The sequence below is a fragment of the Vigna angularis genome, chromosome 2 (assembly GCF_016808095.1).
Source record: "Vigna angularis cultivar LongXiaoDou No.4 chromosome 2, ASM1680809v1, whole genome shotgun sequence".
Taxonomy (NCBI): Eukaryota; Viridiplantae; Streptophyta; class Magnoliopsida; order Fabales; family Fabaceae; genus Vigna; species Vigna angularis.
This window is the reverse complement of record NC_068971.1, coordinates 25733401-25805489: the sequence shown is the minus strand read 5'-3', so window position 1 is coordinate 25805489 and position 72089 is coordinate 25733401. Positions and strand designations below refer to the sequence as shown.

The following is a 72089-nucleotide window of genomic DNA, read 5'->3' as shown; positions in this document are numbered from 1 at the left end:
TGTTTTGTATTAAGTATTAAAACCTATGTGGTAATAGAGATCCTCTTACTTTAATGATTATCTAAGTCACATAGACTAGTGTTAAAACAAAATCGTCTAAACTTATGTTTTGAAGTATAATCAAATAACATTAAACAAAATAAGAATATGAAAGTACCATAGTATGAAACATAAGACACAGGCTCAAAAATCCTCAACATAGAAAAATCTTAGAAAAACTCTTAAGATTGTAGAAAACAAAAAACACCTAATTCAAAACACTCAAACATAATGCTAAATGACTGATAAGTCAAAGTGTCTAAGAGAGTTATGCTAAACGTGTAAGTTTACTATATCCAAGGGGTATTAGGTTGAACTCTAGGGAAAACGAAGAAATGTCAAGACAGTGTATTCGAATAAACACTCTAAAAGCTTAATCCTAAAACGCAAAAGAAAACAAAACATGATAAACGTTATTGCTCTAAAAAGGAAAAATCATAAAAAACGTTTACATCCGTCTAGATGATACCATGAGCTAAAACTGTTACTTTGTCCAACGATGAAGTTCTTACTCAACGCTTGGTATCTTTAAAAGAAAAGCTTAATTTTTAAATTCTACCTCAACGGTAGAAAATGAAAAGAACTTTGTTGTATGAGAAAACATTAAATGACATTAAATGTTTAACTTTTAAAAAAAAGTGATAAGAGATAAGATATATATCTGCTGGATGCACAATTTACTCTATTCTTTGTAGATAACCTATTTTACACGCATTCACATGCTTCATTTAAAAATCAGAAGTGGACGTTAGAGATAAAAGATATTCACAGAATGTTCTTCACTTGAGAAGCGGTGTCTAAAGGGAAGTACAACCTACTTCAAGCAAAGTATTGAAAAAGCAAGTCTGCTTTGACAAGTTGACTTTAACCAACAAGTATTATCGACAAAGAAAGAGATGACACAAGAATCAAGGTCAAGAGCTTAGTCTAACAAACATTTCTCCAAGAGCCACTAAATAGAAGATCATTCAGATAAAGAATCAAGAGGATAACATACAGCAAAAATATTCATCCTAAGAAAAACGTTTAAAAGAAAAGCACATAAAAGCTCAAGAAAAGAAAACATATGAGCAGAAGAAAAGAAAAGAAGTCAAGCAATACCCTCGAGCTTCATTGTAATATTTGCGTACTGTTGTAAGAAAGAGAGAAAGAGAAAATAGAGAAACACATACGAGTGTTTAGACTACATTGTATTGTACTCACATCATCTCTATGAGAGTAATAGTCTAAACGACTTGTAAGCAATCGTTGATTACAATTCTGAAGAGAATTAAAAAACTTGTTGAACTTTGTGGAGCTAAGGAAATCTAGGCAAGGTTGTTTAGTATTAGGAGTGGTGCGAATAGTCATTCAGTCTAGGGTAACAAGAGGTTATTCGCTGACTGAGAAGACTAGGAGTGGTGTGAATACTCATCCAGTCTAGGGTAACAAGAGGTTATTCGCTGACTGAGAAGATCAGGAGTTGTGCAAATACTCATATAGTTTAGGGTAACAGGAGGTAATTCGCTAATTGAGAAGGCCAAGAGTGATGCAAATACTCAGTTGTAATCTTGTTGAAGATTATAGTGAAACCCTCTACGGAGTATACTAGACGTAGCTCAATTAGAGTAAACCAATATAAAAATATTTGTGCAATTATTGTTTACCTTTTGACTAAACACTTTTCTTATAAAACCTATAGCTACATTTTTATTTATACGTACTAGAAACCTCCACATTAAACGATTCTTATTCAATTGAGGAAGTTCTTACAAACGTTGTAGTATACGTTCTGAATAACACATTAAAAGAAACTACACCATTTAGAATCATTTATAAGTTCGAGCATTTAAATATTCGTTTGATAAATCCAAAACACGATACACTTGGATTTCCAACAAATCTCCCCATCAAGGGTGAGTCCCTTTCACATTGGTACACTTCCCCTCTAGGGGAAGCATTCCCAACCACGAGATCCCCTTCTCCTACTGTCGTTCATCTTAACAGAACACACTTACCAATAATCCTTGCCAGGAAGACTTTCGATACAAGGACCATTGTACTCGTTGAGTCAGTCACCAAAATTAACCATCAACTCTAATACCACTTATTAGGTTTATCAAGCGAGGGGGTTCACTAGGGAGACACAACACCAATGAGACCTGAGTCTAACCACATAAGGGATTGATACCACTCTCTATCCCAAACCTGAAGGCAATGAGTTAATAGTTTTTCACCTATTATGGTGTTCCACTTTCTCATTTTTGCCAAATGTGAGACTTAAACTCACACTTGGATTCTCAATAAAAACTATTTTTATAAAAGAGGAAACAATCTATGCGACTTGGTTGGTGGATGTCTAATGCATGTAAAGGTCATCTAATAGGCTAATAGTCGTCTAACAAAAGGTCGTCTAACAAAAAGGTCGTCTAACATAAGGGTCATCTAACCAACTAGATTGCCTAACCAATTGGGTCCTCTACTTCCAAATATCATCTAGTGAGCTTGAGATTGTCTAAAGGAAACTTAAGACATTATTCTCAAGGCTAAATCATGCAAAAATTTGTTCTTCTTACATAAAATCCTTAAGGAATAAAAGAAGAGTTCCACCATTAAATCCTCTATGAATGAGGTTTATCAATTTTAATTAGCACATCACCAAAATTCGTAGGTTTAAGAGGTTCAAAAGTACATCAGATTGAGTCTTAACAAATATAAAGAAAATAACAATTGTTTTTTTTATCTCGAGGAACGTCCAATCCCTTCCTATTTGTATACCAGCCTCTACATCTCAACTACTCTCATGCAATACGCATTCATAGAGGGCAAAGCCAACAAACACATAAAGAAGAAGGTTAGTTAATCATAACACAATTATTATCACATCACGCATCAAGTCATTCATACTAATATGAAGACACATCAACACTTATGCTTTTCTACAATGAAGGAACATTATATAATATAAAGATTCATGATTTATGGATTTACTTCTAGATGGTACAAGTGTAATAAATAGACTTAGATGTTCCTGTACATGTCACATGACTACAATAGATTACGGTCTCAATTGTAGCTCTACTCATTCTTTGAAACTACGTTCCCATCATGTGACAAGGTGAATCCTGTGTGGTCTAGTCTTACGTAGTTCTTGTTTCACACTACCAACCATGATCGCAAGAAATCCCTCTCAACCCTCACTCTTGGCTAACTTCGTCTACATGAATCAAATGGTGAAATTATGTGATTGTTGTATACCACTCAAACAAAGACGAATGAGTCTTATACTCTTGTATTAATAGAGATATATGTAATTCTATTTTTATAGTGATGATATGTTATTGTTTGATCATGTGATTTTATTTATTTATGGAAGGGATTTTCCATATTAAAATTATTGTGTTTTATTTTTTTCTTTATTATTTTATTTTAGACTCGTTTAAAGTCACATACAAGGATACGTTTCCTCTTTTGGTTAGCTACTTTGATTTCCCAACAATATCAACACTCCTTGCTTAGTTGTTTTCCAATCAACTTCCAATAATTTTCTTTTGCATTCCTTGGTTTATTTGTATAAATGTACCATAGATTCTGCCTAGTATCTTTTCTTTGACCTTTATAATTTGAAGGTTTGTTGCACAAATCACTTCTTTGAATATAGAAGTTTTTGTTTGAGTCAAATAACAATCAGATTGTATTTTAAATATCAGTTATAACTTTTAACTAAATTATATATATTTAATTTGATGTAATTGAATTTTTATTATTCTACATATCAAATACAGATTAATAATCTAACCTTTTCTTATCCTATAAATTTCACAAGATTGTTAACATATATAATTAAAAGAATATATATTAGACGATTTCTTAATATTTATTTTTATCCTACATTTTGATTTATTTTCTTATTTAATTAGAATTTTTATAATTATATGGATTATCATATCTTGTAATATCCTATAAGACAATTTATAACAATTTTCACTGTTGTCTCGAAAACTTTGTAACATCATTTGCCTAAGAATATGTACGACTTATAAATGCCCTTGGCTATCTTCAAGAACATGCAAGTGTCATTGATTCTTGTAATCCTATAACAAGGTTTCATTGAGTGTTCTTCATCCCATGATTAATTTTTTTGGACGATATATATGGACCAAAAGCTAAAAGATGAAAAGATATATCGATTAGGAGCGATAAGGAGCTTACATTTCTATAGTTTTCTAAACCAAGTTGGATTCGTCTTGCTACATCGTGATTTATATTTCTACTTCAGATATTGTGATGGGTGAAACACCCAAAATCAATAAGATGCAACAAAAAAAAACCAAACTCGTGCAACAATTAATGTTGCCTTAGTAAACAACACATGTGCAGCAATTAAGGTTGTCGTAACATGCAATAGACAGTTGCACTGTTGCGGAAGTGAGAACAGAAATCAAAGACCCCAACAATGAAACATAGGTTGCTACCATGTGGAAAAATATAAAGTAGAATCATATTTTTGGTTCTTTTATCTTAGAAATAGAGCCAATATTAATAAGAAAAAGCAAATTCAATTCTCTTACGCTAAATTATACTTTGTCCTTTATCGTATTTATAAGCTTCACTTTCATAACATACCAAAGAAACAAATAAAACACCCACCCTAATTAACTTATGCTCTAACTTTGATCTAATTCATTATCTAAATCCTTGTAGATAGCACCCTAACATCTATGGTGGTGACCACCTTGGAAGAACTAAAATATTGAAACATTGGTTTAATAGGAAAGACACATGATTACCTATCTTAAGTTTGTTTAAAATAGTTATAACTTATCTCACTTGTGACTTTAAAATTATTTTCTGAAGTAATGCCATAGTACTTGACAATTATTTTTCATCTAAAATATGTTAAGTAATTACCCCCAAAAGCAAGTGTTTAAGAAACTGAAACAATATAAATATGGGAAAATTAGTATCTTTTATTCATTCTCTCCTATTTTGAGGTGGACGATCAACAGTGTGAATCAAAGAGATATTGTACGTGGTGAGGCATTGACATAGTGTAAATAATTAACCATTTTTCTGTGTCACTCTTTTCTTTCTGTTTCTTCTAATTCACTGCTAAATGTTTAAGGTTCTTTGCCGATAAAAAAATTGTTCAAGGTTCTTGATCAAAAGTACAAAGTTGGAGTAGGTGAGTCATAAAAAGAAGTTATGAAGACCAAGTCAAGTCGTGAAAGTATGAAAGACTTGGGTCAGCAGCACAAGTATAATTTTATTGATAAAATATTATGGACGAAATCAAAGTCAAATCAAGTCAAAATCGCATCAAGCCAACGCTTCCACATACCTCAAATTCAAAAATTTCTATTTTCATTTCCGTATAAGTTCTCTTTAGTGATTAATTTGATCAAATTCATGGAGACATGTAGCCAGAGAGCAACCTTAGCACCAGTTATTCAGAATTACTTAACTCAATTTCAAAAGAAATGTAGTTTTCAGCGAGAGAAGTGAATAATAGAAAAAAAGTAGAATTCTGACATATTACTAAAGCAGTGTAGCACATGAATGCAGAAGCTACAATAAGAGGCAAAATGCAAAACGGGGAGATAAATGACCAAATCTTGAACAACAGAAAATGTCAGAAAATGAAGCTAGATAGTAACCAATAGGAGCGAAAACCTATGAAGGAAATTGAAAAAATTAAAATGTAAAAGGGAAAAATAAATACATCATCTTACAAATTCTAGAAGAGTTCGCATCAACCCAAAGCATATAATATATATATATATATATATATATATATATATATATATATATATATATATATATATATATATATATATATATCATCATCATCATTCCATTACTCATCATCAGCTAACACCTACGACATACCAAAAAAGGAATGCCCACAAAATAACACTACAAATAATTATTCTTTATATATATATTATCAAACTAATAAATAGTTAATTAAATACTCTTCTTTACTTCTAAAAGTAACAAACCAAATTCAGATACTCCTCAAAAATATAAAAAAGTTGCTACTACTTTGTTAAACACATGCTTCTTTCCTGGCTGGAACTGAAAACAAGGAATCAAGATCAGGTGGGTGGAAGTACCCCTCCTTCGGCGGCGTTCGTCTCTTTCCGGCCACCGGCTTCTTTCTTGGGGGCGGCGGCGGGCAGATGAAAATCGCAGGAATCTGATTCTGCACCAACCTCGGCGTTCTGCACTCGTCTTCCCACTCCATGACAACCCACTTAGCCAAATCCCAACCCAACACTATCTTCAGACACCCTTTTGCCCCTTCTTTCAGAATACAAAACCCCACAATTTTTTTCACCAAAAAAGTGCGGGCTTTCAAACTTTGGAGCAGTGAAAGCGTTTTTTCCAGGAGTAGGGTATATATAAGTGGAGGAAAAATAAGAGCAAATTAATGCAATAATTATTTTAATTTTAAAGTTTTGAAAATTTGAAAAAAATGATGGAAGGGGAGAGGGTGGGATCGTGTGGGACGGGTATAACGGGAAGCGGGTTTAACGAGCGGTGTGAGTAGGTGACAGCTAAGTGGTGACAGTGGAACCTCCCACGTGTTGGTTTTGGAGTGGACGATGATGTGGATCCTGTGGGCCACATTTCGCCGCGTTATTTTCAGGGGTTCAAATTAGGCGGCGCCATCAAAAGGTCGGTGTGTTTGCGCGGGAAGGAGCAAAATTGATTTTTTTTTTCAGAGGTTACCGGGCGGTGAGTCACGGCGTGATGCAGAGGTGGGGCCGTGGAGGACAACGGTGAAAGTTTGTGCTGTCGTTTTGGGGTTTCTTTTAGGGACGGGTGAGATTAGTGTGCTTATTTGTTACTGTTGGTGTTGCAACGTGGGACTGGTACAGTAATCATGGGCCTTGTTTGTCGTGTAGTTGAAACATGGGCTGGAGTGTTAACAAATTCATTGTATTCCTCACTGACAGAAAATGAAGAGTGAAGAATTGCAGGGCCTAATGCTGATTCCAGATCTGTCATCTGTGAAAGTTTTTTTCTGGACACAATAGGAAAAATGCATCAAATTATTGAGAAAAATATCACCATAGATATGGAGTGAGGTAGTTATGATGATAATATGGAGTACTTCTGTGTATTAGGTTGATATCAATGTCTTCAAATTAATGCAAGAAAATTTTAATATTTATTGATATAAAGAGTAATTAAGCAGTATCATCATCCAATTTGGAGATTGAGAATTGTTCATATGCATTATTATTAAAGCAAGAGGTTTAATGATAAATCTGTTGGTAGTTTCTATAAGGTTTTAAATTTAGATGATGTTTTAAAGATTCATTTGATATGTAGGCTAGATAGCATGTTGTTATCATTAAATTTATTGATAAAACATTGTTGTCATTTTTTACACTTTAAAACGTTTGCTGTGTTTATTCTTTAAATTTAATTTATGTTTCATTTATTTTAAACAAATAAGTTTTGGATGAGCTTTAAATTCTCAATTATAGCGATTTTTTTATTAAATTAATCGTTAAATAATTTTAACATAATTTTATATTACTTAGTTTAATTATAATACATTAATTATATTTTTAATTTTCTTTACATAAATCATGAAAGTGATTTCTATTTATTCACTTTTTACGTTTTTAAACGTTTTTAAATTAACATTACGTAAATCTATACTTATAGGGAGGATTTTTGTTTTTCAATTTTATCTTTAAATAAAAGTTCTTTTAAATAAAAATAATTATTTTATCAATTTTATTTTTTATATGACCGTTTTTCTAAATTCAACAAAATTTATCGGTTTTTAAAACTTAACCATTTTTAATAAATATGTACAAAATAAATAAAACGTACTTAAAATAAAATTACAGAAATTATTTATGTTTAATTTTATAATAATAATAATGTTTTTATTAATTTTTATTAATATAAAAAAAATTGAATACGTTTTTACTAGTATGTATAAGAAATTATTATCTTAGTTATCATTCAAAATAAACTAATGTTGATTAAATTAGCATTTCATAACATGCTTTACTTTTACAAATACACTACGGAAACTACTCCTGAATTATTTAATGATTCGAAGATATCACTAACATCTGCTAACTTGAAATAAAATTTAAAACTAAAATTTACCAAAATAACTGAAAAGTTTTATTTTATGTTTTAAATGGTGAAAGATAGCCGTATCACGGGATTGTCGTGTTTGAATAAATTTCTTAAAAAATATTTGTAATGTTTAGAAACTAATGTTAACCGTTCAACATTATAAAAAAACTGAAACAACCTAATTTTAGTTTAGGAAAATATATTTATTTTTTAAAATAGTTTTGACGAAGTATTTATTTTGAAAAAGGGATGTATTGAAGCATGTGGAAAATGAAGAAATGTTGCATAACTTGTATAGTTATGGGTCCTAATTTGGAATTGTGAGGGGTGGCTCAGGGCAGTATTGTGGGCAAACATAACTAGATAGTGACACATCAGAGTCTAAATCAAGATATGTTGGGTTTCAAATCTCAATCTCAATCTCCCAATCCTGTAGACAATGACAAGTGGCATCATCAATCAAATTATTTTGATCTTACCCTCACGACAAAACATAGAGCAGTGGATGGTGATGTGTCAACAATCGGATGCAAAAATGAAAAACCAAATGGATGAATTTGGAGAGGAAAATGTGTTCAATATATAAACTAATGGAATACAAAAAACTTTACATGCAAGCTAATGAATTATTTTTACGGTTGTGACTTTTACAAACTGTGTTTCAAAATCTAGATAATTAACAGGCAAAGATAATATTATGATCACTAAGAAAAAAAATGAAAACGGTACCAAATATGCCAAAAGTTAGACGATTCGATCTAAGATTTATTACTAAAATTTAAGTAGTTTTTATTATTTTTTAAACTGTTATTAAATATCTTTTAATAATCTGTTTTTAATGAATATACTTTTTATTTAAACCATATAATGAGGGTCTGAAGATCTTATAAATTTTGAATATATTTAAATTTACATTTATAAAGATCTCATTTTCTTACTGAGTTAAACATTATAGAGTTTTTTTATAGATTTTTTTTCGCCTTTCCACCAATAAGACACACATCTGGATTTCTTTAATCTTGCCACTTATTAGAGGGTCACACTCCAAAATATGGTAAGAATATTTGGTGTCCACTATGAGATTTTAGTAAAAATTTTCTCCGACCAAATGATGACCCTCTAGCAGCAAGTGCAAACACTCAACAAACAGGTTAACCTTTGCGAACTCTAAGAGCTCCAGCGAAGCTAACAAACTTGGAGCATGAGAAATCACCTCCTCGATCTCGACCCGATTTCCATGAGGAGGACCCTGTAATTCTCAGACAAAACACAGCCAGTTACCCTGGAGCCGATCTCCTCAATGCCAGCCTCAAAGGGAGCACAACCCGCCATCCAGGTAAGATTCGCATGGAAGTTGGAGCTGATCTCCCGCCAGCCTAGCTCGCATGAAAGTATAGTTAATACCTTCCTGTTAGGAGTATCCTTTTATGACAAGCCTGTATTTGATTCTCACAATGTTTTCATTTTCATCCAACTTGTTTTTTAATACCAACTTAGCTCCAACAACATGTTTCCCGCAAGGTAGTTCAACAAGCTTCTATATTTCGCTCTTCTGAAACTAGTTAAGCTCCTCTTGCATAACCTTGACCTAGGAGTTATATTCTAAATCTTCCTTGATGTTGGATGGTTTTGTTTGGGAGATGAGAGTTGTTGGCCTGTGTCTGTGAAGATTTTGTCTTGACGGTTTCCTTAATATCAACTATCACCTTGTTTATAGGATGGATCTTTTCTATTAGACGTTGTGATGCATTATGTTCTCTCTTATCTTCAAGTTCCTCATCTTCGTCTTTAGAGGATTTGGTTTCATTTGAGTCATTTGAAACATTGGTTGCTTCTGATCTTAACAATGAGTTCTTAGATGTTAAATCGTCTATTTGTAATTTAAAAATTTCACGTCTATCTCTAACGTTTAATGATTAATCTCATAATCATTGAATTTGACATGGAGTTATAAATCCTAAAGGATTTAAAGTTTATAAAAAATTACTAATAAAATATCTTTATTTTCCAAAACCATACATGCATGTAGTAATAACAATATTAATTTTTTATAATCACATTTTCATTAGAAAGTAGACTTGAATTTTTATCTCTAATATTTTTTAACTCTTTTTTGGGACCAATATTTTTTCCTAGTTCTAAAAGTACTATCTAAATCATTTTATTGAAAATAAAAGCAAAAGAATGTTTAGGACGGAAAAGTTTAAACAATTAAAGATCAAATATCGATAGCATATACAAGAAAAATTTTAACCTAGAAATACATTAAAAGAAATTAAAAAAACAGAGAAATATAAGATAATGTTATTTCGGTAATAAAATTTAAATTTAATTAAGTCTTAATCATTTCATAAATTTAATTATTTTTGTTTCGAGTAAGGGTTGAGATCCCTTACTCAAAGTACTCAAAATTGTCTTGGAGACTAAATGGGCTTTTTGATGGTCTTCCGTTATCCAAGTTGTGTTGTTTGCTCTCTCTCCTCCTTCTCCAAATCGTGTGGGAGGGTATCTTTAAAAGACAATCAGACACTCAAGTTAGTGACTTTGCATGATAATATTGATAATATTCAATAGAAAGTAATTAGTTACCTGATCTTCCTGTCAAACATATATTTATAAATATTAAAATGAGCTTACCCTTATGCCTAACTCATTACAAAAAAATGATTAATATTTTTATTAACTTTCAATCAGTTGTAACTATCTCAACAACTATCTTAAATGATTGGTTAAGAGTTGTTAATTGTTTGTTTGTCAAGTCCATTGACCAGTATTGTCAGAATCATTAAAAGCGCACCCAAAACCCCTCTGAACGGACGCCAGGTGTCAAGCAACGAGGATCTGGAAATCAAATAGTGGAAGGCAGGTGTTGGCAGATGAGCGGACGCTCGTTTTGACGGGGGAAACAAAACTGATTTTTTTAGAAATTCCCGTCACACTCTCTGCATGCACCCTCCTTCCCCAAACTCTGAAATTCTCATTTTCTCCTACTTCTCACTAAAAGCTCTCCCTTCTCTCTACCAAAACTCACCCTTTCTTTTCTCCGATCACCATTCAGGCACCGTAGAAGCACTTCTGGCGTCTTGAGCTTCATTTTGAACCGAACAGTTTCGAGTTCTGAACTGGTAAGTTCTTTTCTAGCTAGTCGTTCGTTATCTGGTACATGCACACCAAGTCCTGGTTGCATGGTTTCGTCTTGTCTGAGACATTGTGGGTTTTCTGTTGCTTGGTTTAGTTTGAAGGATTGTTGAACGTAAGGGTAGAAGGATTTGTAGTCAGACGAACCTTACTTCTGTCTCTAGGACGTTCGTTCACACTCAGAGGTAAGGGAAGCTTATTAATTTAATTTACATGATTATGTGTTGTATGAACGTTCGTTGACTTGATGATTGTATATGAAAAATGACTGAGTTATGTTATGATGCATGAAATATATGAAATCTCTATGTTTGGATGGTATGAAATATGAAAGTGATTATGATATGAATGTATAAAGTTATGAACTATATGTAAGAAATGAGTTGGAATATAAATGATTATGGTGGGAAATTTCCCTATGATAATGTACGTTCATCACTGAACGGTCATTGACCGTTCGGTATTTCTAGTAAACTTGGTTAGAAGTGGATTCTTTCATTTGGGAAGAATCCTAGTTGAGGACGAGCGTCTGCATTTCGAAATATCATGTTTGAGCATTCGGCCAAGTATAGTTGTGTCTTGGTATTCCGTTATGAATTTAAGTATCTATATATATATATATATATATATATATATATATGTATGTAATTGTATATTGTAGTTATTCTTAAACACTATCCCAATAGTATCTAGGTATAATTATCAAGCCTATTCTCTTTAAGTTTAGTAGCATTTGGTCTCAAACCAAGTGTTCGTCCTACGCAAGTGTGTGGTCTTACACCAGGCACTCGTTCTATCTCCTTAAGCTCAACTTTCTCATACGAGCGTTCGTTCAAGCCCTCTAGGGTTCGCTCACTATAGTGTTCAGTCTTTGACTGACATTTGGATTTCTTGATACTAAACTCAATTAAACTAAGTATTCACAAGCGTTCGGTTTCTTCCTGTGAATCATCCTAAGTATTAGTTTTGAATGTCTTGAAGTATCCGTATTCATTGGTTTCATCCTGGAGTCTTCGTACTTGGCACAGTCTTTTTGATGTTCAGATTGGAGCTCTCAAGAGTCAGTTCATCTAATTGGCTCATTGTTGTAATTAACGTTCGTTCCATTTGTTTCTGGTGAGATATGATTATACTTGTTATCTTTCCCAACCGATATAAATCCCTTGGTCTTAATCTATTCCGAAATTTGAGATCTCTCAGTCTCGCTCTACGTGTTCTGTCTCGTTCTGAGTTCGGGTTGAACATTCATTATTTAGAATTCATATGAATCTTTGTACGAGGTGGTTAAATGAGATACTTATTAATGAAAGATGAAGAAAATGTAATATGGAAATGTTGTGGATTATGGACGAGCGTTCCGGGGAGGAACGGCTCATGTATGAATATTGGAATTGGTAAAGTATGACTGTGGGCATGCTAAGCTGGCTGTTCATCCTGATGTACCGTGAGTACTCGTCTTCACGTAGAGGAGGGTGGGTCATGTGTGGGAACGACAGGAGGTCCTAGTCCTTAGGGGTACTTTGGACAGATAGGACTAACCTCGGGTGGCAGCTGTTGAGGGCATCCCAGTTATTACATCACCCGGGTGCACGAACGCCTGTAGCTACACATATTTCATACAGTCCGAACAGTCAGTCTAGTATTAGGTTTTGTATGAAACGCATGATGAATTATATTGTTTGGTTGATTGTATGAAATGTATGTTTATACATGAATTAAATTACATAAGCTTACCCTGTGTTTCCTGTCTTGTCATGTTATGTACGTTCGTCTTGTCATTGCAATGATCATCCATGTGGATGTGAGCAGAAGGAGACGTATTGCTGGAAGAGACGCTAGAGGAAGAGAACCTTGTCGAGGTTGAGGTTAAGACCGAACCGTAGGACGTTCGGTCAGTAGTGTAGTTTTGTAGTGAGGTGGTCTTTCGATCACTTTCCCTTTTTTTTTATGTATGATCGTTCGGTATATGATTTTTATAAACCGTTCGGTTAGTTTTGTATCGCTGTACAGTTCAAATTTGTAACTCTTTCTGTAAGGCTGTTCGGCCAGAACCGTACACTCTACTCTAGTGTAAAACTGATCTACTATATTATTAAATGTAATTATTTTATTATATAGTTTATTGCTGTATTTTTGGGATGTTACAAGTATCCATACTATACAATTTTCAAATGAAGTTTTATTAAAAACAATTATGAATTTAGTATTGTAAATATTTTATATTTTCGTATAAGTGTCTTGTCATTTGATTTTTATTATTAACGAAATACCGTAACTTTAACTTTTGTCTCTTTAGTTAACTTGTGATCAATTTTGTTTCTTTAATTGATTTGAACTTTATTTAATCAATTATGTCCGAACATATGTTTTAAGAAAAAATTGAAATGGACTATATTCAGTATAAGGATTATATCCGCAATTTGAGAATACTAAAATGAATTTAAGACATTAATTTAAGAACCTAGAAAATAGATTATTAAAATAGATGTGTGTTTTAAAATAATAAGATCAAATATTTTAATTTTAAAATAATTTAATAATATAAATAAATTTTTTTAAACTTGTTTTATTATCTAAAATACTAACCATTTCTTTAGAATCTTTTTATAAGTTCCCTTTTCCTTCTCTCTAAGATTTCTGGCTTTTCGATCATCTATGTCACGATTAGGAAGCGCTTAGAAGATCATAGTAGTGTAATCTCCATTCTCTACCGATCAGTTTTTAATCTAGAGCAAGTAAGTTTCAACTCTTTTTTCCTTTACTCTTAATTTAAGATCATGCGTAACAATCCTCTCTCGCATGTGTTATCTACCTCTCTTTCTTAATTCCTGGTTAATTAGAGGTTCTAAGGACTCTCTTTCATCACAATTTCGTGTTTTGTAGGTGTTTCTAGGATTCCTTGAGTTTGAAGCAAAGTTGGTGAGTTGTTTAGAGCTATAGTGGTTTCTTTTAAGGTAAGGGAAGCTAATATTTTAATTTATGTTGAGTTATAAACTATGAAATGATAGTTATTAAAATGTGAGTTGAATGTAAGTTGAATTGTATGCTTCAAATGAGTATATTAATAGTAAGTGTGCTTTAATAATTGAATTAGGTTGAATGATTCTTGTTAGATGTGATTATTGACTTGAATGATGTTGTCGTTGTGAAATTCTCAGTGATGAATTGGTTAATGTGGAAAAGAAATTATATGGGCGGAGACATACACTATTTTAGTCTAAAAAGGGAGGTTTTGATAGGGGATTTTTAGAAGTAAGGGTCTAAAGGGATAAACAATAACACAAACCCATAAAGATCACCCACTTTCTGTCACCCTTAGAGCAATCTCAACTCTAAGTAATAGAACTTCAAAAAACTCTCTTCCTAGCCGCAGCAATAAGGACACAATCAACCTTAATTGTGGATGAACACTGATCACAGTAGAGTACACCTAGTGTGCAAATTTGGATCAACAATGTGTAAGCATAATGTTGCTGTAAGAATCTTTATGGATTTCTTTCCAATGTAGCAATCTTTGATTCTAAAAGAAATCAGGACGTTCCTTCAATTAAAACTCAACAATCAAGTTAGTTATGAAAGATTAAAATCATAGAATTGTTGAAAGGTAAAGAACAATGTGTCTATTTATGGATTTTTCAACTCTAACGCATTTTAATTGATTAAGCAATTAATGTAATCTGGTAAGCTTTTCCTTCTACTTTAACAGTTTTACATTTGCACAGGTTTTAACAGATTAAATGTGCATGCAATCGATTAAACATATAATACAAGCCACAATATTCAAAATATGACCGGTGTTGACAATTATGGCTTTTCAAGAAAAATGTTTTCATATAAAACACATTTTAACCGATTAGAAAAATAGTGTAATCGGTTAAGTTCCACACTTACGCAATTTTGAAAAAAATTTCCATTAAGAACATCTCAATGCACTCACTAAACATGTATTGGCATAACAACGTGTTTTAATCGATTATACAATTAATGTAATCGGTTAAAACAATGTTGTTTGGCCTCTGTTAAACATATACTGATATATGATGAAATGTATCAGATTATGCATACAATTAATCGGTTATTTCATGTAGATATGCAATGTGAAAAGTGTTTCAATCTATGATTCATTTTCAATCAAGGAATACACATACCAAATAGTTCAAGCACAAGCATATATAAAATTCAAGCAATTGGTTTGCTATTTTGTTGTGCAAGAAATTATAAAACATTTCTTTTGTCATCATAAAAAATACATATGTGAGATATGAGTTTAGTTGTACATAGCTCCCATTATCAACAATCTTCCCCTTTTTTGATGATGGACAACGAGAAATCTGTTTTCCAATTACTCTCCTCTTTAGGCATTAGCAAAAAATGGCATAACAAGTAACATGGAAATAAAGTGCTAAGAGATACATCAAAAGAAATTCTTACATACCATTAAAGAATGCGATGATCCCCCTATCATAAAGCAATGTAGCACTTAAACAGTATGAGCAGTATGAGATTTATCATAGTTTAAATCAGAGCTCACAATATCATATTGAAAACAGTATAACAGTGTATACAAATTAGATTATATATACTGATTTCCAATGAATATATCATGATGTATCATGTGCAATTAGCAAAATACTCAATATGATTATGCAAATTATATGAAGCACAAAGTATAATTACAATATTAATGCATGATACTAGCTTATGCAGCAACAGAAAAGATGTAATAGTGTAATAAATCCTGCAACATTGGTGCAATTTTCAAAATGAAGCATATATATTGATTTTCAAAAACATTTTTGAACAATATGCAACACATGAAATCTAAGATATGCTTAATGAGAATAAAATAACAATTTGAACATGTTAAGCATTGAATATTAGCAGTTATAAGCATATAAACCAGGTAAACGACTTTTAATCGATTACAATATTTATCTAACTGATTAAAATAACTGCATAAATGAATTTTTTAACCGATTATGAATCCTTTTAATCTGTTAAATATTGTGGATGTGATCAAATCCATAGTTTTGATCCTTTAACCTTTGAAGATCAATGTTTAACCTACAATCACAACTTTCTCAAACATGTTGAGTGTTAGCATAATAATAAGCTTTATAAGATCAATAGTTGTGATGCAATTTTAATATCCATGAATGAGTATGAAAGTGCAATAATATATGATAGGGAAATAGTTCAGATTTCATTCATACTAACAGATTCATTAATTTAATCATATCATTTAATATCGCTTTAATCAAGTATGTCTACCTCGTTGATGTAAATTGTCAAACAAATTATATTTTAACTTCTTCTTTTAAGACATGATCTCTAATGAAGGGATTCCTTAGAATGCAGAATGAGATTCTTAGTGAAATTTATAGCACTATTGTTATCACACTTTAAAGGGATATAATATAAATGTATGCCATAATCTTCAAGCTTACTCTTTATCCAAAGAGATTGAGCACAACAGTTCTCAGCCACAATGTACTCGGCTTCAGTAGTGGATAATGTCACACAAGCCTGCTTCTTTGAATGCCAAGAAATTAGTGAACATCCCAAAAGATGACAAGTGCCACTGGTGCTTTTTCTGTCTAGTCTCCAAAATCATAATCATTATACCCTTCAAGGGATAAATTTGCAACTCTGGGGTACCATATTCCTATGGTTTTAGTCCCTTTAAGATATTTTAAAATTTTGTTTACTGTAGTTAAATATGATTCTTTTGGACATGATTGAAATATAGTTAGTACACAAACAAACACTATGCATAATGTCTAGACGATTGGCGGTAAGATAAAATAAAGATCCAATCATACCTCTGTACATTTTCTGATCTACGTCTTTACCTTTTTCATCTCTGTCTAGGTAGCAATTTGTAGCCATTGGGATAATAGCTATCTTGCAATCTTCCATTTTGAATTTCTTCAATAGGTTAGCACAATACTTTGACTGATGTATGAATATTCCAGCATCTTCTTGCTTTACTTATAATCCAAGGAAGTAGTTTAGCTCCCCCATCATGGACATTTCAAACTGGGGTTAGTAGAACCAAATACAATGTCATCAACATATATTTGTACAAATAATAAGTCATGTCCATATTTTTTAATGAATAATGTTGAGTCAACTTTACCCCTTTGAAAATTCTTTTTTCAGAAGGAACTCACTTAACCTTTCATACCATGATCTTGGAGCTTGTTTGAGTCCATATAATGCTTTCTTCAGTTTGAAAATATGGTCAAGAAACTCAAAGTCTTGGAACCCGAGTGGTTGTTCTACAAACACTTCCTCCTTAATATATCCATTTAGAAAAGAAATTTTAAGCTCCATTTGGTAGAGCTTGAAATTCAACAGAGATGTTATAGCAAGAAGTATCCTTATAGCTTCCAATATGGTCACTGGAGCATAAGTCTCATCATAGTCAATTCCTTCTCCTTGGTAGTAGTAACCTTTTGCTACTGATCTTGCTTTATTCTCGATTATATCACCAAAATCATCCATCTTATTTCAGAAAACTCATTTTGTTCCTATAACCTATTGTCCTACTTTCCTTGGAACAAGTACCCATACATTGTTCCGTTTGAACTGATTCAACTCTTCCTGCATAGCCAGGAACCAACTCTCATCCTTCAAGGCATTATTAACATTCTTCGGTTCAGTCTATGAGACAAATGAAATATTCATGCAGAACTGATTTAGTTGTCTCCTTGTGGATACACCCTTTGAAATATCCCCAATTATGTTGCTTGTTGACACGTTTCTGGGAGCCTTCCATTCCTTGATTAAATCAGTGCTGGGAGCAGTTTTTGTGGCAGCAAGAGTGTAAGTTTCTTGAGTCTCTTCAATTTCTAGTCCTTCTCTTGCAGTTTCTCTTGCATCTATACAATTTATTGGATGCATTCTGTCAGTAATATAATCAACATTTTCATCAAATGCAACATGTATTGATTCTTCAACAAACAAAGTTCTTTTATTATACACCCTATATACTTTACTAGTCAAAGAGTAACCAATAAAAATTACCTCATCAACTTTGGAATCTAATTTACCAAGGTTTTTTTTCCATTATTTAACACAAAATACTTACAACCAAAGACTCTAAGATGAGTAATATTGGGCTTTCTACCTTTAAATAACTCATAGGGAGTAATATTAAGCATAAGTTTAATGATGGTTTTGTTTAACACATAACAAGTTGTGCTAACAACATCAGCCTATAAATGTTTGGGCAGAGACCTTTCATTAAGCATGGTCCGAGCAAGCTCCTCTAGGGCCTTATTTTTTCTCTCAACAACACCATTTTGTTATGGTATTCTAGGTGTAGAGAAGTTATGAGAAATGCCATGTTCATCACAAAAGTTCTCAAAATTCTCATTTTGAAACTCTCTACAATGATGTCTTCTAATGGATTTTATCCTAAGATCCTTTTCCTTTTGAATAACAGATGCAAATCTCTTAAAGGTTCTAAAACTGTCACTCTTGGAAGCAAGAAAGAAGGTCCAGGTATATCTAGAATAATCATCAACAATGACCAGACCATAAAGATTTTCACCCAGACTTTTGATTCTTAAGGGGCCAAACAGATCCATATGTAATAATTCAAGAGGTCTAGTAGTAGAGATCACACTAGTACAAAAAATGCATATAACGTCACGCGTTCAACGTCCAACCACTGAATATACAACGTTAAAAATGACCGGTGACATTTTTGTAAATGAATGCAATTATTAAACGCCGTTTAAAATATTAATTCGACGTAAAAGGATATAAAATGTTGAATGCCCAAGCTTTAGACGCCAAAAGGTTAGTGAATCCAATAAAAAATTGAGCGGGAGATTGAAAATTCATTCACTTTATCTTAGCTCACGAGACTCTCTTCTCTTCTCAAACTTTTCTCGAACAAAGTTTGTCGACCATCACATGTATGATTTATTCTCTTCTCAAACTTTCTTTGATTTGATACAAATACATGTTAATTAATTACTTTATGATTGATTTTCGTTTGTCTTAATCGATTATTTTCGTGCTCTTTTCCTTCACAGGCACATTTTGCTTTCTCTGTCACTGACGACACTTTATTCTGACGAATCCACCTTTTGAAGGTTAGTTTTCGTTTTCGTTTTGATAAATTTATTTGTTGAACTTGTTTGTTGTTTTTTTTGTTGAACTTGTTTGTTGTTGTTTGGTTGAACTTGTTTGTTGTTGTTGTTGTTTGATTAAACTTGTTTGTTGTTGGTTATTGTTATTTGTTTTTGATACTATACTACACGTTCATAGTTCTTGCTTTACAAAATACCAAAAACTGAAATTTTTTAATTTTTTGCTTTTCAGGTCTCTTAGAGTTGTAAAAAAGAATCACATTTAATTAAAAAAAATTGATACATGTCGAATATTGACAAAATTCGACGTTAAGCTAACATCGTATATCAACAAAATTCAACGTTAATTTAGTGTCGAATTTTTTAAATTCGACGTCAATTTAACGTCTCCTGATATGAAGTTGTTCGCGAATTCGCCGTTAAAAGTCCAAAATATTCGACGTTGTACGCGATTTTTGTACTAGGGTCACTCTCTTGTCTTTGAAAGATCATCTAGTTTGCTTCCCTTTTTGGCAAGCATCTCAAAGTCTGTCAGAATCATACTTTATGCTTGGCATCCCAATAACAAGATTTGTAGATGCAAGTTTGTTTAAATGAGGCATGTGAATATGAGCAAGTGTTTCATGCCATAACCACGGATCATCATCTTTAGACAGTAAGCAAATATCGGATTTAAAAGAAGTCTTTCTAAAATCAACCATATAGATGTTGTTAAATCTTTTGCCAATAAACACAAACTCAATAGAAGATGCATGACAGATCAAACAATAATTAGGCTCAAAAGTGACTTTCAATCCTTTATCACACAGTTGGCTAATACTCAGCAAATTATGTTTCAACCTATCAACAAGCAGAACATTTTCAATAATGTATGAGGAAGATGTTTGTATTTGAAGATACCAAGCATTGAGTAAGTCTTCATCTTTGGACGAAGCATTGGTTTAGCTCATGGTATCGTTTTGGCATGCAAATGCTTCTTTTTTATTTTATCTTTTAGTCTTTTAGTGTGTTTTGTCGAAGAGATCATCTTGACATGATTTGTTTTCAAGAGCTAAATTGAATATCCTTTGGGTAGAATAAGATTTAAGCGTTTAGCTTTAACTCACTTAGACGTTTTAGGCATAACAATCGTTTAACACAGTGTCTAAGTGTTTTGACCTAGATGTTTTTTCTATTTTCGAAGAACCTAAGTGTTTTCCTAATGTTTTCTATGTTTGGGATTCAGGTTCTAAGTCTTGTGTAGGTTTTCTATGTTTAGGATTTAGGTTCTTAGTCTTATGTTTTCATCCTAAGTTATTTTTAGATTATTATTTTGTTTTAATGTTATTTGGTTAAACATTTGTTTTAGATTATTATTTTTAGAGAATTTAGGCACATAGAAAATTTTGTCTAAACAATTTCCCCCTTTTTTATGTTTAAAAAATACATAATTTGAACGATATATAATCTTACTTGGTTCAAATTGAGTTTTAAGTTCTGTGTGTTTCGGGTTATTGTGTTTTACATATTTTATTGTTTTATCTTTTGCATGCGATTAGTGGACGTAGCCGAAAAACATGCCGCAAAGATAAAAATCATAAATTAAGACATGATAGTCAACAGATGCTAAAAATAATAAGCATAAGAACAACAACAGGACCGATAAACAACAACCAATAAAATTATATTAAAATACAAAACATATTACATGAATGTAAATATGGACTCCTAAAATGAACTCTAAGAATCTAGAGACTCCCCCTGATTTTATGTTATCCTAACTTCTGGTGTACTCCTAGTGTACTCCCTCTGAGTACATGCTCTTAGATGCTGATGTGTCTACTCTCTCTCTCTCTCTCTTTCTCCCCCTTATTTGATAAACATCAAAAGGAAGGAGAGAAAAGACGTCACAACCCGACAAAGATGGTGAAAGAAAGTCAGAAGAGAACACAATGGAAAGGGAAGAAGGTTTAGATGTTCAATCGAAGGCTAGGGGTAAGGTTGGATGAGGGTTTTGGGTAAGGTTGGTTTGGCTGAGAAGAGGTATAGGTTGCGCGAGAGAACTACGTGTGTAAGGCAGGTGAGTTCTGAGTATGATAGTAGGAATGGATATTGGATTATCTTGTTCATCTTGTTCCGGGGATCAAATGGGATGACAATGATGGTTAGGAGGTGTAGAACAAGATTCATTGGTTTGGAATGTTGAAGGTTGAGGAGATCAAAGAGTTGAGAGGGCATGACTGCGACAGAAGGATTAAGGTTTTGAGAGAATGTGTTGAGAAGGCGAGAAGTGAGGTGAGTTAAATAAAGAGAAAAGTTAGTCATGGGCGATTGATCAATCTCGTCCATTTAATTTGGTTAGTACGGAAATTTAGAAAAGGGATTTTGCGTCTCTTGAATACCGAGAAGATTTTGAAAATAGTGTTAGTCAAGAGTGAAAGAAGAATGAGAAAGGTGGCAAGGTAAGAGATTTAGAGTTTCTAGGAGGAGAGAGAGAGGAGGGGGGGGGAGGATTGATGACAGAGGTGATGGCTTGATTGACACGCAAAATATTTTGGCAGATAAAGGGAGAAAGGGTTGAGGATTTGGAAATCCTAGAGAACTTCTAGAGATGGGCTCAATACTTAGACACAATCTAATGCATGTATGCAATTTTCTGATAGACGATTTGTCTTAGACAGTGCAAAGTATGATGTCGTATAGACTTATTGTCTTAGAAGATTGACTCTCTAAACACTATATGAACACACTGAACATGTTGAATCAAATTCATTCAACGTTTCTCATACCAATAAGGGTGATTAAACGATTAAGTCTATCTTCAACTAATGGCTTAGTGAAGATGTTAGCAAGCTGATCTTTGTGCTTACATATTGTAAGTCCACAATATCCTTGTTAATATGATCACGTATGAAGTTATGTTTGACCTCAATATGCTTAAAGTATGAATCCAATGTAGGATTCTTAGACAAACTAATTGCAACATTATTATCACAGTAGATAGGAATCGTACCTTGAACATGGTTGTAATATGCCAGTTGATTCCTGATCCACCAGAGTTGAGAGCAACATTGTGCAACAGATATATATTTAGCTTCAGTTGTTTGTAGTACAATTGTATTCTACTTCTTGCTCAGCCACAATACTAGGTTTCTACCAATGAAGTGGCAGTCTCCTCTTACACTTTTACGTTCGACCTTATATCCAGCAAAATCAGTGTCACAATAACCTTTAAGATTGAGACTCTCACTCCTTTTGTAGCATACCCTTGAGATATTGGTCCCTTTAGATAGCGAAATATGTGTTTAACAACACTGAGATGGGTTTCTTTGGGATCTAACTGAAATCTCGCACAAAGACAGACACAAAATATTATGTTAGGTCTAGACATAGTGAGATACAAAAGTGAACCTATCATTTGACGATAAAGGGTGTTGTCCACTTTTGTTGAGCTTTCATCTAGCCCTAGGCTAGTCGTTGGATGCATTAGAGTCTTCATCTCCTTGGTGTCATCCATCTTAAACTTTTTGAGCAACTCCTTGATATACTGCATTTGGTGTATGTATATCGCGTCATCTTCTTGCTTGATTTGTAGTGTAACAAAGAACTTTATCTCGCTCATCATACTCATGTCGAATTCTTCTTGCATCATGATCGAGAAGTCTTAGCATAACTTTTCATCAGTAGCACCAAAGATAATGTCTTCAACATATATCTTAATCATAATGAAGTTTGATTGACATTATTTCTTGAGAGTGTGGTGTTTACTTAACCTATCGTGAAACCATTCTTTATAAGGAAGAGAGTTAATTGTTCATACCAAGCTCTGGGAGAGCTTGCTTTAGACCATATAATGCTTCGTTAAGTCTGAAGACATGTGGGATTTTTTTGAATGTCGTGAATGATAGAAGAATGTGAATTACTTCCAACCTTGCTACATGAGCATAGGTTTATGTGTAGTCGATTCCTTCTTGTTGAGAATAGCTCTTCGCAACTAATCTTACTCTATTTTTTTTGACATTTCCTTCCTCATCTACCTTGTTGCAATAAACCCATTTAACTCCAACTACATGCTTTCCATGGGGTAACTCAACGAGTTCCCATACTTTATTTGTCTTGAATTGATGAAGTTCTTCTTTTATAGTTTCAATCCAAGAGTTGTCTTCAAGAGCTTGATTGGCATTCAATGGCTCAATTTGAGAGATGAGAGTAGTGGTAGGGGGCTTGCGATATGACCTTATTCTCACGTGCTCATTAAGATTTTCAATGATTTTCTCTGAAGGATGGTCCTTGATGATTGGACGATGTAGGTTGTTTGGTTCTCTTCTTTCTTCACTAGTATCGTTGAGTGATTCTTCATGTTGACTCTCAATTTCTTTGTTGGGGTTCTCTGATGCATTTGCCTCCTTTGACATATTATCGTTTACTTGCATTTTATAGAAGGAGTCGTGTAGCTCTGACTTATTTTCGTTAGGCTCATGGTTAAATTTCACATGAATGGCTTCTTCAACTTTCAAGGTTCTAGAGTTGTAAACTCTAAACGCCCTTGATGTTTATGAGTAGCCAAGCATGACCCCTTAATCGCTAAGAGAATCAAACTTTCCTAGGATATCCTTGGTGTTCAGAACAAAAGGATGAAAGCTTTGTTCTGAATGTAGCACGACAGTGTTAACATCTTCTACTAAAAAGTGTTTAGGAGTGTTGAAAGCTTTTAACATAGTTCTGGTCATTTCTTGTAAAAATCTATTTTTCCTCTCAATAACTCCATTTTGTTATGGTGTTCTTGGAGTTGAAAAGTTATGCTTGATGCCAGAGTTTTCGAAAAAGTTTTTGAAAAGTTCATTTTCAAATTCTCCTCCATGGTCACTTTGTATAGACATGATTTTCAAATCATTTTTAGTCTTTATCCTCTTACAGAGTTTGCAAAAAGAATTAAAAGCCTCATCCTTATTAGTTATAAACAGAACACAAGTCCATCTAGAAAAATCATCCATAACGTTTACCACTTATAGACTTAGTTCTTGTAGGTCTAAACAAATATACATGAAGCAACTCAAGAGGTTGTTTGATCGAAACCATGTTTTTACTCTTAAAAGATTCTTTGCCCTGTTTTCCCTTCATGCAAGCACTACAAAAGATTGTATTGTTGAATGATACTTTTGGTAGTCCTCTAACGAGATCATAGTGTTGCAACTTTGAGATTAATCTCATGCTTGTGTGTCCACAGTTTTTATGTCATGTTGTTGCCTCATCTTTCATAGATACTAGATATGAGATACTTTGAGACTGCAGTTCATCTAGATTTGTTTCATACAAGTTACCCTGTCTATAAGCTGTAAATACTAAGGAGTTATTATTATCTAATACCCTACATTGGCCTTTTTCAAAAATAACATTATATTCGCTATCACACAATTGACTTATGCTAAGAAGATTATGTTTAAGGTCTAGCAAAACATTATCAATGGAGGGAGAAAGGTTTGTACCTATGTTTTCAATTCCTATGATTTTTCCTTTTTGATTTCCTTCAAATTTGACCGATCCTTTTTTCTTGTCCCATAGGTTTAGGAACATACATTTTTCTCCCATCATGTGACATGAGCAGTCAATGTCCAAGATCCATGACATGGCTTTTCTTTCGATCATCAAACATATATGCAAGAGGGGTTATTTGACTCTTAGGTACCCATAATCAGTTGAGTCCTGACTTGTAAGACACGTACATTTCCTTCTTCTCAGAAGTTAATGTATTTTTATTTGCCCTAACATACCTAGTATGGTTAGTTTTATTTTTTTGTTTTATGTGTGGGTTTGTATAACCTAGACCTTGTTTGTTTGATGGGTGTCTACTTTCTCTCAACAAACAATCTAACTTAGCATTTTCCTCAAGAGTTCTACTTAGTATTTTGGTGAGGGTATCATTTTCATGCCTAACACTTTGTTCACTTAAATGGATTTGGAAAAAAGTGATTGAATGGATTTGAGAGGATTTGAAGGTAAATTTTTTGTTGTTTATTTGAGTAGATTTGGAGGTAAGTGAGAGTGGATTTCGAAGTAAATTTTTTTAATCTGTCACATCAATCAAATCCTACACTAATTCTCACAAACTTTACTTCCAAATCCACTCTCACTTACCTCCAAGTCCACTCAAATAAACAATAAAAAATTTACCTTCAAATGCTCTCAAAGTCATTCAATCACTCTCCCCCAAATCTATTCAAGTGAACAAAGCCTGAGAGATTCTATGTGCTTTACATTTTTTGCTACTGTTACATTTTCTACAAGCCTTTGATTTTGTAACCTAATTTCTTCTTTATTTGTTTCAGAGACACTCAACTCTATCCTAAGACTGCTAACCTGTTGTTGTAGTGTCTTCACATTATCCTTAGATGCATTTATTCCTTCTTTAAGTTATTTCTTTGTGTGAGGAGTTTTATACGTTGATTACAGAAGTGTTTCTATATGTACAAGATAGTTTAGATGAATATGATAGCAATTCATAGTACGTGTTTCTAACTGAGTGTAGATCAGAAAAGTTTACCTCATCATCAGAGTCGTCTTATGTACTCTCAACATTCACTACTACTAGGCATACTTTGAAATCCTCATCCTCATCAAAATGTGTTTAGGTCTTTCCAAGGGCTCATCAGCATCTTTTTCTTTTCATATATGGGCCCAACTGACTTTTTCTTCATCTTTTCAAGCTCGGGACATTCTGTTATGAAATGTTCAGGTTTGTTACAACAGACAATTGTGTCTTCTAGTCGTTTGTTTTTTATATTGTTCTTATAGCCAGATCTGAAGCGTCTGTTCTTGGACATCGTGCCTTTCCTTTTCCTCCATATAGATTGAAGCTTTCTTGAAATGAATGAGAGTTCATCTTCATCATTCTCGTTCATGGAGTCTTGTTCATCGTCTGACTCCTTGGAGGATTTGTTCGGAGAGCTTTTGATGGAAGATTGCTTTGAGGATGCTTCTTCAACATAAGATGATCTTCCAATTGGGTTGATGAAGCTTATTCAAATGATGGACTCCATATAACCAATGATAACAGCGGAAACAAATAGAGATGAAGAGATAAAGATGTTGGTGTTGAATGGTCTTGGTAGATGTCCTTTTAGGAGGTTAAGCCATGAAGGAACTTAATGTCTTCCACACCCATCCTTATCAATATACATCTACTAATATGGCACCATTTTATGCCTTCACCAATGGACCCTGCGTAAGTCCTCTACTAAACTTTTTATTAATTTACATCCCTTCCTGCAAGAAAACCCATTCACGTGCCTTTTTATTCACTTTTCCATGTCCACATACCATAACCCATACCATAACATGTATACATCACATAAAGATGGTTTATTCCTACTATATAACCACTTGCGAGTCCCACACCATTACACTTACTCATGTGACAGTATATTGCAAATATAAAACACACTTTTATTCAATTCAGGGTTATATCACATTGAATAACACAATTATGCAAGTGAAACACAAACACACCCATATTGTCACGTCATTACTGCATGGCATTAATTACCTTGCTCACACACCCAAACACCCACCTTTTCATAAATAAAATACATTGCATTACAATCCGACACAATAAGATACTCACCCCCATGCCCACATAACATCAAACCTTCAATTTATTCTTCCTTTCTTTTATAAAGCAATACATGCATACCATTCTTCTACCAATTCAAGATCCCAAAATAAAAACGAAACACCCTAGTCCAGTTAAACGTTTTCACACCTTACTATTCATCATGGATATTCCCAGGCCCTGATAGGTGCACACCTCCACACTGAAATCCGATCCTAACGCTTTTCAAGACTTTCCAGAAATTTCATACTCAGTCATACACACCCATAATACAAATGTGTACTCATTCTCCTACATCCAATTTCACACACTTAAAGCCTCCTAACCAAATGTCCTATCCCTTCACAAACCACCCTACAATGATTTAGATAATTTGGAGACTTTTCCACATGAATAAACCCCTAGAAACTCAAATACCCTCGCCCATGCTTCAACCTAAAAAAAAACACCATTAACTCTTCTCTTACAATAATCATAACATCAAACCTGTTCGTGACCTTCTCTGTATTCTCAAAAAGAAACTCCACCTCCTCAACTAAACCCATCAATCCCTACAGGAAAAGCCTAACCTAACACCGGGTTACTCAATGGCTTTGAACGTCCATAACTCTATAATATTATGTACTACAACCAGCCCATGATCAAGCATGCGATCCGTGAAAACATGCAACATAATAAATAATATTCATAATCCTACCTTAAAGCAATGAATCATCACCCCTACAATTACCCAACACATACACAAATATGTTAACTCCCCTTACCTGGATTCTCTTCTTCCCACGGTGCTTGACTTTTCACGTTATCTCTCACGAGTTGTTTGATCCCTAATATTGTTGTAAGGTCTCTCCTCCCTAGAAATAGCAGCAACAGACTCTTCTCTGGTGATAATGGTGGAGACTTCCACGGTTTCACTCTAACACGGTATTAGGGTTCCTCCTCCTTTTCCTTAACCTAAAAAAATACCTCTTAAATAATGTTGCCCTTTCTACACTCGCCCAAGGCCCAAACCATTCCAACTGTCCGATATTTTCTCCCCAACACTCGATATACATAACTCTGACCCAAATCTCCTTTCTTGACATTCTTCCCATTCCTACAATAACACTATCCTTTAAGGTTAAAAACTAGGTTTTGAAGAATATTAAAGGCACCCTTAATTTGCCTAGAGAATGAGAAGAACAAGGTCTTCTATGAAAACATATCAAAACTAAACTTATTTGTGTCCCTGTATGCTATATGATGAAAGCCAAATTTTTTATATAACATTTTCTCTCTCTGCCCATCAAATATGACCCATGCAAAGAATAATTAAAAAGCTACTTTCTCCCTCCAAAAAAAACATATGACTAACATAATATAAAAAAAACAATGCAAAGCTTCTCTCTTTCCCCAATAGTAAACGCTGGACCCCATGTGATTTTATACAAAGAGAAAAAAATAAACTAAATCCCTACCCCTCCCTCACGTAAATAACTCTGCATGCCAAAACAAAGAAATAAAATATAACCCAGTATTAAATGCTCTCCAATTTCTCTCATCCGAGGTTAAAGGATCAAAACAAAAGAAAAGAGAAAATTAAATTCCTTTCAGCCAAAATGCTGCAACCACGGTTCCACACTCTCCCTCTCTCTTTCTCTCTCTCTCTCTCTTCCCTCCATCAATGCTAAATAAACCAAAGAGCTTGCGACACGTAGCACCCAAGGAAGAGAGGAAAAATAACCAAAAGCCTTTCCAGGCAATGGTAGCAAGATTCAAACTTAGGTTCATAGGATTTCAGGCACACACAAACCATTAGGACAACATTATCACTCTCAAATAATAGCACAATTAATTATATTTAAACTTACTTAATCCCATTCCGAAAATTAGAATAAAAATCATTATTAATTAATTTTTATACTACTCCTGAACAGTTTTATCACCGAACAAAATATCATAATTAAATTTTTAATATTAGGAAGTACAAAAATAAAATAAAAAGTATTTTTATTTTATCCGGATCTTACAAAGAAGCACAACTTGGGTTTAATGATTTCCTCCATGATAAAAAATATGTACCTACAACAAATAGAAAATAGGAGTATTATTAAAAGAATAAACCTAAACAAAAGAACAAAGAATAAAGGTCTTTTGTTTTTGAAAAAGGTTTTACGAAGAAGATTGTTGGTCTTTATTTCAAAATGTTGTTGTAGTGATAAAAGCAAATACAAAAGAAGAAAGAAATAAGGTCTTTTATTTTTGAAAAGATTTTCTTGAGAAAAAATTATATTTTCTATAGAATCTAAAACTTTTTCTTCACTAGGTGAATAATGAGAGTTATCTAATCTTCTAGTGTGTTGATCTTTTAAAAGCAATGTTCTTTTGGGAGGACATTCAAAAGAAATGTTCCTTCTCTCAAAACACTTGAAGTATTGGACATCTCTTGTTTTAGTTTCTTCAAAAGTTATAAGACCTAATTTACAAAAGTCTTTTTGTTCACCTTGAGTTATTTGTAACTTGTGAGGTAACAACAACTCAAAGAGTGATTTTTCAAAGGTTATTGTTAAAAATAATGGGGAGTGAAAGTGGAGGAAAAAGACTTTCAAAAGTAAAGGTTGAAATCAAGAAATGAGAATCATTAATGAAAAGATAAGAGTTCAAAGTTTGGAAAAGATATGGCTTGCAATTGTTGGGATTGGAATTTTTGATCTGGTTTGGTGTTAATTTTGTGTGAAATTGTGGTGTTGTGAAGACTTTGTGGTACAGTCCAGTTTTAGAAACCTTTTCCAACTAAGGTGGCATCTTAGGAATTGGAGAATGAGTAGAATTTGTGAATTCAAAGTGGATGTCCAACAAGCAAAAGTGTGAAATTTTGACAACTTCACTAGCCAAATTTTGAGATACAAACCAAACAGTTGAGTGATAGTGAGATTGAGTATCTATCATCCAAAAGAAAGTTGCTAGTGGAGATAAAACACCTGAAACAGTCAAGGAAGTGAGATTTGAGTGGCTGCACCTAAAGCCAACTAGCCTTGGTCGAGAGAAATACTACAATATATTCCAATTATGAAAAAGTCCAGTTTCTGAATCTGATTGTTGCTATCAATTTGGCTTATACAGTTTCTGATTTGAGAAACATTTTTCATGATCAAAAGGATTTTGAAAACTTGTTGATTGAATTGGTTTTTACAATGGAAGGTGCATATTTCAACTTCTCAAAGTTGTTCAGAAACAGATTTCTTCACATCTAACCATTTGGATTTTCTTGTTTTTTTTTCTGGTGCTGCTATATAGATTGTACAACTAGTACATACCCAATTTTCATCCAGTTTTGTTTTGACTAGTTTGGTCCTTAAATTCTAGCTGATTCAAACATCAATTTTGGACTAATTGAATAAATGAATTGCTTAATTGGAGCATTAGATTTTCTTGCTGGTTTGACATAACAGTGCACATTTTCACTTGGAGGGTGTCTTATAGCTGGTGCAGCAGGTTTTCACTTGGAGGGTGTCTTATAGTTGGTGCAACAAATCTCCATGTGATTTTAGAGTTTGAATAAGCAAAATTCATAGAGGAAAACCCTACAGCAGAGTGCATTTGCTCGTGATTTAAGTTCAACCTATGCAGAACTGTTTTGGAGAGCTTTGTGAAGACCATTAAAAGTGAGATGAATGTGCTCTAATTGGAGTTTCATGGTTGCATCAAAAGCTAAACAACAAAATCAATACTCTACAGTAGCCAACACTGTTCCAAAAGCTTGAAACCTCTTTGAGCAAGGATTGAAGGGCCAAAGCACTAAGAGAGCAACAGAAACAAGTTTCAAATCAATGCACATTTGGAGCAGCAGACTAGTATAGCTTGATCTTTTGGAGTTTTGAATTTGTAATCTGTTTTAGATTTAGTTTCCTTTTGTTTTCTTGTAAAATGGCCATTAAGACCAAGTGTTTGGAAGAGTCATTGGTGCTCTCTCCAATCTTGGCAATCTTCTTTACTTGCTTTGATAGTAGAGTGTGTCTTGCTAGCCAAAACTACAAGCCTCACCATAGGAGTTGAATTTGATATTGATTGCCTTTGATTTTTGTTTCACGTTTAGGGGTCATTAGAGTCCAAAAGTCTTTGATTGTTTGTGTTTGAGTTTTGTCCTTTGATTTTAAAGGTAATTTTAATTTAAGGGGTAAATAGTTAATAACCTAAGACATTTCTGGGAAGGCAAGATTTGGTACTTAAGTAATCTTCATGACTCACCTCTCTTACCTGAGACTTGTCTAAGAGTGAAGCTTCTAACCCTTTAGACTAGGAAAACTTTTGCAAACAAAGATGTCTTGTTATAGTTCATATAAGTCGTCTAGGATTGATGATGAGAGGTTTAATCAAGCTAGGAATCTTCCATTGTTTGGTAAAGACATAGGTGCATTAACATACCTAGCTTGGGAAAAAGAAATTGATAAGATGCATCCATTCATTGTTAACAAAAGTGAGTCTAGTGCGTTTGGTTCCATTTTTCTTTCTAGAGAGAGTGAATCTCATGTTCTTAGTATATATCTCTCTAGGTTAGAAGAACATGCAAGTGAGTGGTGGGATGAAAGACAATATCATGTTAGGAAAGGTAGAAAGTCCTTCATTCGTGATTGACATGATTTAAAAGCTTGCATGAGAAGAAAGTTTGTGCCTTCAAGCATTAAAAGAAACCTAGAACTAATTAGAGATTGCATTGAAAATGGAAAATTATTTCTTGTTTAAATGATCATGGGTTTCTTCGTAGAGAACTAGAATTTGGGGCAAGACTTAAAGAACTTAAGGATATGGAAAGAGAAAGAAAGAATGAGAGAAAAGAAGAGGAAGAAAGGAGAGAAGAGAGAGAGAGTGAAAAGAAAAAGAGAAAAGAGAAGAGGAAGAGAGAAGAAAAGAGGAAGAAAGAAAAAAAGAGAGACGAGAAAGAGAGAAGAGAAGAGGATAAGAAAATAGAATAAGAAAAGAAGAGAGAAGAGCAAGAAAGAGAGAAGAAAGAAAAGGAGAAATTGCTAAGATATGATCTTTTATTTTCTTCTCTTTTCTATTTTTCTGCTCAACTATGATCTTTTTCTTGAGCTCTTTCTTTTCTTCTTTTCTAAACACTTCTTAAGAAAGATATTTTGTTGAAAACTTTTCTTTTTCTATTATCTTGATTATCCCCTTGATTTCTCTTTTGAAAGCTCTTCTACTTAAAGGCTCCTTGAATAAATGCCCGTTAGACCAAGCTTTCGCCTTGATTCTTGTCCTTTCTCTTTCTTCGTGTACAACAACCGTTGGATAAGCCAACTTGTTAGAGCAGGTATGCATTATCAGTACTTTTCTTGAAGTAGGTAGTACGTCCTTTTAGACATGGCTTCAAGTGATGAACATTTTATAAATATCTCTTTTGTCTCTAACATCCACTTCTGATATTTGATCTGAAGCTCTTTGGATGCGTGTAAAATAGCTTATCTGCAAAGAGTAGAGTAGATTGTGCATATAGCAGATAGGTCTTTTCTTATCACTTTTTTGTTTTTGAACGTTGAGCATTTAATGTCATTTAATGCTTGCTCAGAACAACAAAGTGCTTTTTGATTTCCTACCGTTAAGGTAACATTTGACGATTAAGCTTTTCTTTTAAAGATACCAAGCATTGAGTTAGACTTTTGGATGATGTATTGTTTTAGTTCATGGTATCATTTAGGCAAGTAAATACTTCTTTTGATATTTCTCTTTTCTTTAGACAGATAACATTTGACTTGTTTATGTTTTCTTTTGTATTTTATGTTTTAGTCTTTTAGTATGTTTTGTCAAAGACATCGTCTTGACATGGTTTGTGTTCGAGAGCTAAACTAAATACCCTTTGGGTATAATAAGCTTTAAGTGTTTATCTTTAACTATCTTAAACGCTTTAGGCATAACAACCATTTAGCATAGCGTCTCAGTGTATTGACCTAGAAATTTTTATATTTTCTAAGAACCGTAGTGTTTTCCTAAGGTTTTCTATGTTGGCTTCTAAGTCTAGTGTATGTTTTCTATGTTTGGGATTCAAGTTTCAAGTCTTGTGTTTTCATCCTAAGTTGTTTTCATATTATTATCTCGTTTTAATGTTATTTGCTTAAACTTCAAAACATGATAGCGTTTAAGCGTCTAGACGATTTTGTCTTGTAACAACCGTTAATGATAGTATGTAACATAGGTAGACAAATAATAAGTTTTACTAGGTAGCACCCAACATTCAGCTTCTAACTTCTACTTGGTAGTTCTCAGTCTTTGACAATCTGCTATTAACCTTCATTAAGTAATGTTCAACTGTCGATAGCTAACATGTAAGATCTGTTGTGCAACCAATTGTCCTAAGAATATATCATTGTTGACAAAATCGAAGAGTATTAAACTGCATAAAATAATAATTATTCAAAAGATATGGGAAAAGTAAAAAAAAATTTACAATAATGATTGTCCTTTTATATATAATTAATGTATAGACAAAAAATATCACTAAAAAGTAATATATAATATTTTATTATTTATGTGATGTGGGTTTCACCTATTCAATTTAATATTAAATTCAATTGATTAATTTTTTCCTAAAATTAAAATTTTCACTGAAGATGATGTTGGAAGTCAATTCAATCTTTACAAATTATATATTATTCTTGTAAACCAAATGAAAATAATCTTAGATACTTAACCTTATAAAAACTCCACATCTTTTATGCTTTAGCTTTATATTCTAGGAAAAAAAGAAATAAACTACCCATTGAGTATATGTACAGATATGATATGTATGTTTTAATAATAAAATATTATATTAACATAATAAGAATAAATATTAGTAAAATTTTATGATAAAATAATAATTATTGAAAGGGAACAGAGAAAGTAAGAAAAAATTGACAATGTTTAATTGTCCTTTTATATATAGTTAATGACAAAATATTTCGGAAAAGTAATATATAATATTTATTATTTGGTTAGTTTCGCCTATTCAATTTTATATTAAATCGATTTGGTTAATTTTTTCATACAAATAAATTTTCCACTCACTCAAGATCATGTTGAAAGTAAATTCAACTTTTGACAAATTATATATTACTTTTGTCAACCAATAATTTAATACTTTTTATCATAAAAATTGCACATCTTTTATGTTTTAGCTTTATATTCTAGGAAAAAAATCTACACATTAAATAAACATTAATTACTTTATAATTTCAATGTAAACTGTCCAAAATTAAAATTTTATACATCATTATATGTATATATATGATACGTAAGTTTTAATAATAAAATATTCTATTAATATAATAAAAATAAATATAAATAAAATTGTATGGTAGGTTACCTAAACCAATCGATTAATAACCCAGACGACCACTGAAGATAGATAGTTTACGGTCGTCTCTAAACGATCGTCCACTTATTAAGAGGAACGATCGTTTAGAGAGATCCTAGGTTGGTCTTCGCCGCCCTTGACATCAACCATCATAAATGATCGTTGTCTAACGATCGTCTATTGATTTAACTAAAGGGTGATTGGTCAATTTACGATCATCTATTGATTGAACTAAAGGGCGATCGGTCAATTTTAGTCAAAATTGACATCTTAATCCTAAGGAGTTAAGAAGCAAGCGGTTGGATGTATCCGGTTATAACGCCGCGAATCACGGAGTCAATTGACCCATTATCAAGCACGACTTAACGGTTGTATTTTCCAGAGAGTCAGATTCTCAACCAACCGGATTTTAAGGTAAACGGTTCATTTTAATTACTAGGATAAATATGAAAAAGGAGGAAGAGAAAAATGTACGTTTTTTCCCCTGGAGAGAAATTAAGAAAGAGAATATTGTTTTTCTTCTTCGTTTTGAACTGAAAAAGGTTCGATCCATCCTTTTTCTGACTTCACCGTCGGAGTACCTTTCCAGGTACCCAGCCTATTTTCCCTCAAAGAGCTTTACACAGGAAGGAGATGCAACGGTAACAATATCACTGGAAGGAGCAGAGGTGATTCATTACGCACGTATCTCGGCCTCCACAATTCTACCTAAACAAAAATGTTATGATAAAATAAAAATTATTCAACAGGTACGTGCAAAGTAAGAAAATTTTTTCTCTGTTATGATTCTTCTAACTCTCCTTTTATATATCATCAATCTGAAGCTAGAGATAGATAATAAATAATATTTTATTATGAATGTAATGTTACAAAAATCTCCAACATTGGAATTCAAGGTGTTTGAATGTATTTATTGTTGATAAAAGAAAAAGGATTTTCCTCACAACTGTCACACACATGGTTAATACATTCGCAACCAATACACTCTGGACATTTAAGTTGACAATCATCGGCAGTTCTGCAACTCACAGTCACAACATTCCTTGCCTCTGATCTCATGCACATATCTGCAACCACCAACCATACATAATATAAAACAAAACCAATCCTAAAATATAACACATCAAAGAAAAATATTAGAAAAGAAAGCTCATTAAGAATTAAGAAAGAGAATGAAACAGATGCTTAATCCTCAAAACACAATTACAGATATTAAATGACAGAAAAGCATGACTTATAACCTGATGCAATGATAACGAAAAGCATTAGGAATACAAATCTGACAGCATTTGAAGTGGCCATCTTCATTCTATATCACATTTTCATGCCACAGATGTGCTTTTATAAGCAAATGTTTATGGGCTAAAAGGGTAACATTCTAATGAAAAATATAAAAATTAAACATTTTTCTATGACTAATTTTGTTTTAGGAAATTTGCATTCATCCCTAACATATTTTTAAAATATATTCATATTTTCTTATTATTAAAATAACATTGTTAATGTAAGAATTTAAAAAGTATTGTCTTAAAAGTGATAACGAGACTCGATTATTTTAATATTAAAATTTTAATATATAAATAAAATTTTTAGAGGTAATAATGTGTTTATGTGGTTTGTAGAAGCAAAAAGAGTTATTTAAGTTTGTGGAGATGTTTTAAGACACTTATGGTTATGAGAATTGTGCTTATCTGTTTGGTTCTTTGAGATTAATGAAATTGTCGATATTGTTAGGTTGATTGTTGTTAAAACTTGTTTGTGTAGTATGGTTGTGTGATCCTTGATTTTGTTGAGATTGATGTTGAGTTAGGGACTCATGAGATCTAGCCAATTGTGCAAATTGGTATTCACTTTTACACTAAAACTTGTGTTTAAACAAAGCACTAAAGTTAGGAATACCAATTTGGTCATCTCAACAGGTCTCTAGTTTCCTAAATCACAGATTTGAATGTGAAAATTTCTCATATGGCATTTATTTAATTTTATACTAAATCAAATTTATTAATTTCTTCATAAAAATAAATTTTTCCTTTAAGATCATGTTGAAAGTCACAGCCTTTACAAATTATATATTACTATTGTGAACCATATTGAAAATAATCTTGAATGCTTCAGATGATAGAAACTGCACATCTCTTATTTTGTAGCTTTGTATTGTAGGAAAAAAAAAACTATACCCATTAAATAAATGATTAATTACTTTATAATTTCAAACTAAACTTTCCAAAATTAAAATTTTATATATAATTATATGTAAGATATGATATGTAAGTTTTAATAATAAAATATTTTATTAACATAATAAGAATAAATATCAATAAAATTTTATGATAAAATAATAATTATTCAAAAGATATGGGGAAAGTAAAAAATATTTACAATAATGATTGTCCTTTTATATATAATTAATGTATAGACATAAAATGATCACTGAAAATTAATATATAATATTTTATTATTCATGTGCTGTTGGTTTCACCGGTTCAATTTTATGCCAAATAGTATTGACTAATTTTTTCATAAAAATAAAATTTTCACTGAAGATAATGTTGGAAGTCAATTCAATACAAATTATATATTACTCTTGTCAACCAATTGAAAATAATCTTAGATACTTAATATTATAAAGCTTTAGCTTTATGTTCTATGGAAAAAAAGTTAAACTACCCATTAAGTAGAGATTAATTACTTTATAATTTAAAACATAACGTTCCAAAACAAAAATTTTATATATTATTATATGTACAGATATGATATGTATGTTTTAATAATAAAATATTATATTAAAATAATAAGAATAAATATAAATAAAATTTTATGATAAAATAATAATTATTATAAAGGTACGCGAAAGTATGAAAAAATTTACATTGTTTAATTGTCCTTTTATATATAATTAATGTATAGACATAAAATATTACGAAAAAGTAATATATAATATTATATTATTCGGTTAGTTTTGTCTATTCAATTTTATATTAAATCGAATTGATTAATTTTTTCATAAAAATAGTTTTCCACTCGATCATATTGAAAGTAAATTCAACGTTTACAAATTCTATATTATTCTTATCAAGTAATTAAAAATAATCTTGAATAGTTTTTATGGAAAAAACTGCACATCTTTTATTCTTTAGCTTTATATTCTAGGAAAAAAATCTACACATTAAATAAACATGAATTACTTTATAATTTCAATGTAAACTGTCCAAAATTAAAATTGTATACATCATTATATGTATAGATAGGATACGTAAGTTTTAATAATAAAATATTATATTAATATAATAAAAATAAATATAAATAAAATATTATGATGAATTAAAAATTATCCAACAGGTACCTGCAAAGTAAGAAAAATTTGCTGTTATGATTCTTCTAACTCTCCTTTTATATATCAATCTGAAGCTAGAGATAGATAATAAATAATATTTTATTATGAATGTAATGTTACAAAAATCTCCAACATTGGAATTCAAGGTGTTTGAATGTATTTATTTTTCATAAAAGAAAAAGGATTTTCAGCACATCTATCACACACATGGTTAATACATGCGCAACCTTCACAGTTTGGACAATGAATAAAACAATCTTCTTGATCATTGCAATGGAGACTCACAACGTTCCTTGCCTCCGATTTCATGCACATATCTGCAACCACCAACCATACATTATAAAAAACAAAACCAATCCTAAAATATAACACATCAAGGAAAAAGATTAGAAAAGAAAGCTCATTAAGAATTAAGAAAGAGAATACAGAATGAAACAGATGCTTAATCCTCAAAACACAATTGCAGATATTAAATGACAGAAAAGCATGACTTATAACCTGATGCAATGATAACGAAAAGCATTAGGAATACAAATCTGACAGCATTTGAAGTGGCCATCTTCATTCTATATCACATTTTCATGCCATAGATGTGCTTTTATAAGCAAATGTTTATGGGCTAAAAGGGTAACATTTTAATGATAAATATAAAAATTAAACATTTTTCTATGACTAATTTTGTTTTAGGAAACATTTGCTTTCATCCCTAACATATTTTTAAAATAAATTCATATTTTCTTATTATTAAAATAACATTGTTAATGTAAGAGTTTAAAAAGTATTGTTTTCGAAGTGATAACGAGATTCGGTTATTTAAATATTAAAATTTTAACATAAATAAAATTTTTAGAGGTAATAATGTGTTTCTGTGGTTTGTAGAAGCAAAAAGAGTTATTTGAGTTTGTGGAGATGTTTTAAGACACTTATGGTTATGAGAATTGTGCTTGTCTGTTTGGTTCTTTGAGATTAATGAAATTGTCGATATCGTTAGGTTGATTGTTGCTAAAACTTGTTTGTGTAGTATGATTGTGTGATGCTTGATTTTGTTGAAATTGAGTTTGAGTTAGGGACTGATGAGATCTAGCCAATTGTGCAAATTGATATTCACTTTTACACTAAAACTTGTGTTTAAACAAAGCACTAAAGTTAGGAATACCAATTTGGTCATCTCAATAGATCTCTAGTTCCCTAAATCACAGATTTGAATGTGAAAATTTCTCATATGGCATTGAGTGGTGTTGTTGTGGCACTAAGCGCAACTTGGGTGTGCAAGCCTAAAAGTAGTTGTGCTCAAGACCGTTGAGTGACCATTTTTGATAACGGTGACAAGTACCGTTGACCGTCACTTTCTACTATAGGTTTGGAACTTTTTCATCATACTTCGCTGAGCAAAAGCTTGATCTCGCTAAGGAAGATAATTTGCAAGAGGTTTTGTGTATAGCGTTAATCTGATAGCCAATGTGGTTTTCTATGATATTTTTATCCTTTGTTGTTTTAAGTGGTTTATTATGGATTCTATGTATGTTTATTATGAATTTGTGATGCCTCATGAATTATAACTTGGTTATGAATATGAATTATGTATGTTGTTAAAGAAATTTTAATGAAAAGTTTGATAGCTTAGAACAATCATTACAACATTTCAGAAAAATCCCTCAGTAATGCTCTATAAACACCAATAAAGTTATCTTTAACTCGGGAAGACAAACATATACCTAGGCTGACAACACCTAGCAAAATTTGTCAAGCCGTAGTTTGATTATATCGTAATATTCTTTAATACCATATATTTACAAAGTATTTGATAAATCAGGTAAGTTGTATTGTCATATATATATATATATATATATATATATATATATATATATATATATATATATATATATATATATATATATATATATCTTGTAAGTTATTATATTTGTCAATATTACTTGATATTCTCTTGATATTATTAATTTTATCACATGAGTAGTAATATCCCATTTTTAATAGTAAAATACTACTAAAATGAATATTACATATATGATAAATTAACTAATATAAGAAACAAACCCACAAAAGACAATATCTACACCTGTATATTCTTTCGACTTCTTTACTGAATCCCCTCGAACACCTATCGATGAAGTAACTGAAACAAATGTCTCCCTAAGCTCACACCAATCAGGTGATCATCGCAAAAGAGAAAACATACAAGGACAGACAACAGAAAAGCAAGGATAAGCTAGTTTAAACAAAGATTAATCATATACTCATTTACTAAGTTTCATACAAGCATACTTATTCATTCACACCACATAACTCTTCATACAAAACACCACACTGACTTTGACCATCCGGACTTAGAATGATTGTCGAGCTATGGCGGGTCATGCACTCGTAGTGGCTTCTACTACTTTGCAAAGCCATTGTCAATGGAATTCACCCTACCACACTCGCGAGGTTAGTCCGTTATCACTCACCTTAGGCCATACTTGAAACACCCAAGACTAGGACCTCCTACTACTCCTCACGACATGGATCAATCCTCTCTACTTGAGAATGAAAGACCATTGGAGTTTTAGGATAACCCCCAAGATTGAGCTCCTGCATTCATTCTTCACATACTTGAATCTCAACAAGAGAATTCACTTTGGATCACAACATAATGTAACCTCCCTGTGAGGTCCATTGAATTACGTCCATAACATAGGGCACCACCATGTAACCTCCCTTTGAGATCCATGAAATTACGTCCATAACATAGGGCACCACCATGTAACCTCCCTTTGAGATCCATGGAATTACGTCCATCAACCATATTTTTAAACCACATAGTTTGAAACAACCAACTTTCCCTTTAAAACATAACTCACAACAATAACCAATTATATAACATAATACAACTCCAACATACTTCATAAGGCACTCAATGATTCATTTAAAAAAACTTAGAACTATAAGAAAAGAGTGAACTAGACTTGGGCCATTCGCACAGCGCACATGGTCCGAGGGTTGGTCGTCCTTCCTTGCTCTGCTCTCTTTTGATCTTCAATCCTCTCCGAGAACGCGATCCACTCCAATGGGTTGTTGACCTGCAGAAGACACTCCGACGCTCAAGTCAGATATATTTCATAAAGAGGTCTATATTTTATTAGGATAGAAAAGGATGATTGTACCTAACATCAGTTGTATTATTTATAATGTTTGTGGCAGTCAAGTTCATTGATTAGTTCTCAGTATATTTTTAGGGAATCAAACCCAATAATCAATAATTAATACCATATATTTGTAAAGTGTAAGGTAATCTGACCTATTAATACCTGATAATTCCCATGAATGACCATTAACTTCGATCGGTATATTTCATATAGTACATAAGTCCCCCAAGCCCAAGCAAGCTCTTTTATTCGAAAGAGGTGCGTAGGGATTATTATGAGCTTTAAAATAGGTCGCTCACGTTGTATTTAGGGAGTCTATCTTTGATGCTTTAAGTCTTCATTTATTCTCTGTATCGAGCGGCGAACTCTAGGAGTTCTCTTTGAATGTGTTCCCTAGACTGAACAAAAAATGCTAAGAGTTCTCTTTGACACTTTTTCCAATGCAAGAGATTTTCACTCCAAAAAATATGCTTTTAAATAAAATAAACTAAACACTTCAATATTTTATAATGAAAAGGCATTGGTACTTGACAAAGTTGAACCTGTTGAGTAGTTGACTGATAAGAGTTCTTTTTTGAACTTCCTACGTTGAGCGGGGATTTCTGAAACCATTTTCCGGACATCCCCCAAGCGGCTTGAGACAGGAGTTATTTTCTAACTTCCTGCGTTGAGCGGGGATTTCGGAAGTCATTTTTCTGACTTCCCCCCGAGTGGCTTGAGGCAGGAGTTATTTTTCTAACTTCCTGCATTGAGCGGGGATTTCTGAAGTCATTTTTTTGACTTCCCCCCGAGGAGTCTTGAGGCAGGAGTTATTTTTCTGACTTCCTGCGTTGAGTAGGGATTTCTGAAGTCATTTTTCTGACTTCCCCCGAGCGGTCTTGAGGCAGGAGTCATCTTTCTGACTTCCTGCGTTGAGCAGGGATTTCTGAAGTCATTTTTCTGACTTCCCCCCGAGCGGTCTTGAGGTAGGAGTCATTTTTTTGACTTCCTGCGTTGAGCGGGGATTTCTGAGGTCATTTTTCTGACTTCCCACCTAGCGGCTTGAGGCAGGAGTCATTTTTCTAACTTCCTGCGCTGAGCGGGGATTTCTGAAATCATTTTTCTAACTTCCCCCCGAGCGGTCTTGAGGCAGGAAAACCCAGTGTAAAACCAATAATTCCACCTTCAACTCTCTTATTCTCATAACTAAAGAAAAAGCATGATTTCAAGCTAGTTTCTAAGCCATTAAGATTGTTTTTAGTATCAAATAACAATATTTCAATCGTTATCACTATCATGCATATATGAATTCATCTTCTTCATTAATGTTAATATCACTTTCTAAATTACTTAAAATCCGATGTCTCGGCAAAGAAAGCCTATCCTTAATTACTAGATAACAATGTCTTGTATCACTAATAATTAATTCTGCATTACGATTAGAAGCTTAAGATAACCAAAACTCATATCTCTATGTCTAGGCAATACTGCTTTTGGGAGCAATTCTCTAGATCGAGGTTTCCCCGAATGTGTCCATATCGCGAAAACCAATAATCATGTCATGAATGAGTTAAACATAACAAGCATAGAGCAAAGAAGAATAACACTAACAATTAATGAAAGAAGCATAAATAAATTCGAATAAATTCAAATACATGAGATTTTAAGGGTTACATCTTCCCCAACAACAAATAAGGTTTAGTTCTCCATTATCATGGAGAAACTAGATGAACAATGGAATGGAAGAGATAGAAAAACCCTAGAAATAGAAGAGGAGAGCTCCCACATCCCCAAATCTTCCTCTAAGTGGCGAAAAGTGTGTTTCTGTGCTGAAGCCATCAAGAGATACTCCCTCTAGCACGTCCAAGTCTTTTTCTTTTGCTTTTTACTTTTGCTCAATGCTCTTTAATGAATTTCACAAAGTTCTTTTCGGTTTCTCATAACCCCAAACTTGAACCATTCTCCATTACCACATACAAATACTCTACTCAACTCAAGGTAAGGATTTCAAAAAGGGTTTTTCAACTTTCAACTTTATGCTCAAGGTTCAAAGGGTAAAGAGAAACATCGTGCTTTGTTGGGTTCACCTATTGGCATTGGCTCTAAGGGAGAAGAAAACATGGCCTTGATCATATGTAACAAGCAAACAAGTGATTCAATCATAGAAAATTAGGCAAAATCAATCATGCTTCCAAAGCAATAACATTCAATCAATCAAAAACTCTAGAGTCCAAATTCTCACATGTTAAATCAAGTTCCACAATTTGATAACATCCTGCCCAACATATTTGTTGAGATTATTGATAAGGGGAGCATTAGTTTAGCCAAACCTTCCAATCTCAAAGAACTTCTGGTTTTTTTATGATGACAACATTATTAATAACAACATGTGTTGTTATGTGTTGTTATATGTTACATGTTCATAACTTTCATGTTTATGATTATTTGAGAACATGTTTGTGTTGATTCTGTCATTGCTTCAATTCACTGTATTTTACATGAGATCTTATCTGTGAATGCATGACATATATTTGAGAAAAGGAAAATCACATGCACTTTTGTTGAACTTATAATATGTGGCAAAACAACAGTTTTAAGTTGACTTCATTATGAAGTAAGTCGATTAAAACTCGTGGCTTTGCACAAACTTTTTCAAAGTGTGCTGTGAGAATTTTTGAAGAGAAAGTTTTTCAAAACTTTGTTTATCTGTGTTGTATAGTCGATTACATGCAACTTGCATTCGACTAAGTCTGTTATAGTTTTGAAATTATGTTAATGCTTGAATTCAATGTTACAACGACTATATTTTTAAATATGTTGACCAAACATTTATTGTGATTCGACTACATTAATTGTCCATTCAATTAACTGTATTTATTGTTGCTAACTGTTATAACTGTTTTGTTATATTCGACTGCATTAGTAGCAAAGTCGATAAAAATGCGTCAAAGTTGAGAATTGCTATAAATTGACGCGAATTTGAATTCTGCAAAGACTTTTGTGATTCTAACGATTTGATTGATTTCTTTCAGATTATTGATCTCTTGCAGAAAGTGTGAAAGCTCCAAGAATTCATCAAGAAGACCGTTGTGTTCATCTTTGGTGATTGCTTGACGAGCAAGAATTTGTGTGCTCTTACTGTTTGATCAACCTGCACTTGAGGTCTCTATTTTGTGATTAGTTTTTGTCAATCTTGTGAAGATTGAAGTTGCTTTATTGTGATTACAGGAAGAGAACGTGCAGGGTTCTGGACTTTGAGGATTGTTCAAAGTGTTAAAGACTACAGGAGAGGGGACATCTTGCTGTTGTTCTTTGTTTGTATATGCCTATATTTTGATTAGAGGGTTAGAGAGGTGTTTTGATATTTTTGAGATGGATGTCGCTATAAAAGTCTTGTTGTAAAAACCTTGATCATTATAGTGCATTTGCTTCCTGTGGTGGAAGGACACTGGATGTAGGCTTGGTCGAACCAATATAAAAACTCAACGTTTGATCTTTCTATCCCTACTCTGTTACATTCAGTCGACTTTTCATTTTACTCATTCGACTATATTTCGCTGCACTACAAAGTCTTTTTCCTTGCGTTTCAAGAAAGCTTTTAAAGGCATCTTCTTTGCGAAAAAGATTTAAAGAAAACATTATTTTTCTGTTTCACCAATTCACCCCCCCCCCCCCCCCCCCCCCCCCCCCCCCCCCCCCCCTCATGGAATTGAAACTTAGCCATTCTATTTTCAACAATATTAATCCCAATTAAAATCATGCACTATTTTAAACACAACTATGAGTGATAACGGTTGAAAATATTGTTATCTTTGATATAATTTTGATACTAAACACACCCTTTTTGACCTAGAAACTTCCTTGAACTCATGTTTTTGCTTTAGTTTTGCGAATAAGTGAGTAGAGGTTATACTTTATGATTTTATCACTATATTCCCTTTATTTTGTAGCTAATAATGTGTCTGAAAGAGTCTCCAACAATATATAGAGCTGTATAGAGTTGAATCAGCCATAAAAGCAAGCAAAACAACAAAAAAAATGAGTTTTGGGAATGCTACCACCAGGGCTGAGCGCCGCTGAGGGGGGCTGAGCTCCAGTTTTTTTTCCTCTCGAAGTTTCGCCCGAGCGCCCTAAGTTGGGGCATTAAGCGCCAGTGTGTTGGGCTTGGACCTGTTTTATGTTATTTTTTTGATCTATTTAAGGACTTGGACGTCCTAGGGATTGTATTTCCTAAAGGCTTGAGCACAAAAACACACTTTCACCCCTTGGAGGCATATTTGGGGATGTGAGAGCTCTCCTCTTCAGTTTCTAGGGTTTTTCTATCTCTTCCATTCCATTGTTCATCTAGTTTCTCTATGTTAATGGGGAACTAAATTCTATTTGTTGTTCTGGGATGATGTAACCTTTTGAACTCTCATGTATTTGAATTGGTTTTAATTACATGCGCTTCTTTCATTAATTGTTAGGATAATTCTTCTTCGCTCAATGCTTGTTATGTTTAACTCATTCATTGCATGATTTATGATTTGCATGTGTACCGGGAGGTATCTTAAAATTCAGGTTATGGAGAATTGCTCCCAAGAGCAATATTGCCCAGGGATGGCGATAGGAGCATTGGTCGTGTTAAGCTTTTACTCGTAATGCATAATTAATTATTAGGGATGCAAGCGATTATGGTCTAGTAATTAAGGATAGGCTTTCTTCGCCAAGGGATCGGGTTTTTAAGTACTTTAGAAAGTGACGTTAACAATTGAATGAAGAAGACGAATTTGTATATACATGAGAGTAAACTAGGTTAAATCTAAACCCCAACAACATACTCATCTCATATTTTCAACTTCATCCATTCATTCTAGTGTTTAGCCTCAATTGATCAATTTTAATTCATATTTACTTTCTTATTTTGCATTCAAAACCCAAAAATTGTTCTTCTTAAGTCTTAATTAGTTAAGCAATTACACAACTGTTTAGTGTCATGAGTCCTTTGGGATACGATACTTGGTCTTACCATTTATTATTACTTGATACGATTCGGTACACTTGCCGATATCTTAACAAGTTTTTGGCGCCGTTGCCGGGGACTCGTGGTTTAAACTATACTTTTGTGTGATTCTTAACCGATTAGACTTTATCTATTATTTTTATCTTTTTATATTTTTACCTTTTTATCTTTTTATCTTTTTATTTGTTAGTGCTAATTGGGTGCTCTAGTGTGTTGTTCTTTATTGTCTGTAGGATGAAATCTGAAAATTTGTACTAGGAGCACAAGATCATCAGAATCTTTCTTTTTAGGTCTGGAAGTAGAGAAGACTGCCAATAGTAGATGAAGAAGGCAGATAATGAAGAGAAACTAGTTTATCAAGACTCTATGCATGAAATTAATGAACTCTACCTTGGCAAACCAGTGAAATTCAAGAACAGGCTATGGGTGATTAAAGATATTAAAGATAATGGAGTTATTTAGACTGAGGCTCCTTATTCAAGGAGAGTAAAGATGGTGACTAGGAAGCTGTTGAAGTTATGTTGGTGTGATGAAAGAGAGAAAAGCACCAATATAAAAAATCTGGATTGTGCTTAATGGTGTGAGGCTCGTGACGTTAAACAAGCACTTATTGGGAGGCAACCAAATTTTTGACTTTTTCTTTTTAATTGATTATTTGTGTGGTTTGGATTTAATTTTACTTTGCAGTAATGACAAAATCTACTGATGCATGCTGGATAGCATCTACTAAGGGATGCTAGGAGGACTCAGATGATAACATGTATTGATAGATGCTAGGATGATTTAGATGAGAGCTTCTACTAATGGATGCTGCTATGAAGAGGAGCATCTACTGATGGATGCTACTAGATTAAAGCATCTACTGATGGATGCTATGTGATTAAGCGTCTACTGATGAATGCTACTGAAGGGCATCTACTGATGGATGCCGATGAAGATGAGAAAGATCTGCATCTACTGATGGATGCTGATGAGAAGGATTCGCATCTACTGATGGATGCTAGAAGATTCAAATGAAAGCATCTACTGATGGATGCTGCTGGATCAGGATTTTTATGTTTTTGCTTTATTTTTATGCTTATTTGAATTTTTTTTATTTTGTTTTTATTTTAGCTTGCTTATGTACTTGGTTTAATGAATTGTGCTGCAATGGTTTGGTATGAAGTGATAAATTGTTGTTTGTGATGAGTAATATTCTTGTGTTTGCTCTATTGTCTATGATGCATGTTGAGTTAATGATTGGTGAGGCTTTTAAGCATAGATGGTGGTTGCTTAGTTTTTTTAAAAACAGATGCATGATTTAAATTGGGATTAATATGTTGGGCAGGATGTTATCAAATTGTGGAACTTGAGTTAGCTTGTGAGAGATTAGGCTCTAGAGTTTTTGATTGATTGAATGTTATTGCTTTGGAATCATGATTGATTTTGCCTAATTTTCTATGATTGAACCACTTGTTTGCTTGTTACACATGATCAAGGCCTTGTTTTCTTTTCCCTTAGAGCCAATGCTAATAGGTGAACCCAACAAAGAACAATGTTTCTCTTTAACCTTTGAACCTTGAGCCTAAAGTTGAAAGTTGAGAAACCCTTTTTGAAATCCTTACCTTGAGTTAAGGAGAGTATGTTTATATGGTAATGGAGAATGGTTCAAGTTTGGGGTTGTGAGAAACCGGAAAGAACTTTGTGAAATTCATTAAAGAGCATTGAGCAAAAGCAAAAAAAAAATCAAAAGAAAAGAAAAGGTTAAGCTCAATGCAAGTAAAGTTGGGAATATATAAGTTCAAAATTGATTTCTCACATAAAAGAAGAAAGAGAGTTGACTTTTAATGAGAATAAATTAATTGTGCATTCTCTTTACTCAAGGATTTTGTTGTCTAGAAGAACCAATTTTCTTCTTAGCCTGGCCTCAATACAAACCTCAAAAAGTCCTTGTGATGATAACTTGTTTGTGAGTGTGTTTGATATGTGGTTAAATGAAAGGAAAAGTTGATTCATGTGACATTGTGATGGTAGAGTGTAAGAGTGTCACCTCACTATACACCTTTGAGTTTTAGTGAAACACTTTTAAGTGCTTGAGTAAAACACTGTATTTGGTGAGGAATTGTTCCATGATTGTATGATAACATTCTTGCTTAGTTGTTGATTATTCATGAGATTTGCATTTGTTGTGTATATCTTGATTATGTGAGCACCATAGTTGAAGCTTGATTGGCTAAAGCATCATTATATCTTGACTAATCTTTCTATGATGAACAAACATGAGTGATTTACTTGTCCTAGAGGAAAATGCTTTTTGGTGTGCTAGACCATTGTAGTATGATTATTTTGTTTAAGCCAACTTACATTTTTCTTGAGGACAAGCAAAGTTTCAAGTTTGGAGTTGTGATAACGGTTGAAATATTGTTATCTATGATATAATTTTGATACTAAACACACCCTTTTTGACTTAGAAACTTGCTTGAACTCATGTTTTTGCTTTAGTTTTGCGAGTAAGTGAGTAGAGGTTATATTTTATGATTTTATCACTAAATTCCCTTTATTTTGTAGCTAATAATGTGCCTGGAAGAATCTCCAACAATATATAGAGCTGTATTTAGCTGAATCAGCCATAAAAGCAAGCAAAATAGCAAAAAAAAGTGAGTTTTTGAAATGCTACCACCAAGGATGAGCACCCCTGAGGGATGCTAAGCACTAGTTTTGTTTCTCGCACCACGCTTGGGCGTCCTTCCAAGGGCGCTGAGCGCCAGTTTTCTCGCAGTTTCGCCCGAGCGCCCTAAGTTGGGGCGCTAAGCGCCAGCTTGTTGGGCTTGGACCCGTTTTCTGTTACTTTTTTATTTTATTTAAGGACTTGGACGTCCTAGGGATTGTATCTCTTGATGGCTTGAGCATAAAAACACACTTTTACCCCTTGGAGGCAGATTTATGGATGTGGGAGCTCTCCTCTTCAGTTTCTAGGGTTTTTCTATCTCTTCCATTCCATTGTTCATCTAGTTTCTCCATGTTAATGGGGAACTAAATTCTATTTATTGATCTGGGATGATGTAACCTTTTGAACTCTCATGTATTTAAATTGGTTTTAATTACTTACGCTTCTTTCATTAATTGTTAGGATAATTCTTCTTCGCTCAATGCTTGTTATGTTTAACTCATTCATTGCATGATTTATGATTTGCATGAGTACGGGGAGGTATCTTAAAATTCAGGTTCTGGAGAATTGCTCCTAACATCAATATTGCCCAGGGTTGGGGATAGGAGGATTGGTCGTGTTAAGCTTTTACTCGTAATGCATAATTAATTATTAGGGATGCAAGGGATTGTGGTCTAGTAATTAAGGATAGGCTTTCTTCGCCGAGGGATCGGGTTTTAAGTACTTTAGAAAGTGACGTTAACAATTGAATGAAGAAGACGAATTTGTATATACATGAGAGTAAACTAGGTTAAATCTAAACCCCAACAACATACTCATCTCATATTTTCAACTTCATCCATTCATTCTAGTGTTTAGCCTCAATTGATCAATTTACTTTCTTGTTTTGCATTCAAAACCCAAAAATTGTTCTTCTTAAGTCTGAATTAGTTAAGCAATTACACAACTGTTTAGTGTCGTGAGTCCTTTGGGATACGATACTTGGTCTTATCATTTATTATTACTTGATACGATTCGGTACACTTGCTGATATCTTAACAAGTTTTTGGCGCCGTTGCCGGGGACTCGTGGTTTAAACTATACTTTTGTGTGATTCTTAACCGATTAGACTTTATCTTTTATTTTTATATTTTTATATTTTTACCTTTTTATCTTTTTATCTTTTTGTCTTTTTGTCTTTTTCTCTTTTTGTCTTTTTGTCTTTTTCTCTTTTTGTCTTTTTGTCTTTTTGTCTTTTTGTCTTTTTGTCTTTTTGTCTTTTTATCTTTTTATCTTTTTATCTTTTTATCTTTTTATCTTTTTATCTTTTTATCTTTTTATCTTTTTATCTTTTTATCTTTTTATCTTTTTATCTTTTTATCTTTTTATCTTTTTATCTTTTTATCTTTTTATCTTTTTATCTTTTTATCTTTTTATCTTTTTATCTTTTTATCTTTTTATCTTTTTATCTTTTTATCTTTTTATCTTTTTATCTTTTTGTCTGTTAGTCCTAATTGGGTGCTCTAGTGCAGTGTTCTTTATTTTCTGTAGGATGAAATCTGAAAATTTGTACTTAACATGAATCATAAAACAATATTGCAAACACAAGAATATTACTCATCACAAACAATAGTTTATCACATCATACCAAATCATTGCAGCACAATTCATTAAACCAAGCACATAAGCACTAAAACAATAAACAAAAATCAAATAAGCATAAAAATAAAGCAAAATAAATCATGATCTTGTAGCATCCATCAGTAGATGTTGTTAGTAACATCCATTAGTAGATGTCTAGTAGCATAACATCCATCAGTAGATGCTCAATCTAGTAGCATCCATCAGTAGATTCTCTCATCTGAATCTTCATCATCATAACATCCATAAGTAGATACTCTCATCTGAATCTTCATCATCATAACATCCATAAGTAGATGCTATCATCTGAGTCCTCCTAGCATCCCTCAGTAGATGTTATCATCTGAGTCCTCCTAGCATCCATCAGTAGATGTTGTCATTACTGCAAAGCAAAATCAAATCCAAACCACACAAATAAGCAATTAAAAAGAAAAAGTCCGAAACTGTGTTGCCTCCCAATAAGCGCTTGTTTAACATCACGAGTCTGACACCTTTAAGCTCAATCTAGATCTTTAATGTTGGAGTTCCTCCTTCCTTCATGACACCAACAAAATCTCAACAATTTTCTTGTCACCTACTTGAGTTTCCTAGAATAAGGAGCCTCTATCTCAAAAACTCCATTTGCCTTAATAGTCTTGACAACCCATAACATCTTCTTGAATTTCACTGGTGTGCCAGGTTTGGGTTCATCACTTTTCACATCAGGGTGTTAGTGAACAAATTTTCCTTCCTTCTCTTCGTCCTCTCCTTCCACTTTTATATAGAAACAACTAAGGCCCTTTTTGACCAACTTGATAGCTTTATCAGGTAGACTAGTCACTGATAGAACTTCATCTATTATTTTAAGACTAGTCTGCTTTTCTTGAATTGGCTGCCCAACTTCAAAAACATTGAAAGTCACCTCTCTCTCTTGGTCCTTCAATGTTACAACTCCATCATCTACATGAATGACAACCTTAGCTGTCTTCATAAATGGTCGTCCAAGGATGAGTGGTACCTCTGCATTTTCCTCCATCTCCGTCACTACAAAGTCCACCAGGAATTGGAGTTTATCAATCTTTACCACCATGTTTTCTACCACACCATGAGGGTATTTGACGGACCTATCTGCCAACTGAAGCATCATTCTTGTTGGCTTGACTTCAAGATCACCAATCTTTTTAAGCATAGATAGGGGCATTAGCTTGATGCTAGCCCCTAAATCAATAAGAGACTTCCCTATATCATGGTTTCCAATGGTACAAGGAATGGTGAAACTCCCCGGATCTATAAATTTTGGAGGGAGAATCTTCTGCATAATAGCATTGCAATTGCCCTGCACTTCAATTATTTCTTCATCTAGATATTTCTTCTTCTTACCGAGGAATTGCTTCATGTGCTTCGCATAAGCAGGAGTTTGCTGCAGTGCTTCGGTCAAAGGCATAGTAATCTCCAATTGCTTGAAGATCTCCATGAAATGCCTAAATTGTTTCTCTTTTTTAGTCGTTGAAAAGCTTTTTGGATAAGGAAGGGGCTTCTCAATTATTTTTTTCTTTTTCTTGTCATCCTCTTCTCCTTTCTTCTTCCTCTTATCTTTCTCACCTTCTTTTCTCTCAGCCTCTTCTTTTCCCTCTTTATTCATCTCTTCTTTTTCACTCAACTCAGTTTTTTCTTTTCTCTCAACTTTTCTCTCATCTAACATGGTGTCACTTCTATTCATAATGGCATTGCACTCCTCCTTAGGGTTAACTTCAGTATTAGCCCCAAAACTCTTGTCAAGCATCTCCTCCAACTTCTTAGCTAGTTGACCAACCTGTATCTCCAAATTTCTAATGGCCGCTTCAGTGCTTTTGTCATTAGAAATTGACACTTGCATGAATTGTTGGAGTGTCTCCTCTAACTTTGTAGTCTTGCCATATAAGGAGGGTTGTGGTTGTCATTGCTGTTGTGGTGTTCTATTGAATTGTTCAGCTTGCCCTTGACCCATGCTTGGGTGAGGTTTCCACCCTTGGTTGTAGTTACCTTGGCGGCCCTGATTACCCATAAAATTGACTTCTTCTTGGGTAATAGCTTGCATAGCACATTGTCCATTGATATGATCTCCACCACATAGCTCACAAAGTTTATGTTGAGCTTGAGAAACGTTCTGCAACTCCCTTGGCAATTGAGAGATTTTCTTCATTAGAGTCTCCAGTTGTTGAGTCATAATCTTATTATGTGTCAGCAGAGCATCTTGAGATTATAGTTGTAGAAATCCTTTTTGTTGAAGTTGAGTTCTTTCACTATGCATATCATTATCATTTGTAGCCATATTTTCAATCAACTCATAAGCTTCCTCTAGAGTCTTGCACTTGATATTCCCTCCAGCTGAGGCATCTAGCATCAATTTAGTTTGTGAGCTTAGACCTCCAAGGAATAAAATGACTATTGTAGGTTCATCAAAGCCATGCATGGGCATCTTTCTCAACAAGCCTTTAAATCGGTCCCATGCTTGACCTAATGTTTCATCCATGCCCTGCTTGAAAGAAGACATTTCCTGGTTACCTTTGTTCACCTTTGACTATGGGAAGTATTTGTTCAGAAACTTTGCAACCACGGATTCCCACTCAATAAAGTTGTTCTCTGGAAAAGAGTTCAACCACATCTTAGCATTGCCTCCCAAAGAGAAAGGAAAAAAACTCAATTTAAAGAAGTTCACCACTCATAAACAACCAACACCTGATCTTGAAAACCCTTCACGCACACTTTGTACTGATAAGAATAAGCCCACTAACATCCGATGCACTACTCTGATCCTCACACTTCCTTACTCAACAGTCTACTATTGAGATGTCGGTAAGTGTACCGAATTGTATCAAGTAATATAAAATGGTAAGACCAAGTATCGTATCCTAGAGGATTCACGGCACTAAACAGTTGTGTAATTGCTTAACTAATTAAGACTTAAGAAAAATTTTTGGGGTTTTAAATGCAAATACAATAAAAATAAGGTTTAAACCCTTTAGTTATCCCTATTTATGTGGGGGTTTCCCATTTTGATCCCTTTCTTATTAGAATCCCCAATTGAGTACTTAAAAGTGTTAATTTGAATCATTTGAGCCCTTGCCGTTAAATTTACTTAACGGAGTTAAGTTTGTGCACAAGTGGAAGGTTGATGTGTCTATTTTTTAAAACGTGGCATGGTGAGAGTTGAAACGTAGCATGGTGAGACCTGAAATTTGGTAAAATGTAATAATTTAATATTTATGTGGGTAAATAAAGAAAAATTATCTTCCCCAACAGCATAAACCATTTTCAATGGAGAAAAATCCAACAGGGGAGCTCTTTTGCCTGAAGAGATTAGAGCAATTCCTGACACCCATTTTAGATTGAAGAGGATTCTCAAAGTCCATGGAGTTCACACATCAAAAGAGCCACCAAAAGCATTGTCAGAAGCATTGGAAGAACCATTTAACATTCAGATCAAACTGATCTGCCCATAAATTCTCTATCCTAAACAAACCCAACAACCCCATTTAACATTCAAATCAAAGCCCACAGAGTTGTTCTTCTTCAAGACATTCTCAACAAAAACAGTTAACCTTTTTCTTCTAATCTGTATTTTAATCCACTCACATTGGTTCCAAATCTCCTACCATACATATTATCCTTCTTTGTTTTAATTTTCTCTAACTAATGCTAATTTAAAAAAAGATACCCTCTTTAACATGAATTGATTGAAAAATTGGAACCAAAGGTGAACGAAAAATAATACCTTGGAGTTGAAGAACATTAAGGTAGAAGGTAAAGATGTCAGTTTCAGTATTGCAGTGACTAAGAAATGATAAGAATGGATACTGATTTTATTATTGGATTGTTGATGATGAGAACCACCATAAGAATATTCATTCTTTTGTTGTGGTGGTGGTCCTTGTGGTAGTTTTTGGGACTAGAAAGACCAGAAAATCTTGAAAATCAATAAAGGGCATACATCAGATTTTGCAGATCAAATCCAAAGTTGAGGTCTTTGAACTCCTTGAGTCTGGCTCTGAACTGAAAAGTACAGACACAAACAGAGATGAGAAGAGGAAGAAAGTAAAGAGGTGTGAGGGTAGAAAATGAAGATTATTATTTTGTCTTTGGATCTAACTTTGCCTTTGTCTTTGGATCTAACTCTTGTCGTTGACCAATAAACTCCTTCAACATTGAAGCGCGACGAGATGGTGGATGCGTGAAGAAGCTAGTGGTGCAGCGAAGGCGCTACTGGCGTTCTCACGATGACTTCACGGTTGCGGCGTAGCAAGGTGGTGACGGCGAGACTGAAGGCTTCGCAGCGAATTTATGGCGGCGACGCTAGGGAAATTAGGTTTGTGCTGTTGGAAAAGATGACTCTGACGTAGTATGAGTGATGTGGCAAAAACTGGCCACATCAACGTTCTAACCTGTGCACAAACTTAACCCCGTTAAATAAATTTAACGGTAGGGGCTCCATTGATTCAAATTAGCACTTTTAAGGACTGAATTTGGGATTCTAATAAGAAGGGGATCAAAATGGGAAAAACCCACATAAATAGGGACAACTAAAGGGTTTAAACCTAAAAATAAACATGAATGCAATTTGATCAATTGAGGCTAAACACTACAATGGATGGATGAAGTTGATAATATGAGATGATTATGTGATTGGGGTTTAGATTTCACCTAGTTTACTCATGCATATATGAATTTATCTTCTTCATTAATGTTAATATCACTTTCTAAATTACTTAAAACCCGATGTCTCGGCGAAGAAAGCCTATCCTTAATTACTATATCACAATGTCTTGTATCCCTAATAATTAATTATGCATTACAATTAGAAGCTTAAGATAACCAAAACTCATATCCCTATGTTTAGGCAATATTGCTTTTGGGAGCAATTCTCTAGATCTAGGTTTCCCCGTATGTGTCCATATCACGAAAACCAATAATCATGTCATGAATGAGTTAAACATAACAAGCATAGAGCAAAGAAGAATAACCCTAACAATTAATGAAAGAAGCATAAATAAATTGGAATAAATTCAAATACATGAGAGTTTAAAGGTTACATCTTTCCTAACAACAAATAAGGTTTAGTTCTCCATTATCATGGAGAAATTAGATGAACAATGGAATGGAAGAGATAGAAAAACCCTAGAAACTGAAGAGGAGAGCTCCTACATCCCCAAATGTGCCTCCAAGGGGCGAAAAGTTTGTTTTTGTGGTCAAGCCATCAAGAGATACTCCCTCCAGGACATCCAAGCCCTTATATACAGCTGAATTGGATCATGGGTGAATGTAGACATTGCTCAGCGCCCTAAGTGGGGGCAACCGGGCGAAACTGCGAGAAAACTGGCGCTCAACGCCCTTTAGTGGGCGCTCAGGCGGTGTGCGGGAGAAAGCTGGCGCTCAGTGCCCTTACTAGGGCGCCTAGGCCCCCAACAGCACAAAAACTGGCACTCAGCGCCCTACATGACTTCCTATGCTCCTTTTCTGATGCTTTTACTGTCCCTCTTGAATTCCAACTCCTTGATACTTTTGATCTTCTTCCAAATCATACCAATAACCCTACGAAATCAAAGGAATTTAGTGATAAAATCATCAAGTATACCCTCTACTCACTTATTCACAAAACTAAACTAAAAACATGAGTTCAAGCAAGCTTCTAAGTCCAAAAAGGGTTAATTTAATATCAAAATTTAACCACAGATAACAGTATTTTCAACCGTTATCATCTACTAAAAGAACACTTCCTTCATGACAAGTGTAACCAGAAAACGATCACCTTGAAGAACCTTTTTCAAAACTTATATGAACTTGCAAAAACCCTGAGGACTCTTCTCTTCCACGATAACCTTGTCATTCCATTTCCACAACATTGTTTCTACTCCTCGAAAGCGTACATGCCCAAACCCGTTCCTGACTGCTAAGACTTATACCAAACTGTTTCAACCTGCCCTTTGTTTCTCTTCTGATATTCTTCAGCCTTGTAGTTCCCTCATGATTACACTAAGTTCAAACACTACTACTCTAACCAATCCACCACATGTCTATTGTACTCCTTACACTTAACAGGAACTATCCCATTATGAACTATTACCATTGGTTCTATTTTAGACACCAATGTAATAGTGAACCCCACCACTCTAATTTGGAAATTCTAGTACCTGCTTCAGAACACCAATAAAAAACTCTTACATCAAAAGACTTACTCTTCATTTCCACACTTGTCCTCATTTTCTGACTTGATCCACGCGTGATGTATACTCACTAGCTATTCTTCTTGAAACACTACACTTCTCTTGAAGATCAAAAGCCACTAGAAATGAGATTGGAGCACAACCAAACCATCCTTGTGATCACACTCCTATCTTAAAACAAAGAAAAAACTTCATATTTCCTTCACTTGCATTTGTCAAACTTCCCCGATTCACATAACACTAATTCTCAACTATATCTTAATCCACCTTTGATGCATCACCATTGTTTTTCCTTCTCTCAAAACGAGGAACACCTTTGGAAGACTAAAACTCCCTTAGAACAAGACTTATAATCAACCCATTCTCTCATAAGATCAAGCTTCAAACCTACAAGGCAATTACTTCACATAAACCTCCAACCTAAGCACTTTGATCACCTCGTCAAATGCCACATAACATAGAAATCTTCATGGAACCTCTACTATAAAAAACATTGTCAACATACCCTCAAAATTTCTTCAAGAATTACCTCTTCAACTCGGAACCTCAAAAACACAAAGCTCGCCTCTGAACCATAAAGTATCGTCACCCCTCAAGCAAACTTTTCGACTCGCTCTGAATTCCACCGTCTCACTGTCTTCTGTAACCCAATCCGTCACTCGACACCACCACAAAACAATACCTGAAGAAAATTAACTTCAACTCAATTTGTATCCTCATATCCTTGAACCTCTCAATCAACCCAACTCTCGGATCATCTCGCTAATCACTTCAACAACTTATATTATAGACATCCCCTTTTTATCTGTTTTGAGACCTTTCTTCCCATTTCCTCAATCATCGCGCTCTTAATTCCCTAACCTTACCTTGTCCTACCAAACTAACATTCTGATGTACTTCTTCCTTCAACACTTGAAACCTTTCATCTCGACCCATGGTCAAACCTTTCTTCTATAAGAACTACGAATCTTGAAAAATCATTCTAAACTTGACTCTGAATCATCCACTTGCTGAGAAAACTTGACTGTCTCCTTCCAATTATTTACTTAACTTAAGATCCTTACAATACTTCATTCGTGTTCAAAGACCTCATGTTCTCTCAACTTGGAATCTTAGCCCTACACAACTACTCCTCAACCCCTTGGTCCACTTTCAAATTCTTAATCCTTTGTTAACTCAAGCTTTAAACCTTCCACCACCTTTCTTCTCCAAATCTCAAACATCCTTGACATACCAAACCATGTTGCCAATCTCACCCAATGTTACTTCGTTGTTAACCAACACTTTCCTTTCTTCTAAACTCTGACGTTACTGATACACTAAACCAAACTGATTTCTCAAACCTGGCTACACCAATGTTTACCCAAAGCTCCTCTTATTCTAGCCTTTGAACTCAATTCTTTTTGTGAAACGTATGATATCTGATTTTCTGACTCTGTTCTTGAAAACTTCTTCACCCAAAATCATGACTTCTAAATTCCAATATCTTCACTCATCCTTTGAAACCTAAACTCTAGTCTTCTAACTCCTTATCTTCTAGGCAAGAATTTGTCTCAAAGGCTCAAACCAATTCTAATAAAGGTATATAGGTCAAGTTGTCCATGAATCTAAATTCCTCTATCACTATAGAGCATAATACACTACCACAAAGGCAAGAATAAGACAAGAATTACTATCGACAGTAACACTAAAATCGCAACCCTTTCTTTTCCCCAAACCTTTAGAATTAAGAAAGGAAAATCATCTCTGATATAGTCATGAGTGTGCACCCTCATTACTCCTATTAAGACGTTTTTTGTTCTCAAAACTTCTAGTTAGATACACTACTCTACTATCTAGACTTGGAGGAAATGGTAAATTATACCATTTAGACTCAATTCTTCACAGAGAAGACACGACAAACTCACAACACACAGGTCATCCTAAGGACGAACTGCTCTGATACCATTAATGTAACATCTCAATTTAGTAATATAAAACTACTAAAATGAACATTACATAGATAATGATATAACACGCACTATAGATTTACTATCAATAAAATTCTTCACCTAAAGAATAAAAGTACAACCTAAACTGCAAGCTTCACTTCCAACCTCCCGTTGAGTCAACTGAAAGATTGTATCCTTAAGCTCACACCATTAAGGTGATCATCGCAAAAGAGAAACAACACACAACAGACAACACAAAAACAAGGGTAAGCTAGATTTAAAAAGAATTCATACATTGATATAACATACCACATACATAAGTATTCATGCAAAATAAACTAGTTCAAAACATCCTAACATGTTATGACTTAGACTTGACTGTCCGGACTTAGAATGATTGTCGAGCTATGGTGGGTTGTGCACTCGTGGTGGCTTCAACTACTTTACAAAGACATTGCCAATGGGTTTCACCCTACCACACTCACGAGGTTAGTCTGTTTCGAGCCTTGGAGCATACTGGAAGCCTCCAAGACTAAGACCTCCTACTACTCCTCACGACATGGATCAATCCTCTCTATGTGAGAATGAAAGACCATTGGAGTTTCAGGATAACCCCCAAGACTGAGCTCCTACATTCATTCTAAAATACTTGAACCTCACCAAGAGCATTCACTTTGGAACTTACTTTGAAACCACATACTTTCACTTTAAATCACAACACTAGGCTCCACCATGTAACCTCTTCGTGAGAATCATGAAATTACGTCCAACAACCATACTTTCAATAGATACATAACCTCAAGAATCAAACATTATGTATTTCAATTCATATTACTATTCAATTCATACTCCACAACAAGTAGTAGAAACCAATCATTCAAACATCCACATACATTGTACATACTTTAAGAAAACATATAAAATCTTAGTTAAAAATCTGATATTTTAGCCCAGCGCATACCATTCGCTAAGCGAATAAAACTGCTAGTGCTCCCAGACCCCAACAATTCGCTCAACACATACCATTTGCTAAGCGAATAAAACTGACAGTGCTCCCACACCTCAACAATTCGCTCAGCGCATACCATTCGCTAAGCGAATAAAACTGACAGTGCTCAGAGGCCTCAACTATTCGCTTAGTGCATACCATTCTGATTGAGACTAATCCCAGCTGGAATCATGCAGGCAGAAGCTCCAGACCAGAAGAAATCAGCAATGGAAGAAGGTGCAATGGAATGATGAAAATAGTGAAATATTTGAAGTGTTTTAATGGAGGAGAGGTGTATGGGTGAAGCCTCACAACTCAGAGGGCCTTCCTATAGAGGAAGGAAGCTTGAGGAAGGGAGAAGAAGTAGTAAATCAGAGGTGACTTAAGAGCACAAAAGCAGGAAAGCAAATTCTGCAGCATATCATTAAGCTCAAAAGTGAGAAAATACAAAGAGGTGGCCCTCTTATTTATAGGTGAAGAGGAGCCTCGTTTCTGATTTAATTCCCTCCTAAATTCAAATTATTTAACATAGGAGGCACGTGCATTTTGATCCAACAAGGTCCATGCCTCATTCCAGCTCAGCCAGCAAGGTTCATGTCTCATTCCAAGTCAGCCAAGTCACGTGGAATGGTCTTCTCTCGGGTGAAAAATGCTTATGTATTTCCATTCCGCAATCAACTTCCCTTTTTGGCTCCTTTGCTTTCCTTTATTGAATTAACTTCTTGGATGGCTCAATCATGGTCTCCAAGCTTTATTAGTCCCTACAAAACAAAGTATAAGTGCTTTAGTTAAGAAAAGAAGGATTTTTATAAGTAACCTTCCATAGAAGTAAAATGTTAGGTGATCCTTCTTCTTCTTGAATCTTCCTTGTCATGGCTCTAGTAAGAGGTCCAATGTGATTCCTTAATGGTCTTCCATCAGACCCTCCCTCTTGAAAAGGATCTATCCTCAGATTTGCTTCATCATGTTGATCATCTCCTGTGAAAGGATTTAAATCGCAGATGTTAAAAGTAGGGCTGACACCATAACTTTCAAGAAGGTATAATATGTATGCATTATCATTTATCCTTTTGACCACTTTGAAAGGACCATCTCCTCTTGGACTAAGTTTGGACTTTCGTTGAGAGGGAAATCTTTCCTTTTTCAAATGAAGTAAAAGTAAGTCTCCTTCTTCAAAAACTATTTTCTTTCTCCCTTTGTTGTTATACTCTGCATATTTTTGGGTTTGCTTTTCAATTTGGCTTTTAACCTTCTCATGCAATTTCTTGATAAACTCTGCTTTAGATACACCTTATTTATGAAGAAAAGAAGATGATTTTGGAAGAGGTAGTAAATCAAGAGGTGTAATAGGGTTAAAACCATAAACAACCTCAAAGATGATTTTGGAAGAGGTAGTAAATCAAGATTTTGGGTAAGCCATGCAATCTCACTATTTCTTTGAAGAAGAGTCTAGAGATATAGCTAGCATCATCTACTTTGTGGCAGGGTATAAAATGTGCCATTTTATTGAAACGATCTACTACCATAAATATAGAATCATACCCCTTTTGAGTTCTTGGCAATCCCAGAACAAAATCCATGCTTATGTCCTCCCAAGGGGTATTAGCTATGGGAAGAGGTGTATAGAGTCCATGAGGCATAATTTTTGACTTAGCTTGTAAACAAGCTATGCATTTAGAACAATGCCTTTAAACATCTACTCTCATGTGTGGCCAATAGAATTTACCTTACAAAATGTTTAGAGTTTTATCAACTCCATGATGGCCCATGACTCCTCCTCCATGACTCTCTTTGATAAAAAGTTTTCTGATGGATCCTTGGGGTATACAAAGTTTTCCTTTATTAGAAAAATACCCCTTAGAAAGATAGAATCCATCAAAAGGCTTCTTAAGACATGAAGAATAAGTGGATGCAAATGTTTCATCATTTTCATATAGTTCTCTTATATCGTCAAATCCTAATATTTGTGAGCCTAGGGTTACTAATAAATCATGTCTTCTAGATAAAGCATCCGCAACAACATTAGTACTCCCCTTTTTGTGTTTGATGACATAAGGAAATTGCTCCAGGTATTCCACCCACTTGGCATGTCTCTTGTTTAGCTTTGCTTGCCCTTTAATATACTTGAGAGATTCATGGTCAGTATGTATGATGAATTCTCGAATTATTAAATAATGCTCCCAAGTTTTTAAAGCTCTAATGAGGGCATATAACTCTTTATCATAGGTAGGATAGTTTAAAGTAGGTCCCCTAAGTTTTTCATTAAAGTAGGCTACTGGATGACCTTCTTGAATTAAAACAGCTCCTATCCCTACCCCGGATGCATCACATTCTAGTTCAAAGGCTTTGGAAAAATCAGGCAAGGCTAGAATAGGCACATGAGTTAACTTATGTTTCAAGGTCTCAAAAGATAAATCATGTTTATCACCCCAAAGAAAAGGAACATCTTTCTTGACTATTTCATTCAAAGGAGCAGCTAGGGTGGAGAAGTCTTTTACAAACCTTCTATAAAAACTGGCTAATCCATGGAAACTTCTCACCTCTCCTACTATTTTAGGGGTTGGTCATTCTTGTATAGCCTTGATCTTCTCAGGATCAACATGTACACCTTCTTTTCCAACTTTGAATCCAAGGAAAATTACACTTTCTTAACAAAAAGTACATTTATCAAAGTTGGCAAAGAAATGATGTTCTCTAAGAAGAAGCAAGACTTGTTTAACATGGCTAAGGCGCTCTTGAAGACCTTGACTATAGATTAAGATGTCATCAAAGTAGACCACTACAAACCTCCCTATGCATTCCCTAAGGACATGATTCATCAACCTCATGAATGTACTTGGAGCATTGCTCAAGCCAAAGGGCATGAGTAACCAACATGTCATCTAATCTAGGAATGTGGTGTTTATATTTAACAATTATATTGTTGATGGCCCTACAATCTGTACACATTCTCCAAGATCCATCCTTCTTAGGAACCAACAACACAGGCATAGCACAAGGACTTAAGGCCTTTTGGATCCACCCTTTGTTCAATAATTCATTAACTTGTTTCTCTATCTCTTTTGTTTTCATGGGGTTGGTCCTATAGGCTGGCCTATTAGGAAGGCTTTCCCCAGGCACCAGATCTATTTGATGTTTTATTCCCCTCAAAGGTGGTAATCCACTTGGTACCTCTTTATACATCATCAAATTCTTTTAAAAGTTTTTGCAACCCCTTTGTTAGAGAACCAAGTTCATAATTTACTAAAACAAGTGCCTGTTTGCAATAGAGAAGAAAATGAGGTTGTCCAAGCAAAAGATTTTAAGAAACTTTTAAGGTTTGAGGTTGGACAACTTCTTTGGTTGAGGCTTTGTTTACCAAACTCATATTCTTCTCCTTTTTCTCTTTCCTATTTTCCTTTTTCTTCTCTCCATCCAACTTCTTCTTAAGAATTATTTGGTCCTCTCTTACTTGTGAAGGTGTAGAAGGACACAAAACAATTTTCTTTCCCTTGTGTTGAATGGTGATTTTATTGGTGACTCCATCATGTAGAGCTTGCTTATCAAATTGCCAAGGCCTTCTAAGTAATATGTGCCCAGCTTCCATTGGGACTATATCACAAACAATTTGGTCTTCATATTTCCAATGAAAATGGGTACACTTACTTGTTCTTTAACTATTATTCCTTCATCCTCCTTGATCCATTGAAGTTTATAAGGTTTAGGATGAGGAATAGTAGTTAAGCCTAGCTTCTCTACCATTCTTGAACTACAACAATTGCAACAAGAGCAACTATCCACAATCATTGAACATGTCTTTCAAAAACTTTACACCTTGTGTGGAATAGATTCTCTCTTTGTGACTGTTCTAGCTCCACATGTTTATTTTCAAGTAGTCTTCTTACCATGAGTAAGTCACCATCATAAGGTAAAGCTTCTTCTTCTTCAGAAATAGGTGTTTCATATTCACTATATGAAGAACCCTGACTGTCACTCTCATGCTCAAGAATGTAAGTTGACCTTCTATTTCGACACTCAGATGCATAGTTCCCTTTTTCTCCACATCTAAAGCACTTAGTCTCCTTACTTTTATGGTCTCTTGAAGGTTCTTTAACCTTTTCTTTTTCTCTCTCTCTTTCCCTAGACCCATCATACCTTAACTTAGATAGACTACCCTCCCTCTTGTATTATTTCTTATGACTAGAACTAGTAGGGTAGTCCTTTCTATTGGAGCTTTTCCTCTTGAGTTGTTGCTCCATCCTCACACAAAGTTGGAATAATTCATTGAGATCATTGTAAGTTAAGAGTTCTACCTTATCTCTTATGTCATAATTAAGTCCACTTTGGAACCTAGCAATTGTTATCCTTGGTTCCTCTCTTATCCCAACTCTCAACATGAGTAACTCCATTTTCTGCCTATATTCTTCAACACTCATGTTTCTTTGTTGGAGTTTATGGAGCTTGTCCATTAACTTCCTATCATAGTAAGATGGCACATGCCTTCTTCTTAAGGAAGACCTTAACTCATTCCAATACCTAATGGAAGGTAGGTTTCTCAATATTAGATCTTTGACCAAGGCTATCCACCAATATAAGTCATAACCTTGAAAGCTTAAAGAGGCCATAATTACTCTCCTCTCATCATCTATTTGGTGACACTCAAACAATTGCTCAACTTTCAACTCCCATTCTGGATATTCTTCCACATCATCTTTTCCATGGAAAGGAGGAAGATCAATCTTGGGTTCCCTTGGGTGATGCTCTCTCATTCTATGATTTCTCCTAGGAGGTATTTGATAGTTCTCATCATTGTGATGACTACTATAATGCTCAGGTTCACTAGGTGGAGAGGATGTATCTCCAAGGTATTCTCTTTTTCTATGTGTAGACCCTTCTTTCCTTTTACCCTTGTCTTGATTGATCAAAAGTTGACCAATGATATCCTTGAGCTCAATAATCTCTTTGTCCCTTTGTTGGAACTTTTTCTCAAATTCCTCTCTTAGTTGTAAGCTCTCACTTTTAGGTCTTACACTCCCTTGGACACTAGATTGACTCATTCTTGACAAGTATGTAGAAATGATTTTCACAAGGTTTTCAAAGACTTGCACAAGTAATGAGTGAAAAGATTTTCACAAACTTTCCTTGTTTTTGGTGAAAATTTTCAAAAGAGATTCTAGAGGTAAAAAATGTTTCCAAGTAGCTCCCAAGAAGAAGAGGTGAGTCACAATTGGACAAACTTAGAAACCAAGTTCTTCCTTAGCCAGAGTTTCCTTAGAGTTATCTTTTACCTTAGTTTCTAAGTAGAAATTCTTCAAAATATTTTCAATTGGTAATTAAATGCTCCTAAAAACCAAAAGAAGGTTTAGCTATATGCTATGCAATCCTATATACCACGGAGACTTAAAACAAAAGATCAATCAAGCAATTTAAAGAAAGCAATAAAGATGCAAAATGTAAATGTTAGACGACCCTAAGTGAAAGTACAAGTGACACTTGGAGCCCCTTGACACACTTCCACACTAGGAAAACGAAATTGCACTATTACAATGTTTAAATGTGATCTTGGATTTGCTTCCAGAGCATTTTCCCAAGTCACTTAGTCAAACAAAATATCAACTTTAAACAGTAAAGGTTCCGTGATATGTGATGTAAACAAACTTAAAATAAGGCCTAAAACTAACGTAATCTTCACTCTCTTGCTGCTGTAGATTGCTACTCCAAAACAGGTTACACTTCAAGCTTTTTTGGTGTATTTTTAGCTGCTGGAACATCAGAGTTGCAGCAGCTCAAAAGCTCCCTTTTTGTTCCCACTTCAGTCCCATTTTCACTTCCTAATATGCTACCTCAGTAGGTGAAGGTTTCTACTTCTGGATGCCTCACAATAGCGACCACAACACCTCAAGATTCCACTCAAAACACACCAAACAAAATTAGCAAACTGCACCAAATTTCAAACCAGATTTTTGAATGTTTGACAATTTGGAAGCCAAGAATGTGGAAATCAAATAAGGACAGGGATGGAATAACAGAAAGAACTCAAAAGGAACCTAATAATGGCACTAGAACATATTATGAAAGCAACAAAAACGAAAATAGCAGATCACAAACTCATCCAGACCAAACTGTTTGATATTTTACCAAAGTGTTTGTTAAAATGCCCCAATGAAAACCAGATTTTGTGTTTTGGGGTTTTTAACTGCTTGAAACTGGATTGCACGGTTCAACAGGCTTTTTAACACTTGTTCTGACTTATTTTTATCATTAATTTCCAATCAAAAACAATGAACCAACTCATGCTACAATCCAAAAATAATTCTGCACAACAATACCAAAACAGTGGTTGTAACAGTAGTCTGCACCAAAAAAAGTGACTGAAATGGTGGTTTTGAACCCAAAAACGAATGGAAGAGATTCAACAGCTCATGTGAATGACCAAACAACTTTGCTTGATGATTTTAAGCATGTTCAAACTCTTAAACAACTCAGAAAATAATTCCAACCAAAAATCACTGGTTCACTTCCAATTTAATTTAAAAAATGTTGGTTCAAGATGTAAATCTGCATATCAACTAATTTTTGACCAAATGAATAGTATGAGCAACTTTCAATCATCAATTTAGACTTGCTTAAGCTTTCCAAAAGCACAGAAACAACAGATTCCGAAAATCACCTCTGCTATATCAAATTATGCAGTAAAATACATCAATTAAACCAACCAAATTCAGTTTTCCAAGGATTCAAAGATGGACAGCAAAGAAAAAGTGACTCAAAGAAGTGTCAATACACAGAACTAAGCTAGAATTACAGTACTTAGTATGATTAAACTCAATATAAACCAAACAAGATGTGACAGCATGGTGAAAAGCTAGAACAGAAAAACTAGACAGCAAAGGCTACTGGTTTTTAAGGCAACCAAGCTATGCTAGATGCATTTCCTTGCTTTTAATGGTCTGCCACACCTTTATCCACTTCCAATAACAATAAACAAATTTGTGCCAACTAGCAGAATCAAATAAAACCAGCTGAAACAGATTTCAAATTTGAAAACCAGATTTGAATTTCTTGAGCAAATTTGAAACCAGAATTAGTTCATAGTGCTTTTGCTTCTATCACCAAGGCTAGAACATGTTCTCATTACCTTATTTGGTTGATTTAAAGCTTTTCCAGTACTCCAAACTCAAGCAAACCAAAATAAAAAACCAGCAGAACAGAAAACCAAACTGAAACAGAATTAAAACTACAAATATGGAATGCACAAGACTAAAACATAACTGGAATTGAAAAATAAAGCTGGAAGAGACATAAGCAATGAAGTTTCACCGATTAAAATGAAAAACAAACATGTATGAACACTGGAAACACAACACAGCAACAGGAAACACGAAATTAATGACTAGAAAAAGCAAAACATAAGCAAAAAAATACTCAAAACAGAAACTGAAAAACTGAAACAGAAAGCACAACATAATGCAGAAATAGAGTGCAAAGATGGAGGAATAGCTTAGCTCTTGGTGCGTGGATGACCTAAGCTCATGATACCACTTGATGGAGACTAATCCCAGTTGGAATCATGCAGGCAGAAGCTCCAGACCAGAAGAAATCAGCAGTGGAAGAAGGTGCAACGGAATGATGAAAACAGTGAGATGTTTGAAATGTTTTAATGGAGGAGAGGTGTATGAGTGAAGCCTCACAGCACAGAGGGCCTTCCTACAGAGGAAGGAAGCTTGAGGAAGGGAGAAGAAGTAGTAAATCAGAGGTGACTTAAGAGCACAAAAGCTGGAAAGCAAATTCTGCAGCATATCATTAAGCTCAAAAGTGAGAAAATACAAAGAGGTGGCCCTCTTATTTATAGGTGAAGAGGAGCCTCGTTTCTGATTTAATTCCCTCCTAAATTCAAATTATTTAACATAGGAGGCACTTGCATTTTGATCCAGCAAGGTCCATGCCTCATTCCAGCTTAGCGAGCAAGGTTCATGCCTCATTCCAAGTCAGCCAAGTCACGTGGAATGGTCTTCTCTAGGGTGAAAAATGCTTATGTATTTCCATTCCGCAATCAACTTCCCTTTTTGGCTCCTTTGCTTTCCTTTATTGAATTAACTTCTTGGATGGCTCAATCATGGTCTCCAAGCTTTATTAGTCCCTACAAAACAAAGTATAAGTGCTTTAGTTAAGAAAAGAAGGATTTTTATAAGTAACCTTCCAAAGAAGTAAAATGTTAGGTGATCCTTCTTCTTCTTGAATCTTCCTTGCCATGGCTCTAGTAAGAGGTCCAATGTGATTCCTTGATGGTCTTCCATCACATTCGTTAAGCGAAAGTCCTCTGACAGAACATCCACCTCTACCACCACTCGATGAGCGAGTGGATTCGCTCAGCAAGTCTGCATAATTTGCAACACGAAATTATGCAGAATTACGCAACCTATACCAATTCTAACTATTTTTCTCAACTTCTAACTCTCCTTGATTGTGTTATATACTTAATTAAACTTAACTAAGTTTGTCTAAACCCTTCTACCATCAATCTAAACAAGTAGCTACAAGATCTCAATCAAAAACTCACAAAAGCTCAACTTAGAGACTCAAATTGAATTCTACCACTTATGGTACAATTTCAAGTAACTTAAGGGCTTTAACAAATCCCAAATGACTTACCAAAACTCTCCAAACTGACCATTTGAACACATAACCTTTAACTCACGTTTTCACTATTTCACTTCTTTAGTTTGAGTTCTAGAATCAAGGTTAACTCTACACAATCACCACCACTCACTCCTAACTGAATTTTCTACCAAACAAAGTATTAAATATGACTCAAACCAATTCATAACCAACAACCAAGATTACTCTTTTCCTTTAACAGTTCAATTAAGACAATTCACTTCATCAACATCAATTTCAACATCACAAACATACACACAATAGATTCCACATGTTTACAACATCCATCAACATACAAAACATGAATTTCACCCAATTACTTAAATTATTACTAAAATAAAACAACATTTTTCAGCTAAACAGTTAAATCCTCATATATCATCAAACTCACACCACATACTTCAATTAAAAGCAATTATCTAGCTTCCCTTACCTCTATCCAACTCGCACAGCTCTAGAAATACCCAGATCGAGGCTTGCACCGCAAGGAATTTCTATAAACACCTACAAATCATCGATTGGCGATTAAAGAGAAACCTTAGAACCTTAATTGAACCAAGAAACAAAGAAGAGAGAGTCTTGATCCATGCAAAATAGAAACATCGTGCATGATCAAGAACCGTAGAATACCAAAGAAAAGGGTTTTTGACTTACTTGCTCTAAACAATGAATTGATCAATTGAGGTTGTAGACCTTGACGCTGTTATCGTTTAGGCACCTCGTCAAATAAATGACTTGAGATCAAAAACTCTTAGAGAGAAAGTAGAGAACTCTAGAAAAGTGATTTCTAGAGAGATGGTACGTTTTAAAATAATGAAACTCGTTTATAACAAAACTATTTATAATAAAACCATTTAATATTAAAATAATCGAGTCTCACTATTTTTGGACTACCATCACTTCTAAAATACCATTTTTCTGGGGTTTTACATCTTTTATTCTTTAGCTTTATATTTTAGGAAAAAAATAAACTACCCATTAAAGAAAGATTAATTACTTTATAATTTGAAACTAAGTTGTCCAAAGTTAAAATTTTATATATCATTATATATGTAGAGATATGATATTAAGTTTTAATATTAAAATATTATATTAACATAATAAGAATAAATATAAATAAAATTTTATGATAAAATAATAATTATTCAAAAGGTATGTAAAAGTAAGAAAAAATTTACCATATCTAAATCTGATTGTCCTTTTAAATATCATTAATTAATGTTTAGATATAAAATGATTACTTAAAAGTAGTATATAATATTTTATTATCTATGTATTGTTGGTTTCACCTATTGAATTTTATACTAAAATCAAGTTGATTAATTTTTTCATAAAAATAAACTTTCTACTCAAGATCATGTTGAAAGTCAATTCAACCTTTACAAATTATATATTACTCTTGTCAACGAATTGAAAATAATTTTGAATATTTCACATCATAAAATCTGCACATCTTTTATGTTTTAGTTTTATATTCCAGGAAAAAAACTATCCTTTAAATAAGGATTAAGTACTTTATAATTTCAAATTAAACTATCCAAAATTAAAATTTTATACAACATTATATGTATATGATATGTAAGTTTTAATAATAAAATATTATGTTAATATAATAAGAATAAATATAAATAAAATGTTATGATAAAATAACAATTATTCAACAGGTAAGTGCAAAGTAAGAAAATATTTGCTGTTATGAATCCTAGCTCTTCTTTTATATATCATCAATCTGAAGCTAGAGATAGATAATAAATAATATTTTATTATTAATGCAATGTTTCAAAAATCTCCAACATTGGAATTCAAGGTGTTTAAATGTATTTATTGTTGATAAAAGAAAAAGGATTTGCTTCACAAGGATTTCATGCACATATCTGCAACCACAAACCATACATTATATCAAACAAAACCAATCCTAAAATATAACAAATCAAGGAAAAAGATTAAAAAAGAAAGCTCATTAAGAATTAAGAAAGATAATACAGAATCAAACATATACTTAATCCTCAAAACACAATTGCAGAAATTAAGTGACAGAAAAGCATGACTTATAACCTTCTTTGAAACTTTAATCTATTTTTATCACTCTCCTTTTTAAAAGTCCCAGATTTAGTTCTTAATAACTTAACTGTTCCAAGTGCCTTCATCGAGCATGAATAGGTTGTTGTTACGGAGGACGGTGGCGGTGGTCATCATGACTGACCTAATGGCGGTGGCCTTTGGATTTTTCCGAAGTTGAGGGTTCAAAACGTTGATTCCAAAAATGGTTTGTATTTCTTGATTGCATCTCCTGTGAGTTTTCATTGTTGACTATCCCCGTGCCCTGTAGAATGAGTTGCACCTTGCAACCATTTTTAAGGACCTTTATTCTAGTACCATTCTAGTATCATTCAGTTGCCCTAACCTTTCTCAAACATACACTTCAAATCAACACTCCAGAAACAACACTAAACCACATATTTAAATAAAGATATTCTCTAATCTACATATTTTGAATTGTCAATTTTTATTTTTTTTGTTTGATTTCATAATTTTGTGTGATTTTTATTGTGTGTTTATGCACATGCTTGCAAGCAAAAAACTTAATGAGATAACCACTGAGTATCATATAAATTCGAGGAGGTTTCAGTGTTCAGAAGTGACCGGGATCGTCGTGATCTTGTAAACCACTTTGTTCCTTTTACTCTACTTTTTATAAATGTTATCCAATTAACGGAGATAATGTACTGTTTGTATATAGTATTCCATGATTACCCACACCTTTACCGAAAACACAATGATCTTCGTTTCATCATACTCAACTAAATGCTATATTTTATCATTTATTATTTTGGGGACCTATATTTTATCATTTAATATAATTCATTTTCTGTTTTAGTATCTAGTTTTTATGTTTATTTTGAAAAACTATGAATGAAGCAAGAAAAGAAAGCTTTCATATAGTTGTTCCACTATTGATCTTAAAGAAAGTAGAAATTAAAAATGATAACATAAAAGTAGGAGTGGATGGTTGGCATTAAAGAAGTGATCAATAGAAAAATAGAATTGTGAGCGTTTACTTTAGAGGGTTAGTGGAGAAAGAGTAGCTTGAGCTGTCTTCTCACCAATTACTACCATCTAAACATTGTTACACTTCCACAATCACAATTGTCTCCTCTCCAACAACTTGGTACAACGGTAGTGATAATGAGAAATAAAATTATTGAGATAGATATGCTTCCTGAACTCACATGCAAGACTGCTACCACCACTTTATTTGTATTTCATAGGGATATTTGTAAAATTGTCATTCGTAATGATCTCCTTTCTACAACAGTTCTACAAGTTTGGAATTTGTAAGTAAATCTTTACAAACCATGAAAATACTATCATATTGCATTCATGTATTTACTGTAACATTATTTGTTTATATTGAAGGTATTTGCATAACATTTGTGTCGAGAAAAAAAATGCAACTATCTATGGATTTCTTGACCTAATTATCATTTAAATTGTAGGAAATAAATCAGAGGAGGTGCAAAAATACTTAACAGATATGTTTGAAAAAGCCGATAAAGATGTCTATTTATCACCTTTCTTGCATAAGTAAGTACACAATTTGTGAATTCTTAGTAACTAATTTAAAAGTTATTTTTAATTAATATTATTCCAACTTGTAGAAACATAAGTTTTCCTTTCTATTTTATTTTCTTCCTATATGATTATTGTGATGTAATGAATGTCTACCTTTTGTAGGTCTTTGGAAGCTCATTCAAGATTGTAGGGTGTTCCTCTATATCTAGGAAGAAAATGCAAATAATGACACCTAACGTAAGGGAAGTTGACCTTTGTTTTTGTGTTTTGTGATTTTTATTTTTATTTTTATGTGGAATTGGTTGTTTTGTTGGTTTTATGGAATTTGCTTTTTTGTTGGTTTAGAAAAATTGATCAAAGCAACATGGTGCAATGGCTAGCTAGAGTATAGTCTGATCTTGTTTTTCCTTGGATTGAATGAGTCTTGATTATTTGTATTTAATTTACAGTGTCGACGCCAATTGGGTAGCTATGAGTGTGGTTATTACGTAATGAAACACATGTACACACTATTGTAAAATGGTTAATTACAGAAGGAATAATACTGATGGCCTTTGGGCCTTCGGTAACGTTGATTTACCGAAGGATGTACTGACAGTCATTGATAGGTTGTCGTTGAAGCTATCAAATTAATACTACTTTTCAAGGCAACTTCAGTATTGTCAAATAGTATTCAAGAAAGTAGATAGGGTTAAAGTAACCCTGAGTCGTCTCCCAACGAATACGGAATTGCCTTTTAATATTTGAATCTTATGAATGCAATGCAATGTTCAAGAATAAAAA

General features: G+C 33.7%; 1 protein-coding gene across 1 annotated transcript; it reads right to left on the bottom strand.

Annotated features, from left to right (window-relative positions):
- Positions 1-50707: 50707 nt before the first annotated feature.
- On the bottom strand, positions 50708-51421 carry LOC108327431 (uncharacterized). The gene is made up of 2 exons (XM_052872575.1): positions 51241-51421; positions 50708-51138 (listed from the first exon to the last, which is right to left on the bottom strand). Exons 1-2 carry the CDS (start codon positions 51419-51421, stop codon positions 50708-50710), a joined length of 612 nt encoding a protein of 203 aa, XP_052728535.1.
- Between the last annotated feature and the right edge of the window lie 20668 nt (positions 51422-72089).

Bases quoted from the DNA above. Each gene is read 5' to 3' on its own strand.
- LOC108327431 (XM_052872575.1), bottom strand. From the start codon at position 51,421: ATGCCTTTGACCGAAGCACTGCAGCAAACTCCTGCTTATGCGAAGCAC. The intron at 51,139-51,240 runs GTACCATTGGAA...GTGATCTTGAAG, and splicing joins GGGGAGTTTCACCATTCCTT to TCAAGCCAACAAGAATGATG.